The sequence below is a fragment of the Thalassophryne amazonica genome, chromosome 3 (genome assembly GCF_902500255.1).
Source record: "Thalassophryne amazonica chromosome 3, fThaAma1.1, whole genome shotgun sequence".
In the NCBI taxonomy this organism is placed as follows: Eukaryota; Metazoa; Chordata; class Actinopteri; order Batrachoidiformes; family Batrachoididae; genus Thalassophryne; species Thalassophryne amazonica.
The window spans coordinates 102,452,355-102,524,443 of NC_047105.1; the positions used below are offsets into that span (position 1 = coordinate 102,452,355).

The following is a 72,089-nucleotide window of genomic DNA, read 5'->3' on the forward strand; positions in this document are numbered from 1 at the left end:
CCTCATTGAGATTAAAAATATTTTTTTCCAAGAGTGACTTGGCCACTTTCTACACTTAAGCTGCAAGCCCGAAAACCAACATTGAATGCCCATGACCTTTGATCCCTCAGGTGGCAGTACATTAAAAACCGACATCATTGTGTAAAGGATCTTACCACGTGGGCTCAGGAACACTTTAGAAAACCATATAGTGCAGCAGATAACAGAATATTTGCAGAGGAATTGTTCAAATCTGGTTACAAGCACCAAAATTTGACTGTGTATACCTTTTTGTATATATTTTAGACAAATAACGTTAGCCATTTGAATTTTCAATCGGGGGCCAAATAGGGGTCAATGAAGAATTGCACAGGGGTCAAAATTAAAAAATCTTCCAATCATATTGAAAGCTATACCACATTATGTGTCTGAGCATAACTATTCCAAAAAGTTATAGTTTGGACTATCTATGACTGAATGTTATAGAGTTATGGGGTAAAACAGCAAGAATGGTGACAAAGGTCAGTTTCAGTTTGTACGGGAGTCAGAAGTTAAAGTTGCTCCAATTATTGTAAAACATGATGCAAATTATTGGTTAATAAGTTTTTAAAAAGGAATATAGTTTGCACCGTGTCACGCTTAGTTGTCATGTTACGGGGTAATATATGTCACATGCCACAGAATCCAATGGACGTCCACATTGTTTGGCCTTTACCTTACAGACCAAGCATTCAACACAGTCAAAACTATTCAATTTGTTAATCCTGTCAACACAACCAATAATTTGCACCACTTTTATCAAAATTGGAGTAATTTTAACTTTTGACCCCTGTACAAACTGAAATTGACCTTTGTCACCATTCTTGCTGTTTTTACCCCACAACTCCATAATATTCAGTCATACATAGATAGTCCAAACTATACCCTTTTAGAATCTTCATGATCAGATGTGTATAGTGTGTATAATGTGGTTTAGTTTTCAACATGATTGGAGAATTTTAATGTTTAGTTTTCAACATGATTGGCGCATTTTTAAATTTTGACCCCTGTGTAATTCTTCAATTGACCCCTACCTGGCTGCCTATTGAAAATTTAGGTGGCTAATGTGCTTTTACAAAAGATTAATAAGGTGTATGTGTGCCAATTTTGGTGCTTGTTTCCAGAAACGAACAATTGTTACAGTTATCTGCTCCACTAATAGTAAAAGAGTGCGGGTACTAGATTGGCCTGCCTGCAGTCCAGACCTGTCGCCCATTGAACATGTGTGGCGCATTATGAAGGGCAAAATACGACAACAGACCCCGGACTGTTGAACAACTGAAGTCGTACATCAAGCAAGAATGGGAAAGAATTCCACCTACAAAGCTTCAACAATTAATGTCCTCAGTTCCCAAACGCTTATTGAGTGTTGTTAGTAGGAAAGGCGATGTAACACAGTGGTAAACATACCACTGCCCAGCTTTTTTGAAAGGTGCTGCAGGCATCCATTTCAAAATGAGCAAATATTTGCACAAAAACAATAGTTTATCAGTTTGAAAATTAAATATCTTGTCTTTGTGGTGTATTCAATTGAATATGGGCTGAAGATGATTTACAAATCAATCAATCAATTTTATTTATATAGCACCAAATCACAACAAACAGTTGCCCCAAGGCGCTTTATATTGTAAGGCAAGGCCATACAATAATTACGTAAAACCCCAACGGTCAAAATGACCCCCTGTGAGCAAGTACTTGGCGACAGTGGGAAGGAAAAACTCCCTTTTAACAGGAAGAAACCTCCAGCAGAACCAGGCTCAGGGAGGGGCAGTCTTCTGCTGGGACTGGTTGGGGCTGAGGGAGAGATCCAGGAAAAAGACATGCTGAGGAGGGGAGCAGAGATCGATCACTAATGATTAAATGCAGAGTGGTGCATACAGAGCAAAAGGAGAAACACTCAGTGCATCATGAGAACCCCCCAGCAGTCTAAGTCTATAGCAGCATAACTAAGGGATGGTTCAGTGTCACAAATCATTGTATTGTTTTTATTTACATTTTACACAACCTCCCAACTTCATAGAAATTGGGGTTGTATTATCAGTTAATTTTAAACTTCATTCATATGTAGGAGTGCAGAGCGCATTTTTAATTTCCCCTTCCCTTTCTGTGACACCCAATCACAGCTCTTACAGGACCACGTCATACCTAGCAACGGAGTCAACCCCGTCTCCTAAGATAGGAGTTTTTGTCAACTCCTTGCCCAGAGTTGCTCTCAAACACCTCTTGGGTCTCTCAGGCAGGGAGTCCTTGCCTGTATATTTTAGGCTAAGTTAGGAGCTCTTTGAGATGCAATGACCATACGGGCCCTGCTCTTTTTTTCGGTCACAATTTAAAAAAACATGCAAAGGGGAAAAAAACAAACAAGCATATTGTAGTATTTCTCAAATACTTGCAATATCTTCTTACACAAGCAAGCATCTTTTGTGGCCACCAGGACCCTTCTCTTAGTGAGTAGAATGTTTCATCCATGGATATTTTGCACAAGGAGATTCTGGCCTATAGTACATCAAATAGGCAAAATCATTGTGCATTTCTGTGAAAAAAGCATGAAACCTGGCACACATTCTAAATTAACTAGTTTATTCTCAGATGTGGAGGTGTCCTGGCACTGACCTCTAATGACCTACAAGGGTCAATGAGGAATTACAGGGAGCAAAATTGAAAAATGCTCCAATCATATTGAAAGATATACCATATTATTTATCTGATCTGATCATAATGATTTGTAAAAGCTATAGTTTGGATCCAAATGCAACAGAGTATAAACATTTCAAAGTTAGGTGTTGATCTTTTTTGATCAAAAAAAAAAAAAAAGATTCATTGTTTTCTAGCAAAAGGCCATCAGGATTATGAGTTTGCAAACAAGCTGTGTCCCTGATGTACATATTAGCAGCCACAACGTCCACTCACCACAGTGAGCAAACAATCCTAATTAAACTAATAATACACTAAATAATTGAAAATGTTAAAAGATGCCAACACCTCCCAAAGCAGGAGGTTCACTGGTTCTCCCCTGTATTTATCAGAACCCCAAATTTCAGCAGGGAATACACGGCAGTTTTTAACTGAGTTACTGATGGAAATTTTGCAGACACACTGATTGATTCAATCCTGTTCATGCCCTGGTAATATATGCTTAGTCAAACAGTCCTCAGTGTAGTCTGAATTTGGATACTTTTTTGTTTTAAAAGTTAACCACACACTTGTTTTCACAAAACTGAAATACAATAATACTTCTCACCACCCAAATAAATGTTTATTCATTTACATATTTATACCATTTAAAATCCAACCTTCAGCATCCCAATCATAAAGCTTCCCTGGTGTCTACAATAATACACTGTGATTTATATGTAAGGAATAAAATTAGTGAACATAAAATGATCTGTACAATGTTTATTTATATATATATATATTTCTTTTAAAAAGTCTGATTTTGATACTCTATAAAGAAATGATGAAACTATAGAGTGCAAAGACCCTTGACCGATTCTACATTTAAAAAACTGCAACCAATACGACATAAAAGCTTCAATTGTGAACTTACGCTGAAAGCAAAATTTGTATAATGCCGCAGAGATTTCATCTGGACACCTGAATCACCAACCAATAATCCTTCATTCTGTAATTATCATTGTACACAATACCAGCATTCCCATTTAAATAACAGTATAATTAATGAACTTTCTTGAGACACAGTGATAAAACTTAAATTCTTTTTCCCATTTTCTGAATGCAAGAGTTGCAAGGAGCGGCTAAATGATTTATTTCTGGTTCTGCAGCAGTTCATCAATCTGGGTTTTGTACATAATTTTGACATCTTCCAGGTCCAGTCTCAGCTCCTCTGCCTCTTCAGCCTTTTCTCCATACATCTGCAGGATGGTGTTGTGCCTCTGTTCCAGATCCTGATAGGTATGACACAAAACATTGGCTCTAACTTCTGTAAAGTCCAAGGCCAGAATCTAACATTAACAATAAACATGATTTCTGTAGTCTAAGACCATGTACACTACACACATTCCTGTTCAACTGAATGGAAAATTGTATCCAAACTTTTGACTGTTACTGTATTCAAGATGTATAAACATTAGCATCTTTTCCATACTATAAGTTGTGGTTTTGTTACACCTTTGGGAGGTTCTGCTACATATTCTGAAGAGACTTAAATTTAAAAAAGTACTGCATTATCATCTCTGGCCACAAGAGGGCATCATCTACATATGAGGCATGTGAATCTCATCACTGATGACTACTCGATATGCACCTCAATACACTACCAGCGATATGGTACATACAGCGGTACATGACAATACAATGAGATTCCCCCCTGTTCCCGATTCCTCACAATGCGATACTCTGCAATTTGGTGCGATATGATTAGGGATGGGTATAGATAAGATTTTATAGATATCGATGCCATTATTGATTTGGCTTATCAATCCGATTCTTTATTGATTCCCTCATCAATACCTCTTTTGAATTTTCTGTGTACTAAAAGTAGGCTTTACAGGTTTTCTATGTCAGCAACATTTTATTGTTTCTTAAAGTAAATAAATATGAAATTGGTCAATGGATCCTTGATTTCTGGACATAAATAAAAATCAATAAAATCTGTACATGGTCACTGGATCCTTGATGTATATGGTGGATCCTTGATCTCTGGACAGAAATAGAAATAAACAAAATCTGTAGTTTTTGTCAAAAGCATTTCCTTTCAGATATTAATGACACAAATGTAACTCCATTAGGGCTGGGTATCAAGAACCGGTTCTTTTTGAGAATCATTAAGAAAGATATCGGTCCTTCAAAGCGGCCGTTGTTTTTGAGGGTGTTATCGGGAAAATTATAATTTCTCTACATTGATTGGAAACCCCGCAGCAGGTCTAAAATCAATTGCTTCTGCAGCGGCTCTGCTTGAAGCAATGAAGCAGTGCGCCATCCCGCTGCTTTGTTGGTTCTTTGCTTCACTGCTTTTCAGAAGTGGCAAGTCTGCTTCTTGACCCCTCTCAAATCCATTTAATGATGTCAATCCTGAGTCACTTTTGTGCAGATTAAAGTCAGTAACTGGGACCCTTGTCTTTTTGCGGACAAGAAACGAGAATCATCCTCCGATGCATTTGCATAGCTCCAAACACAGCCCCGCTCTCTGACAAGTCAAGTTACAAAGATGGAGTACGGTTGGAATTAATAACATCAAAGCGAATCACTGTTTGAAATGAAATGACACCTTTCTAAATGTAATACAGACAACAAACTACAACAGACTAAAATGTTTTTGTTTTCTCCCAAAATGAGAAGTCCTGCATTCTATAAGAATTACATTGATGTTGACATGCAGCCGGCTGAGCTCAGCTCAGATTCTATAGAGTTACTCGTACATTTGTGTCATTAATGTCTGAAAGGAAATGCTTTTGACAAAAACTGCAGATTTTGTTTATTTCTATTTATGTCTAGAGATCAAGGATCCAGTGACCGTCTACTGATTTTATTCATTTTTATTTATGTCCAGAGATCAAGGATCCAGTGACCAATTTCATATTTATTAACTTTAAGACTCAATAAAATTTTGTTGAATTATTATTTAAAAATTAATTATGATTTTCAACATGACATTAAAAGTGACCCGGGGCCCGGGGCCACCATCTGGAGCCAGGCCTGGACCGATTGCCCGTCAGGCTTGCCAAAGAGGCTGGTTGGGCACAGCCTGACAAGGCAACGTGGACTTTCCATCTCCACCCTGTGGGCTCACCACCCGCAGGGGGAACTGCCTGGGTTGGGTGCGCTGTCCCATGGGTGGCAGTGAAAGTCGAGGGCCTCGACAGGCCAAACCCAGGCAGCAGAGAATAGCTTTGGGCACGTGGAACATCACCTCGCTGTGAGGGATGGAGCCAGAGCGCTACCAGTTATATGTGGTAGGCCTCGCCTTCATGCCAGCCTTAGCTCTCGAACCACTCTCCTTGACAGCAGTTGGGCCATGTTCTTCTCTGGAGTTGACCAGGGTGTGAGGTGGCAGGCGGGTGTGGGGATACTCACAAGCCCCCGGCTGAGTATTGCTACATTGTGGAGTTTACCCTGGTAGATGAGAGAGTCGTCTCCCTGCATACTCGGGTGGCGGGGGAGAAAACTGACTTTTGGAAGTCACTGAAGAAGTCAAACAACTCCACAGTGGCAAAGCCCTGGGGGTTGATGACATCCACTGGAGAAGGTGTATGAATGGGTACTCCAGGAGATACTGTGGGAGGTGCTGCGAGAGTATGGAGTGAGGGGGTCCCTTCTCAGGGCCATCCAATCTCTGTACCCACAAAGTGAGAGCTGTGTTCAGGTTCTTGGCAGTAAGTCTAACTTGTTTTCTGGTGGATGGCCTCCGGAGCGCTTTGTCACCAGTCCTGTCCTGGTGGAGGGAGGTCTTCAGTTTGGCGGGCTCAGGGTCTCGCTTTTTGTAGATGATGTGGTCCTATTGGCTTCATCAGCCTTTGACCTCCAGCACTCACTGGAGTGGTTCGCAGCCGAATGTGAAGCGGCTGGGATGAGGATCAGCAACTCTAAAGTTGAGGCCATTGTTCTCAGCAGGAAACCAATGGACTGTCTACTCCAGGTAGGGAATGAGGTCTTGCCGCAAGTAAAGGAGTTGAAGTACAACCCCAACTCCAATGAAGTTGGGATGCTATGTAAAATGTAAATAAAAACACAATACAATGATTTGCAAATCCTCTTCAACCTTTATTCAACTGAATACACCACAAAGACAAGATATTTAATGTTCAAACTGATAAACTTTATTGTTTTGTGCAAATATTTGCTTTAGAAATGGATGCCTGCAACAAGTTTAAAAAAGCTAGGACAATGGTATGTTTACTACTGTGTCACATCACCTTTCCTTCTAACAACACTCAATGAGTGTTTGCGAACTGAGGACACTAATTGTTGAAGCTTTGTAGGTGGAATTCTTTCCCATTCTTGCTTGATGTATAACTTCAGTTGTTCAACAGTCCGGGGTCTCCGTTGTCATATTTTGCGCTTCATAATGCACCATACATTTTCAATGGGCGACAGGTCAAGACTGCAGGCAGGCCAGTCTAGTAGCTGCACTCGTTTACTACAAAGCCACGCTGTTGTAACACGTGCAGAATGGGGCTTGGCTGAAATAAGCATGGACGTCCCTGAAAAAGACGTTGCTTGGATGGCAGCATATGTTGTTCCAAAACCTGTATGTACCTTTCAGCATTGATGGTGCCATCACAGATGTGTAAGTTGCCCATGCCATGGGCACTAACATACCCCCATACCCAAGGTTGGGTAGGATTACTTTGAAATGTAACACAAAAGTAATCAGATTACAAGTAATTCAAATGTATGTACATACATACATGTAATCCACGTATTCTTTCAAAGTAATCCTACCAACCTTGCCCATACCATCACAGATGCTGGCTTTTGAACTTTGCGCTGGTAACAATCTGTATGGTCTTTTACCTCTTTTGTCCAGAGGACACGATGTCCATGATTTCCAAAAACAATTTGAAATGTGGACTCATCAGACCACAGCACACTTTTCCACTTTGTGTCTGTCCATTTCAAATGAGCTTGGGCCCAGAGAAGGCAGTGGCATTTCTGGATGTTGTTGATGTATGGCTTTCTCTTTGCATGGTAGAGATTTAACTTGCACTTGTAGATGTAGCGACAAACTGTGTTAACTGACAATGGTTTTCTGAAGTGTTCCTGAGCCCATGCGGTAAGTTCCTTTACACAATGATGTCGGTTTCTAATGCAGGGATCAAAGGTCACAGGCACTGATGTTGGTTTTTGGCTTTGCCTCTTACGTGTAGAAAGTTCTCCTGATTCTTTGAATCTTCTGATTATATTATGGACTGTAGGTGACAGAATCTCTAAATTCCTTGCAACTGAACCTTGAGAAACATTGTTCTTAAACTGTTGGACTATTTTTTCATGCAGTTGTTCACAAAGTGGTGATCCTGGCCCCATCTTTGCTTGTGAACGGCTGAGCCTTTTTGGGATGCTCCTTTTATACCAAATCATGACACTCACCTGTTTCCAATTACCTGTTCATCTGTGGAATGTTCCAAACAGGTGTTCTTTGAGCATTCATCAACTTTTCCAGTCTTTTGTTTCCCCTATCCAAGCTTTTTGGAAATGTGTTGCAGGCATCCATTTCATAATGAGCAAATATTTGCACAAAAACAACAAAGTCTATCAGGTTGAACATTAAATATCTTGTCTTTGCAGTGTATTCAATTGAATATAGATTGAAGAGGATTTGTAAATCATTGTATTCTGTTTTTAATTTACATTTCACCCAATGCCCCAACTTCACTGGAATTGGGGTTGTACCTTGGGGTCTTGTTCATGAGTGAGGGGACAATGGGGCATGACATTGGCTGGAGAATCGACACAGCAGGGACGGTGTTGCATGCGCTCTACCACACTGTTGTGATGAAAAGGGAGCTAAGCCGAAAGGTGAAGCTCTCAATTTACTGTTCAATCTTCGTTCCTACTCTCACCTATGGTCATGAGCGTTGGGTCATGGCCGAAAGAACTAGATCGTGGGTACAAGCGGCCAAAATGGGCTTCCTCAGGTGGGTGGCTGGTGTCTTCCTTAGAGATAAGTTGAGAAGTTCGGTCATCCGTGAAGAGCTCAAAGTGAAGCCACTGCTCCTTCACGTTGAAAGGAGCCAGCTGATGTGTTTTGCGCATTTGGCAAGGATGTCCCCTGGGTGATACCTTAGGGAGGTGTTCCAGGCACGTCCAGCTGCGAGGAGACCCCAGGGAAGACCCAGGACTAGGTGGAGAGATTAGATCTCCACACTGGCCTGGGAACACCTCGGTATGCCCCAGTCAGAGGTGGTTTATGTGGCCTGGGAAAGGAAAGTTTGGGGTACCCTGCTGAGGCTGTTATCCCCTGCGACCCGGTTCCAGATAAGCAGTTGAAGATGAATGAATTAGTGAGTGAGTGAACATTAAATCAGAGTCCTCACCTTCAGCTGAATTTTTAGCTTAGGTATTTCTTTCACCTTCTCATCCATCTCATCGTTTTGACTGGTGAGTCGGACCAGCTCTTCAGCCATCACAGATCGACTCCTTTCCAGACCAGAGATCTCAATCTACAACATCAAGAACAATTTTAAAGAGGACACAGCTGCCTTTCACTGTAAAGTTGTCCTTCTGTGAAAATATACTTCATACCACTTTATTTTTAACATTTCTTTTGTGCTTAATGGCCTTGTGCTGCATTTCCACAAGAATGATTCTTGTGGAAATGCTACAGGTGCTTCAGTGCTGAAGACCCCAGCAACTAGAAAACACAGCTATGATTTGGAAATCCTAAGATCTACAGATTGGGGGAGCTGAAGCCTACACAGCCAGACACCAAACAATTTAGTATCTTTGGTTTCAGGTGTGATTTTACCAGACAGGCATCATTGGCCTCAATGTTCATCAGGAGCCTATAATTAGCAACAAGCCTTCAAAAGCAAATCAACAGTCCTGTCCTTATCTTATATTGGAGTCACTTTGCATGTTAAAATGGCCTAAAATACTTGGTTCACTGATCCTCACCTGTATTTATTAAGACCTCAAAGTTTCAAAGTTGAATATGCAGTATTTTGCCTGGAGTTACTCAAATTTTGGAGACGAACTCACTGCCTGACAGTTAATTTTACCCGAAATTTGTCTTGCTAATCACAGTGAAAAGGCATCAAACTAAATTCTAATTTGTCAGTAAAGCTTTAAGTTGTTGGTTAGTAGCACTTATGTGAAAGTATCAGAATTCCTACCTGGAACTGTGCAATCTCGCCTTCTCTCAGTTTGAGCTGAAACTGGAGATTCTCTATGACACTGGAGCCTCCGGACAGCCTGGTGGCCTCATACAGGTTGGTCCCGCTCATAGACACAGACATGGTGCTCAGTGAATGGTCTAAAGAGTCATCCTGGGGAATAACATAAGTCAGGTAAAAATTGTGCTCTCTCTATATTTTATTTATTTATTTATTTATTTTAGTGGCACACCAATCGATCAGCCACCGATCATTATTCTAACTTTTAAAGAACAAACACTTGTCTGAGTTTGGTGAGTTTTCAAGGCTCACTGCAGAGAATGAAAAGAAGACAGCCAGAGTAGCAATGGTCAGACAGCAGCTAACGTAGCCAACCCTTAGCAACACTCGCCCGAATGAGCGTGACAGTCAGACGGCTAAGCAAATAACTCGAAAAATAACTGAATTCACTGGGTTAAATGACCAGTGGTCTCTCAATGGTGGAAGATACCGGGTTCTGCCAACTGCTCTCTTATTTGATGCCTCACTAGGAGCTACCGGATGTAAAGAAAGAAACATAAACACTTGTTATTTCTTTGACAATGCACAAAAGAGTTTATTCATGCACAAAACAGAAGCCATGCTGTCAGGTATTTTTGATTTAGTAATTTATAGTTTAATTAAATGCAGTCTGCATTTTACTTGAATATATCCCTTTTTACCTGACATTATTTGATTTATGTGATGCTATGATGCCTGTTATTTATTTGAGTTTCTGCACTTCTTGAGAGCCGTAATGTTTTCAATCTGTTGAATATTGTGTTACTGATAGCAGGTAAATTTTGGTGTTTTTCATTGTAATTTTGACTAAATAGTTGCTGCATTGTGACATTCTCTGTTTTCTTTTGAAAATGTAAGTAAAAACATGTTTTTGTCTAAATTAAGGTGATTTTTATTGTTCCTTTTTTTACGGATCATGTAGCCAGTAGCACTCATCAGAACTAAATCGAAAAATTTACAGCCAATACATGTGATTGGTATCAGTGAACTGTGCACTCAAAGCTGATCGGTATCGGCAGCATAAAACCTGATTTATATATATATATATATATATATATATATATATATATATATATATATTTTATATGTCGAGGTACACAAAATTGTCTTTTGGAATAACTGCAAGCAGCGCTATGTTAAACCATGCTTGATATAGTCTGTGTACCTGGGAAAGAAGAGAGACGTGCAGACCAGCGTTTTCTACACCGCTGATGGAACTGGAGCGAGACAAGGAGGGTGACGAGGAGGCTGGAGGTTCTCCTACGGGATGTGCCATCATCTTACGCTCCTGAAAAGAAAATCTACATTACTATAGACATTACAAATCCACAACTGATACAGAACAGGAAACAAATTCTTCTGTGAAGGGTTTTACAAACTGGAACAGCCTTCCAACAACTATACTAGACAGCCCCACCCTGAGTGCTTTTAAAAATGAGCTTAAAAAAATGGCTCAAAAACAATCAAACCTGTCAACACGGGTGAGATGTATTGTATATAACTTAATGCTTTGTATTTATTTTAATTACTGTTTGTTGTTGTGTGTCTGAGGACTACAGATGGAAATAGCTTTTAGCTAAATCTGGCATATTTACACTATGGCATGAAAATGTACAAAGTGTTCATTAATGTGCATTGTCCTCATCAAATAAACAATAAAGAAAAAGAATATCATTAATAAGGATTGTATTCATAACAAATATTAAAAGTACCACTCTGAAATGGCTGTACCTTTTCTTTCAGGGCTTCTTGTGCAAGGTAGCATTTTTTCTTCTCTTGCTCCACCTTCAGTTTCTCCATCTCTAGCTGATTGGAAAGGAGAAGCTGGAGGAAGTAGCAGACAAAGCATTATGAGGAAATTGTTGTATCATGGAGGACAGCAGCAGCAACAGAAAAAGTACTTCATTTTTACCTTTTCTTTCTTGGTCTCTTCTAGCATTCGATTGTGTTCCCCTCGTAGATTTTCTAATTCAGCATGTTCTCTACAAAGACAAGCATACAGTTACAAGCACAACCAAAAATATTAAAGAGCAAACACCAACACAGACCCTCTGTAAAGATGACCCGGCCATGAGCCATACAGAGAATATTCTGATCTGCAGTTAGATCCATTACACCACAAGCCTTGTAACATCCGCTTGCTCTCACAGTCTCTGTGGCACACACACACACACACACACACACACACACACACACACACACACACACACACACACACACACACACACACACACACACACACACACACACACACACACACACACACACACACACACACACACACACACACACACACACACAGAGAGAGAGAGTAAAACCCGCCTCAACAGTCATCGTATAAACCGGTATTCAGACTCACTGGACAAAGCAAGAGTCCCATTTCTTTTGCATGGTTTTCCATGTAATAAACAGTGTATAATTGATTTTGTATAACGGATTTTTGCTCACTTGGGACAAAATGTCCCATCCGATCAGAATGCATTTCCATTAAAAACCCCTCGCATGTACAGGACAGAGCAGTCTGGACATGCCCAGTAAGAGGTACAAAATGAAGTTCAGCACTGACACTCACCAATTCAAGGAGAGTGGTACCGTATTTCTGCGATTAAAAGACTGGGCATTTATTTTTTTCAAACCGTGCTCAGACCCGGCACCTGAACGAGGCAAGGTGTAAGTCAAGGTCCATGATTATTAACAAAATGCTGCTCGTTGCCTGCACTGTAATATGGTGTTAATTTTCACAGCTATCTCTCGGTGTGATGAACCAAACCGCTATAGGTCAGAGCCCTCTGCCTGGCTGTGAACTAGGGCTGCCACAAATGACTATTTTGATAGTCGACTAGTTGGATTGTACGTAATTTCCTAAATTAAGGCCTGCAGCATTTTCTGACAAATGTCAGGGGATGAAAACATGAACATGAATGACTATTTCTTAGACTTCATTTATATCGATCATTCAGAAATACAAACAGTGTGGTACTTTATAGAAAATCTGTGTCAGGTAGGCAGTTCTCAAAAACTAAATGTCCATGCTGGAAGGAGACAAGTGAGGGAAGCCACCAAGACACAACAGTGGAAGAACTTTTGGATTCTGTGAGTTGAGAAACTGGGAATAGTGCTTCATTTTTATTTTCATCTTCATTTTACATATAGTCCCAACTTTTTGATTTGTGGTTGTTTCTGTTGCATTTCTGAAATGATAGAACTGCTATAAAGAAAAGTGTGAACATTTTATTGTGTTTTAAAACTTTGTGGAGCAAATGCAAACACCAAACTCTTATAAAGAAGGAAAAAATACCTGGACATGTGCAGGAAAACTGATATAAACTTAAAGGAGACCTGCATTGAAATAAATGTGGTCAGATTTCAGAAAAGAAATAGCTGATATGTATTTATAAGACCCTTGTGAATGCAGTAAAGTAAATCTGTAAGCCCAAATTTGTAATTCAGCGGAGAAATATTCGTTTAAAAATGACAAACTTGCAGCTAACATTTAGCCCTCTGTGAAAACAGTTTGTACATCCGGATCATTCCCATGACGTCGGTGACAAGAAGACGCGTTCCCGCCTTCAGTCTGATCCCGCCTTTAAATTGATTTTATCTCTTAGTAATGTTACTGTTATACACATCCTGGTTTCAACATCCAAAAGTAAGCTGCAATGAATGTGAGATACAGCTCTGCTTGCTCAGATCCGGGGATCAGATCAGCGGCGGCATCGACAGCGGGCAACATTATTCCCCGACGCCTCGCTCTCACTGCCCCCGATACGCTTACCGAGTGCATGTGCTCGTTAAACTCACACCCCCGTGTCTGCTGTGCAGCCAGCACCACCTCTCTGTCTACTGAATGGAGTTGCAGCCAACTTGGCACAAGTCCAGAGACTACGCTCGCCGTTTTAATGCAGTGCGCAGTGACACCTGTTGCTCGCAAGGACAGACTTCTTGCTGCAAAATCTGCAGCGACGCACGTCTCGGTAATCGGAGCCGCAGAGCGAGGTTTATATATTTTTAATGACTTGAATTCTTTGCGGGTCTCGCCTCCATACCGCGCGACGGTACACCGGAGGTGAAAGACAGTAGATTTTCAATGCGACACCACTCAATCAAACAGGCGTTTGAAAAAGTCCACAAAAATAATTTTCAAGCACAAATAAAAGCAATGTGTACTCACCAAGTGTACCGCAAGACGATATGAAGTTTTAAAAAGTAGATCCTTCCGTATGTCAAGAAAAAGGTGCAGATGTAAACTGACGTAAATCCACAAATTACAGTTGGCACGCGCAATGCATGCTAGGAGAGGGTCTTGTCCGTGACGTCTCGGCAGCGTCCATGATGAGAGGGACAATTTGCGGAGGGCTAAATGTTAGCTGTAAATTTGTCATTTTCAAACGAAGATTTCTCCGTTGAATGACAGATCTGGGCTTGCAGATTTACTTTACTACATTCAGAAGGATCTTATGTGTAAATATGTCATTTTTTGGTCCAAAGATCTGACTGCATTTATTTCAATGCAGGTCTACTTTAACAGAACAATGCAGGCTGATTCGACTCCCCCTAATTTTTGAATAAATAAATCAGAATAAAGTAAGAAGTAACTCACTTTGAAATGAATAATACATACTCGTATAGCTGCAGCTTATACAACCCCTGGCAAAAATTATGGAATCACCGGCCTCGGAGGATGTTCATTCAGTTGTTTAATTTTGTAGAAAAAAAAAGCAGATCACAGACATGACACAAAACTAAAGTCATTTCAAATGGCAACTTTCTGGCTTTAAGAAACACTATAAGAAATCAAGAAAAAAAAGATTGTGGCAGTCAGTAATGGTTACTTTTTTAGACCAAGCAGAGGAAAAAAATATGGACTCACTCAATTCTGAGGAATAAATTATGGAATAACCCTGTAAATTTTCATCCCCAAAACTAACACCTGCATCAAATCACATCTGCTTGTTAGTCTGCATCTAAAAAGGAGTGATCACACCTTGGAGAGCTGTTGCACCAAGTGGACTGACATGAATCATGGCTCCAACACGAGAGATGTCAGTTGAAACAAAGGAGAGGATTATCAAACTCTTAAAAGAGGGTAAATCATCACGCAATGTTGCAAAAGATGTTGGTTGTTCACAGTCAGCTGTGTCTAAACTCTGGACCAAATACAAACAACATGGGAAGGTTGTTAAAGGCAAACATACTGGTAGACCAAGGAAGACATCAAAGCGTCAAGACAGAAAACTTAAAGCAATATGTCTCAAAAATCGAAAATGCACAACAAAACAAATGAGGAACGAATGGGAGGAAACTGGAGTCAACGTCTGTGACCGAACTGTAAGAACCGCCTAAAGGAAATGGGATTTACATACAGAAAAGCTAAACGAAAGCCATCATTAACACCTAAACAGAAAAAAACAAGGTTACAATGGGCTAAAGAAAAGCAATCGTGGACTGTGGATGACTGGATGAAAGTCATATTCAGTGATGAATCTCGAATCTGCATTGGGCAAGGTGATGATGCTGGAACTTTTGTTTGATGCCGTTCCAATGAGATTTATAAAGATGACTGCCTGAAGACAACATGTAAATTTCCACAGTCATTGATGATATGGGGCTGCATGTCATGTAAAGGCACTGGGGAGATGGCTGTCATTACATCATCAATAAATGCACACGTTTACGTTGATATTTTAGACACTTTTCTGATGTTTAAGGATGATGAAATAATTTTTCAAGAAGATAATGCATCTTGCCATAGAGCAAAAACTGTGAAAACATTCCTTGCAAAAAGACACATAGGGTCAATTTCATGACATAGGGTTAATGTCAACGAGTAGATGTGATTTGATGCAGGTGTTAGTTTTGGGGATGGAAATTTACAGGGTGATTCCATAATTTATTCCTCAGAATTGAGTGAGTCCATATTTTTTTCCTCTGCTTGGTCTAAAAAAAGTAACCGTTTCTTGATTTCTTATAGTGTTTCTTAAAGCCAGAAAGTTGCCATTTGAAATGACTTTAGTTTTGTGTCATGTCTGTGATCTGCTTTTTTTCTACAAAATTAAACAACAGAATGAACATCCTCCGAGGCCGGTGATTCCATAATTTTTGCCAGGGGTTGTAATAACAATAACAAAAATCAGCAGCTTGTATTTTTATTCTGACTCCAGTTCATTTAGTGTGATGAAGTCATTTTTCTTTCTCCTCATCAGTCAAATTTTGTGCTTAAACACTACATTAAGCTCAAGATTGAACAAATAAATACCTTTGGAAAATAACAGCTGTTAAAGCTGAGTTCTCACCTGCTTTAACATCAGCTTCTCCACAGCAGGGTTTTATTTTTAACCAGTGTATGCGTAATTTTTGCTCAGTTCATTTATATATTCTCATTTTTTAAGGATGTTTAAAGGATATTTGATGGTTTATTTCATCTCATGATCTCATAAATTCAGTGTACGACGCACACATCAATCAATCAATCAACTTTTTTTTATATAGCGCCAAATCACAACAAACAGTTGCCCCAAGGCGCTTTATATTGTAAGGCAAGGCCATACAATAATTATGAAAAACCCCAACGGTCAAAACGACCCCCTGTGAGCAAGCACTTGGCTACAGTGGGAAGGAAAAACTCCCTTTTAACAGGAAGAAACCTCCAGCAGAACCAGGCTCAGGGAGGGGCAGTCTTCTGCTGAGACTGGTTGGGGCTGAGGGAAAGAACCAGGAAAAAAGACATGCTGTGGAGGGGAGCAGAGATCGATCACTAATGATTAAATGCGGAGTGATGCATACAGAGCAAAAAGAGAAAGAAACAGTGCATCATGGGAACCCCCCACAGTCTACGTCTAAAGCAGCATAACCAAGGGATAGTCCAGGGTCACCTGATCCAGCCCTAACTATAAGCCTTAGCGAAAAGGAAAGTTTTAAGCCTAATCTTAAAAGTAGAGAGGGTATCTGTCTCCCTGATCTGAATTGGGAGCTGGTTCCACAGGAGAGGAGCCTGAAAGCTGAAGGCTCTGCCTCCCATTCTACTCTTACAAACCCTAGGAACTACAAGTAAGCCTGCAGTCTGAGAGCGAAGCGCTCTAATGGGGTAATATGGTACTACGAGGTCCCTAAGATAAGATGGGACCTGATTATTCAAAACCTTATAAGTAAGAAGAAGAATTTTAAATTCTATTCTAGAATTAACAGGAAGCCAATGAAGAGAGGCCAACACGGGTGAGATATGCTCTCTCCTGCTAGTCCCCGTCAGTACTCTAGCTGCAGCATTTTGAATTAACTGAAGGCTTTTTAGGGAACTTTTAGGACAACCTGATAATAATGAATTACAATAGTCCAGCCTAGAGGAAATAAATGCATGAATTAGTTTTTCAGCATCACTCTGAGACAAGACCTTTCTGATTTTAGAGATATTGCGTAAATGCAAAAAGGCAGTCCTACATATTTGTTTTAATATGCGCTTTGAATGACATATCCTGATCAAAAATGACTCCAAGATTTTCTCACAGTATTACTAGAGGTCAGGGAAATGCCATCCAGAGTAAAGATCTGGTTAGACCACCATGCTTCTAAGATTTGTGGGGCCAAGTACAATAACTTCAGTTTTATCTGAGTTTAAAAGCAGGAAATTAGAGGTCATCCATGTCTTTATGTCTGTAAGACAATCCTGCAGTTTAGCTAATTGGTGTGTGTCCTCTGGTTTCATGGATAGATAAAGCTGGGTATCATCTGCGTAACAATGAAAATTTAAGCAATACCGTCTAATAATACTGCCTAAGGGAAGCATGTATAAAGTGAATAAAATTGGTCCTAGCACAGAACCTTGTGGAACTCCATAATTAACTTTAGTCTGTGAAGAAGATTCCCCATTTACATGAACAAACTGTAATCTATTAGACAATATGATTCAAACCACCGCAGCGCAGTGCCTTTAATACCTATGACATGCTCTAATCTCTGTAATAAAATTTTATGGTCAACAGTATCAAAAGCAGCACTGAGGTCCAACAGAACAAGCACAGAGATAAGTCCACTGTCCGAAGCCATAAGAAGATCATTTGTAACCTTCACTAATGCTGTTTCTGTACTATGATGAATTCTAAAACCTGACTGAACCTCTTCAAATAGACCATTCCTCTGCAGGTGATCAGTTAGCTGTTTTACAACTACCCTCTCAAGAATCTTTGAGAGAAAAGGAAGGTTGGAGATTGGCCTATAATTAGCTAAGATAGCTGGGTCAAGAGATGGCTTTTTAAGTAATGGTTTAATTACTGCCACCTTAAAAGCCTGTGGTACATAGCCAACTAATAAAGATAGATTGATCATACTTAAGATTGAAGCATTAAATAATGGTAGGACTTCCTTGAGCAGCCTGGCAGGAATGGGGTCTAATAAACATGTTGATAGTTTGGATGAAGTAACTAATGAAAATAACTCAGACAGAACAATCGGAGAGAAAGAGTCTAACCAAATACCGGCATCACTGAAAGCAGCCAAAGATAGCGATACATCTTTGGGATGGTTATGAGTAATTTTTTCTCTAATAGTCAAAATTTTGTTAGCAAAGAAAATCATGAAGTCATTACTAGTTAAAGTTAATGGAATACTCAGCTCAATAGAGCTCTGACTCTTTGTCAGCCTGGCTACAGTGCTGAAAAGAAACCTGGGGTTGTTCTTATTTTCTTCAATTAGTGATGAGTAGAAAGATGTCCTAGCTTTACGGAGGGCTTTTTTTATAGAGCAACAAACTCTTTTTCCAGGCTAAGTGAAGATCTTCTAAATTAGTGAGATGCCATTTCCTCTCCAACTTACGGGTTATCTGCTTTAAGCTACGAGTTTGTGAGTTATACCACGGAGTCAGACACTTCTGATTCAAAGCTCTCTTTTTCAGAGGAGCTACAGCATCCAAAGTTGTCTTCAATGAGGATGTAAAACTATTGACGAGATACTCTAACTCCCTTACAGAGTTTAGGTAGCTACTCTGCTCTGTGTTGGTATATGACATTAGAGAACATAAAGAAGGAATCATATCCTTAAACCTAGTTACAGCGCTTTCTGAAAGACTTCTAGTGTAATGAAACTTATTCCCCACTGCAGGGTAGTCCATCAGGGTAAATGTAAATGTTATTAAAAAATGATCAGACAGAAGGGAGTTTTCAGGGAATACTGTTAAGTCTTCTATTTCCATACCATAAGTCAAAACAAGATCTAAGATATGATTAAAGTGGTGGGTGGACTCATTTACTTTTGAGCAAAGCCAATAGAGTCTAATAATAGATTAAATGCAGTGTTGAGGCTGTCATTCTCAGCATCTGTGTGGATGTTAAAATCGCCCACTATAAGTATCTTATCTGAGCTAAGCACTAAGTCAGACAGAAGGTCTGAAAATTCACAGAGAAAACTCACAGTAACGACCAGGTGGACGATAGATAATAACAAATAAAACTGGTTTTTGGGACTTCCAATTTGGATGGAAAGACTAAGAGACAAGCTTTCAAATGAATTAAAGCTCTGTCTAGGTTTTGATTAATTAATAAGCTGGAATGGAAGATTGCTGCTAATCCTCCGCCCCGGCCCGTACTACGAGCATTCTGACAGTTAGTGTGACTCGGGGGTGTTGACTCATTTAAACTAACATATTCATCCTGCTGTAACCAGGTTTCTGTTAGGCAGAATAAATCTATACGTTGATCAATTATTATATCATTTACCAACAGGGTCTTAGAAGAGAGAGACCTAATGTTTAATAGACCACATTTAACTGTTTTAGTCTGTGGTGCAGTTGAAGGTGCTATATTATTTTTTCTTTTTGAATTTTTTTGCTTAAATAGATTTTTGCTGGTTATTGGTGGTCTGGGAGCAGGCACCGTCTCTACGGGGATGGGGTAATGAGGGGATGGCAGGGGGAGAGAAGCTGCAGAGAGGTGTATAAGACCACAGCTCTGCCTCCTGGTCCCAACGCTAGACAGTCACAGTTTGGAGGATCCAAGAGAATTGGCCAGATTTCTAGAAATGAGAGCTGCTCCATCTAAAGTGGGATGGATGCCGTCTCTCCTAACAAGACCAGGTTTTCCCCAGAAGCTTTGCCAATTATCTATGAAGCCCACCTCATTTTTTGGACACCACTCAGACAGCCAGCAATTCAAGGAGAACATGCGGCTAAACATGTCACTCCCGGTCTGATTGGGGAGGGGCCCAGAGAAAACAACAGAGTCCCGACATTGTTTTTGCAAAGTTACACACCGATTTAATGTTAATTTTAGTGACCTCCGATTGGCGTAACCGAGTGTCATTACTGCCGACGTGAATTACAATCTTACCAAATTTACGCTTAGCCTTAGCCAGCAATTTCAAATTTCCTTCAATGTCGCCTGCTCTGGCCCCCGGAAGACAATTGACAATGGTTGCTGGTGTCGCTAACTTCACATTTCTCAAAACAGAGTCGCCAATAACCAGAGTTTGATCCTCGGCGAGTATATCGTCGAGTGGGGAAAAACGGTTAGAGATGTGAACGGGTTGACGGTGTACACAGGGCTTCTGTTTAGGGCTACGCTTCCTCCTCACAGTCACCCAGTCAGCCTGCTTTCCCGGCTGCTCGGGATCTGCCAGGGGGGAACTAACGGCAGCTAAGCTACCTTGGTCCGCACCGACTACAGGGGCCTGGCTAGCTGTAGAATTTTCCACGGTGCGGAGCCGAGTCTCCAATTCGCCCAGCCTGGCCTCCAAAGCTACGAATAAGCTACACTTATTACAAGTACCGTTACTGCTAAAGGAGGCAGAGGAACAACTAAACATTTCACAACCAGAGCAGAAAAGTGCGGGAGAGACAGGAGAAGCCGCCATGCTAAATCGGCTAAGAGCTAGTAGCTACGCAACCTAGCGGATTCCTAAAAACACGCAAAGTGAATAATGTATAAATAATTTAGAGGTGATTCAGCAGAAGGAGTGCTTTAGTTAAGGCACCAGACAGGCCATGAAGCAGCACAAGTAACGCACGGCAACAGCGAACGCACGACAACGGTGCAAAAAAAAAAAAAAAAAAAAAAAAAAAAAAAAAAAAAAAAAAAAAAAAAAAAAAAAAAAAATCCACTAGACAGGCTGTGGAGCAGCACAGATAACACACGACAACAGTGCTAAAAAATAAAATAAAATCCACTGGACAGGCTGTGGAGCAGCACAGGTAACACACGACAACAGTGCTAAAAAATAAAATAAAATCCACTAGACAGGCTGTGGAGCAGCACAGGTACGCACGACAACGGTGCTCAAATAAAATAAAAATCCACTAGACAGGCTGTGGAGCAGCACAGGTAACGCACGACAACAGTGCTAAAAAATAAAATAAAAATAAAAACGAAAGCGTTAGCAAGCTAGTTAGCTTGCCAACGCTGATGAAAGTTAGCTGATAAAAGTGCTCTGTCGCGATGTTTCGACCGTTAGAGGTCTTCTTTAGGCGTTGGAGCACGGTGAAAAAGTAAAAAAAAAGTTAAAAAAGTAAAAAAGTCTTGAAAAGACTGTTAGTTCAAAGTCCAAAGCAGCAGGTAGCAGTCTCTGTGTAAACAGTTCCAACAGAGAGCCAAAATTCTGATGCAACGTCTTCCTCCTTCCACAGGCAAATGCCGAACTTCTGTTGGTGCCCTTCGACATGGTGTGAACAGGTCGGTGTCATCAGAACCGCAAGGGTAGAGAAAGAGCAGAGAGAAGTAAAGACAGCTCCACACTTTGGTTTTGTTGTGTATGTGTTTTTTTTTATGTTCTCTCAAGTTAAAATCCTCTCTCTCTGCTCCGCGCTTGCTGTCTCAAGCACGCTGATGGTTCCCTCGCTCGCAGTCTGCAGCGCGTGCGCACGCGCGCACACACACACACACACACTTCAAATTTGAACTTGCAAATGACGGCAGGATGTTGGCTCCTCCTGCCTAAAACTATGATTTGAGAGAAAAACAAAGACTTAAATAAAATAAATGACTTGTCGACTAATAAATTAGTTGTCGACGCTTCCAATAGTCGACATAGTCGTGACTAGTCGACGAGTTGTGGCAGCCCTACTGTGAACCCGCCTGGAGCCTGAGGTGCACCTGCTAAAAGGGCTGAAACTGAAAGGGCTGCGATTTGTCACTTATGTTTTCACTCCTTCCTCTCCCATAATATTTTAAAAGTTTTTGCAGTGTGCCTGCCGATTACATTTTGATCATGGATCAGATACGTTTGGCAGAAAAATCTGCAAATACGACCAACTTTACAACAAGGAGTCAGAAAAAGACGCTCAAATGACCCACAATTCATGGAGGAAAAATGTACGTACCGTATCATTGGTTTGGAGGTTGATGATTGCATAAAGAATTGGAGCTCATTGAGGGACAAATTAATCCAGAAAAAGCCACTGTTTCTGTGGCAAATTGCATAAAGATGCAACTGAGAACTTTAAAAGGGTCACGCGCATGTTGACGTCATTGCATGGTCACAGAGTTAAAGAGGTGCAGAAGCATAAATCAGGCTTTAGGATTTTAAGGTACCACTCCATAGCGGACTTAGAAAACAACAGATTTTGTCCATTTTATATATATAGCAGATTTTATCTGTTTTATACATAATGGATTTTGATTATAAGAGACTAAATTTGATGGTCTACCTGAATCCATTATATGCAAGCTTTACTATTTATTTATTTATTTGGACAACCAGCCAAATTATTTTTTTTTTTTTACTTTAACTACCAGTGTTCTAACTTAATAGTGCAAAGATAAAAAAAAATTAAATTAGCGCTGTCATTGTCTGCTGTTGCTTCAATTCCATAGAACCTCCACTGTAACCAGCCTACTAAGAGTAAGTACAACACAAATAAAGTTATTATTATCATCCTGCAACCTCACTTTTCACTGGCATAAAGACGACACACCATCAGTCCAATGACGAGTTATAGTCACTCTACATACAAGTATTGTAATCACACCTGTGTGTGTGTTAAAAAAATGCATAGATAGATTTTCACCAAACCTGTTCATAATATTATTTGAGTTAGTGCCCCCATTTGATCATCTTCTGGAACTGATTTAGCCAGCCAAAAATACATTTACTGTAATATTACTGTTACCAATGTGGCTACAGGTTTGATTAAAAGTTCATACTGATCAGAAAAATGTGTTACTGATTAATATAAGTGACATCACTATGAAGTCAGAATATACTTATACAGTAGTGTTCAGAATAATAGTAGTGCTATGTGACTAAAAAGATTAATCCAGGTTTTGAGTATACAGTATTTCTTATTGTTACATGGGAAACAAGGTACCAGTAGATTCAGTAGATTCTCACAAATCCAACAAGACCAAGCATTCATGATATGCACACTCTTAAGGCTATGAAATTGGGCTATTAGTAAAAAAAAAAAAAAGTAGAAAAGGGCGTGTTCACAATAATAGTAGCATCTGCTGTTGATGCTACAAACTCAAAACTATTATGTTCAAACTGCTTTTTTAGCAATCCTGTGAATCACTAAACTAGTATTTAGTTGTATAACCACAGTTTTTCATGATTTCTCCACATCTGCGAGGCATTAATTTTGCTGGTTTGGAACCAAGATTTTGCTCGTTTACTAGTGTGCTTGGGGTCATTATCTTGTTGAAACACCCATTTCAAGGGCATGTCCTCTTCAGCATAAGTCAACATGACCTCTTCAAGTATTTTGACATATCCAAACTGATCCATGATACCTGGTATGTGATATATAGGCCCAACACCATAGTAGGAGAAACATGCCCATATCATGATGCTTGCACTACCATGCTTCACTGTCTTCACTGTGAACTGTGGCTTGAATTCAGAGTTTGGGGGTCGTCTCACAAACTGTCTGCGGCCCTTGGACCCAAAAAGAACAATTTTACTCTCATCAGTGCACAAAATATTCCTCCATTTCTCTTTAGGCCAGTTGATGTGTTCTTTGACAAATTGTAACCTCTTCTACACGTCTTTTATTTAACAGAGGGACTTTATGGGGGATTCTTGCAAATAAATTAGCTTCACACAGGCATCTTCTAACTGTCACAGCACTTACAGGTAACTCCAGACTGTCTTTGATCATCTTGGAGCTGATCGGTGGGTGAGCCTTTGCCATTCTGGTTATTCTTCTATCCATTTTGATGGTTGTTTTCCATTTTCTTCCACGCGTCTTTTTTTTTTTTTGTCCATTTTAAAGCATTGGAGATCATTGTAGATGAACAGCCTATCATTTTTTTGCAATATCAATATTTTGCACCTGCGTATGAGTTTTCTCCTCTCCAATCAACTTTTTAATCAAACTACGCTGTTCTTCTGAACAATGTCTTGAATGTCCCATTTTCCTCAGGCTTTCAAAGAGAAATGCATGTTCTACAGGTGCTGGCTTCATCCTTAAATAGGGGACACCTGATTCACACCTGTTTGTTCCACAAAATTGACAAACTCACTGACTGAATGCCACACTACTGTTATTGTGAACACCCCTTTTCTACTTTTTTTTTTTTTACTAATAGCCCAATTTCATAGCCTTAAGAGTGTGCATATCATGAATGCTTGGTCTTGTTGGATTTGTGAGAATCTACTGGTACCTTGTTTCCCATGTAACAATAAGAAATATACTCAAAACCTGGATTAATCTTTTCAGTCACATAGCACTACTATTATTCTGAACACTACTGTACTTTGTACTTTCCAGCGTATAAGTATATATTTTTTATTAGTTTGGGAGGTCTTTTGGCTTACATGTTGGTGTCGCCAACCGAACGGTCCCCCCTAAAAATCAGTCTGCCCTACCTTCACTGCACATGCGTCATTTCAGCGTGTCAGCGTCGTCATTTCCAAGCATCGGCTGCGATCCACCAATTGTCACCTCGTTTCTGCTTAAAACTGCACTCCAGTCATCATCTATCTCAGCGACACATATCTGAAGCTTTTGAACAACAATAATTTCCACATAAATTCATATTAAAAAACAGCGGACCGATCAGAGCATAGCAGCAGCACAGCAGATGTCTGACTTGCAGCTGCGCCTACATCATTTTGGTGTATGAGTAGCGAAATGAGGCAATTATTGCCACGTTTCTGCTTAAAACAGCCTTGTTTCTGCCTAAAACTGACTTTAGAATGATTTAAGAGGTTTTATTTTGTCATCTGATAGTTAATAATCTCATTATTCCCTCTGATCGCTTTGGGTGTAGAGAGTCAGTCTCACATGTGCTGCTGTGGTCCCAAATGCACCACAGCATTATAAGCATTACACAGCATTGAAATCCATCCTCCAAAAGGATTTCAACGGCCTTGGTGAAGCATTTGGCTCCCCTTTTATCTGTCCTCCCCTATAGCCTGCTGTTGTCTTGGCAACTCCAGACTTTATGCACACACGGACAGAGACCGATACAAACTCATCTGCACACATGATGCACAACCCACCCCCCCCCTACCCCCCAACCTCTGCTCTCTGCCACTCCAGGAGGCTGTGCGGCACATAGCTGCAGTGCCCCCCCCCCCCCCCCCCCCCCCCCCCAAAGCTTGGCTGGCTGCGTGGGACTCTGCTGCAGCCTCCACCCACTCTGCCTCAATTCGGACGATGGACTGTTTCCGGTTTAGCGTACATAAACAATATCAAATGTATATGTGTTGTTTTTAATTCTGATGTGTGCCATTATTACATTCAACCAGTAATAATTGTGGATTAATTGCTGTATTTTTGTCTGAGATAATTGGGTACAAGGATAATTTTGTTGCACGTGTTGTAATGACAATAAAAAAAAAAATCATCATCAACATCAACAAATGACGCATGTGCAGTGAAGGCAGGGCAGACCAATGTTTAAGGGGGACTGTTCGGTGTGCAACATCGGTATGACTTGCATATTGAAAAAGTTTGTGTTCATAATAAGAGTAATAATTTTAACAACTATTTATATAGCGCTTTTGCAGGAATGAAAGCACTAAAAAATAAATTCCAATACCAAAACAATAAGCACCAATAATAATAATAAAAAAAAATATTACAACAATGCACAAAAATCCTAATTAAAGATCTATGAGTGAGTATAATCCCATGTGACTCACATGCAACCAGCGCACTCGCTCAAAGTTTGAAGAATCTATGACATATAAAGTGACATAGTACTTGCAATCGTCTGAAATCAAAGTTCTCAAAAAACTGAAATTATGAAAATAATCCAAAATAATATTTTGTAATAACCACTTAAACCCTTGGTAACACATCTGAGAGAAACTGAATCATGGATGGATGGTTATTGATACAACTGGATTCGAAATCGTCTTCCACAGAATGATATGCTCAAAGTGTGAAATCAAAGTTCTCAAATAGATTTTCCCCCAAAATGATTTTAAATCACTAATCCACGACTACCATGTCAGATCTCATGTCATATCATGCAACACACCTATTACTATGTATCATCCCTATCAATTTCAAGGGTCTATTTGAGGCCATATCAAAACTATAACCAGAAGTATAGTGTTGTCTCGCCTGCCACCTAGCTTGCTCAGTACCTATTATAATAGAGTTTTATTTAAAAAAAATTAAACATCAACAGAACTTTGTTTTGTTTGCCCTCATCACAGGGCTATAACTGAATAATATACTTTCAGCGAATATGAAAACTTTATTCCATAAAGTATAAAAGTTATAGCCAATGGCAAAGTTTTTTTTTTTTTTGTCAAAAATCAGGTTTTTACCTAAAAAATATGGATGGGTATAGAATAGTAACAATGCATCATCTCGTCATCACCCAGACAAAAGATGCTGCCACATATGGAATCTCTATGTCCACACTTCATGAAACTATAGTGCCTGGAAAAAACTCTGACGTAGGGCCCACGCACCTGACAACGACGACGGCAGATGGATCATTCATTGCACGTGAGTCAAAGATGTAACTTATATTCCCCAAAATACTGTACTTGTCTACGTGTTCCACCAAAGTTCACTGCATGTACTGTTGATAATAACTATTCATAATATAAACTTATCAGTATCGGCCTTCTGATGCCTTTCATTTGGAAATTGTTACCTGCTACTTTCATCCTCCAGTTTCTCTCGTTTGTTCTTCTCAGCCTCCAGCTGTGCCAGGAGTCGGGCCTTCTCTTGGCGGACAAGAGAATTCTGGGACTCTAGAGAAGCTAATTGAGACTTGATGGACAGCATTTCTTCTGTTGCTGAACGCTCTTTTTCAACAGCAACAGCCAGCTGTGCCTGAGCGTCCACTGCTCAGAGGACCGCCAAGGTACAAGAAATAAGAGGGTCAAGCCTTGTATTTTGTTAAATGTAAAAATAACCTGCCCTCTCTCTCACTAGCCTATCAGAGATGTTCTTTTCCAGTTTTTCCCAGGATGCTGTCTGACCCCCCAGTGAGCTTGTAAGTTCTCAATTTGTCGCAGGAGAGGTCGTGTTGCTGATGTGACCACTCTGACTAAGTTCCTGGTTTCTAGTCTCTGCCTCTTGAAGCCTCTGTGGAAGACAAAAAAAGTGTGTATACAGGATGTTATAAAAGGTTCACCTAAAATCACAATCACACCCCCCATCTTACAGTTAGGACGCTTTTTAAGCAATTTTCTATTAAATAAATTTGTAATAATATATCATTATTATTTACTTATTTTTTTGGTTGAAAGGGAGAACAATGGTCTTTCAATATTATCAAAAATGTTCCTTTAGCTTTCATAGCTCTAAATGATGTGGTAGCATCTGGATTTCACGTCATCTTTCAAAGGCATGCAACACATTGTAAACAAGCTGTACTCATATAATTTTTTACACCTGCGTATACGTTTTCCCCTCTCCAATCAACTTTTTAATCCAACTACGCTGTTCTTATGAACAATGTCTTAAACATCCCATTTTCCCCTAGGCTTTCAAAGAGAAAGCATGTTCAACAGGTGCTGGTTTCATCCTTACACAGGGGACACCTGATTCACACCTGTTTGTTCCACAAAATTGACGAACTCACTGACTGAATGCCACACTACTATTATTGTGAACACCCCCTTTTCTACTTTTTTTTTAACTAATAGCCCAATTTCATAGCCTTAAGAGTGTGCATATCATGAATGCTTGTCTTGTTGGATTCGTGAGAATCTACTGGTAACCTTGTTTCCCATTGTAACAATAAGAAATATAATCAAAACCTGGAGTAATCTTTTTAGTCACATAGCACTACTATTATTCTGAACACTACTGTACTTGCAGCTGCGTGTGTTCGCTTTTTAATGTGTGCACATTGCCGCATGTACCATGCCGCTATTAAACCAGTTCAGTGCTATTTTCTGCCTCTGTGGAAGTCGCGCTCTGTTTCTCTACTGCAAGTGTGGTGCGGCTGCTTCTTCTTTCTTTTTTTTTGTCTTGGTGGATCACTTTCATTGTGCTACAGATGCTGCTGAGTCTGGCTGTGGTAATGGCTGTCGTGATGAGAAATGCTGCTCGTTAAACTTTTAAACTCCGGTTGCTCCGATCAGGTCAGGCTGATTTGATCAGACCTGATCGATCAGGGCGTTTGATGACAGCACCAACATGCAGTGACAAGGCTTTTACTTTAAAGAGTCACAGCTCTTTTCAGGTTTGCTCAGACCTGATCATCAGGGCGTTTGATGATCGCCCGACATGCAGCGATGTGCGCTTTTATTTGAAAGCACAAGGTTTTGATCAGACACCACACACATAGAGAGAGAGAGAGAGGAGAGAGAGAGAGACAGAGAGAGAGACTGGCTGTTTTGTTGTGTTTCTGAGTTGAGGTCGAGTCCCTGTTCTGATCACACCAAGGTGCTGTGGGCTGTGTGATCATGCTCCTCATGTTCTCCAGCTGAGTCATGTGGATGCAGCACTCAGTTTTTGGTTGTGTACAGGAGTGCCGTGTGCACAGACTTGCAGGCAGTAACGCTGTGCTGCGCAGACCTGCTTAAAACTGTGTTCAGTGCTCTATGCGACGAAAATTAAACATGTTTAATTTCCTTCATTCCTACGCGCGTAACCCTCAACATACTGCTGCGTAGAGAGAAAAAAACATGAGTATGCCAATGTGAAATGGGCTTGCTAAGAATGCAACGGTTCAAAACAAGTGGATTCATAATATCAGAAGGACAGAAAATAACGGGAAAGTTCAAGCCAACATCAACCCAACGATGTCGCAACAGCCAGAAACTTACATGGTAGACACACCAACGTTGTTCCACTTAAACCAATTCATCAATCAACCCACCAACATTGTACTTCTGTCCACAATTGTGCCAAAATCGCAGCCACCACGTGACGCGTAAACTTAGTAAATCCCTCCTGAACCCACCCCCTAGAAACAACCCTCCCTCTTTCTTTCTACGGAGGTTCAGTCCCATCCACCAAGAAATGCGTGTGCTTGGCCCAGCGCAGAAACGTTGCAGCATGCACTTACTGATAATCTCAAGATGCGTAGCTAAGACTATCCCCATTACAAGTGGGAAAAGGCTAAATATTAAGCATTTTATGAACATTTGATATAAAACCTCTCAGTATACCCTAGAGTCCCTTTATTCAGAGAGTAGCAACATGACAAGCCAAAAACAACAACAACAACAAAAAAAAACAGTCACGTGACTCATGGTGCCAGCTTGGGGCCAAAATAGCGTTCGCTGCTGAGCTATCTGTATTTAAATATAGCCAGAAAATGCCAGATTGCTGTGCATTTGGATGCACAGATATATACAACAAGGGCTTCAAGATGTACAGATTCCCTTCAGATCCAGACAGAAGAAAAACTTGGGAAAATAAAGTCAGCCGTTTGGGATGGAAGCGACTTCATAGTCAAAACTTTGAGAGGTAACTTTATTGTTCAGTACCATGTACAGTAAAACTCACCTAAACAGTCATCATATAAACCGGAAATTAGCAGTCACCGGACAAAAAAGGCCCAATGTTTTTGTATTGTTTTCTATATAATAAACACCGTATATAATGGATTTTGTATAATGGATTTTTCGCTCACATCGGAGAAAATGTTCCATCCGATTGCAATGTATTTCCTTTAAAAACCCCTCACATGTGGGACCAGAGTCATTTCCTTGATTAAAAGCCTGGCCGTTTATTTTTTTTACACCGTGCTCAGACTCTGACACGCAGCCTGATGTGCAATTGTTAAATCAGACACCACAAAAGGCTGTGATTTGACACTTTTCTGCTCTCACTCTTTCCTCTAATATTTTAATAGTTTTTGCAGTGCGCATGCTGATTATAAATGGATCAAATGTGTCTGGCAGAAAAGTCTGCAAATTTACAACACTGAGTCGGAAAAAGAGGAAACTGTACAGCTTACCTTTGAACTGGAAGTTGATTAGAAAGAAAAGCTTGTTGAGGGTCAAATTAGTCCAGAATAAAGCAAAATCCAGCGACAGAGAACTTTAAAACTGTTACACACGTCATTGCATGACACAGAGTTACAGCTGTGCAGCTGCATAAATCAGGCTTTAAAAGTAATTAAATGAATCATCATCAATTGTAAATTCATGTAAATTTGATAGCTTAACTATTTTTAGATTTATTTTGATAAAACCTGTACCTGGATTTGCTGCTGTATGTAGTTAACTGATAAAAACACACTGAAAACATAAAAGGTTCATTCAGTAGTTCAGCACAATTGGTCCCAAAATGGCGCCATGTTCTCAGTTGTCATGACTCTTTGAATAAAGGGACTCTAATTTACTCACAACGTAATAACTCCTAGAAGAAAGTTATTCAGAATTTACACCTCCATTAGATCCATTTTCTTGCCTTTTAAACTTGCACTTTGACCATCTTTTTACTGCCACTACTGTTGCTGCCTCGAATGGTGAGTTAGTAACAGCTCCAGGTACATAAAATTGACTTAAAGTATTGCATCCCTCTTTGTTTACATCCATAGATGCCAGCTGTAGGCATACAGACTATCCCATGATGTATTATGCGAGGGCTACTTCCAGCCAGTGGTGAGCACAGCTAACCAAAAAGTTAGCTTTGATATCAGATAATCAACTAACTAAAAAGTTATCTTTTATAAAGCTAAACCGATAAACCACCCAAAAATTTATCTGAAGCTACAGCTAACCGATAGCTTCCAGTATTGTCCCGGTACACTTGCAACTACTAACAAGCTGATTTTGAGTTTTAATACCACGATCACTTCTGGTAGCATCAAAGGCGACCACAGACCCAAACAATGAGTCAGCACTTCTGTCTTTGTGCGCCCTGCCCACTGCTGGAAGCTCCTGTTTACTACATAGCTTCCAGCAGTGAAGCAGTTGAGAGGAGCAGCGAAGCTCAACTCTACTCAACAGCAGCGTCGCCTTGAAGCGTAGGTCTTGGAAAATAAAGCAAGGCGTAGGTCTTGGAAAATAAAGCAGTGCTGACTTATGGTGTGGATTTATAAATAAAATTAATACAGATAGAATAACTCCATTAATGTAAATTCTGTCATTTGTACAAAGTTAAAATATAACATATATCTTTTAATGTTAATAATGCACTAATTCTGAAGTTTTGTAACAAACACAGACAGATGCCAAGGGATTATGGTTAATATGCCTACGCGAACACTGATTGGTTGACTCATTCATTCTATGTAAAACCAACATGTTAATGTGAGGTGTGTGTTGAATGTTTACATATAAATGTGCTTTTGTAAAATATGCCATTTTTTTAATCATTTAAAAAAAAAAAAAAAAAAAAAGCATTTGTACAGAGCCCACCTGGGGACATGGTGGTTAATTTTTTTTTTGGCCCAGATTATTGCACTCCCTTGCAATAACCTAATATCATATTAAAGCTCATGCCTATCAGAGCACACAGTGAGTGGAATCAGGTGGGGGGGAGACTGAACGCATATGGGACAACCAGTGGTGTCCCAAGTATTCCAGAAAGAGCTGAGAGGATGCAGGTTTTCTTTGCAGCCACTGCCTCCAGCAGGTGATTTCACTGATTAACATCACTTTAACCAGGTGGGATGAGGTCATCAGTGAAATCACCTGCTGGAGGCAGTGGCTGCAAAGAAAACTGCACCCTTTCTGGAATACTTTGGACACCACTGCATTAAATTGACCAAAGATGTGAGTAGATGTGTCTGTCGGTATGTGACTGGCAAGATGCACCCCACTCTTGCCGAAAGACTGCAGGGACAGGGTTACGCTCCCGTTACCCTTAATATGAGTCAGTGAATACAGAAAATGAATCCTACAGCCCAAAGTCTACAGTGTAAGCACAGCTTGATAACCAAGATCCCAATCCATTGCGGTGTTGTACAGTGGTAAAAAAAACCTGAACACTGTCGAAATGGTTCTGTACATGGCTGTGATGTATAATTAACAACTCTTAGCTTGTTCCAGATACAGTGGCAACTGGAGCGCTCCTCAGCTCATTATTCAAGTCAGATATTGCTTTATACAAGCACTGTTTAAAACTGACTTGTTTGTTGGTTAGGGAAATGACATGGACACTGGCATAGAAAGAAACCTGACAGACCAGTGACTGTTACACATGAAGGGAACCATCACAATGTCTAAAAAATTAAATCTAAGGAAGGGCAGTTTGTCTGAAACATCATGTCTTTATTAATAAAGCTTTTTGCATGGGAGTGCTGTGGTGGTGCGGATCGTTCTATTTTTGGTAAAAAAAAAAAAATAAAAATAAAAAATTTAATTAAATTGACATATTTCCTCATCACATGGTGACTTTTTCCCCTCTTTCATGATCAGATTAGATATGCCACTTACAGATCAAATCAAATTTGTGGAGAAAACCCCTGCAAAACGTATGGTTGCCTGCTAAAAATGATGCATACCTGCTGCAGGTCACTGATCTCCTCTCTCAAATAGTCTTCTTTCCTTGCTTGCTGCTGCTCAGCCCTCTGCAGAGCCATTCTCAAGTCAGCCACCTGCACACAGCATGAGAGTAAATGTTTATCCAGGTAAACCTTGGAGTAGCATATACGACAATATGACAGTGTGACAGGTTCCACAGGTCCACTGGTGCCCGTGCTTATCCCCTGATACCACAATGTGAGGCAGATGAGAATCTGGTTCAGCAGTTGGACAACTGCATCATCAATGTCAATGGATGATCAACATCACGATGCTGAGGTGTCATCATGATGCCACACCCACATCCTACCTCACACAGACACCAATTCCGTTGTCCCTGCTATAATGTAAATAGGAGGCGCATCCAAAAAGCATTCAACCTTATTTTATCTCACGGAAACAAACGAAGCAAGCGAGTTGTCATTTGGTGAGGAGGTGTAGGGAACCTTCTTGCATATACTTGAACCACAGAGCAGATCAGTCATGAGCAGCAAGACTTAGAGTGACGACGTGTGAGCGCTCATCAGATTTTCATTTGCTGTAACATGACAGAAATAATTGAGGCCATTCATAAGACGCTCATTCTGCTCAGTTAATACAGGATTTTTTGACTGTTCAAAACAACACTAAAAGGGACTCAACTTGAGTCATAACAAGACATCATGTGGTATGAAATGGTCCGTCTGGACACCATTCCAAAGCGAACTTCCACAAATGCTTCCATCAATGGCAGAACTGGGAGAAGTGTGTGTGTGAGACAGTACGGACCCTGACAAATCACAGGAGTGTTCTGTTTGGGTAGGAAATCCTGAATCAGCTGAAGAGAATGAGTGGCTGCAGGACTTCCAGATGCAGTCGCTTCTCCTCCTCTGCCAGCAGCTTCAGCACAAATTATGTGGACACTTTCTGCATGCCAAAATCCTTTGTCAAAATGGAGCCTGTATGAATCCCCACGTCCTCCACAAGTTGTTGTATGGTGACACGATGTTCATCCATGACCAAAGTCCACATTCTGTCCAGTCATATTACAGCAACTGAAAATCTGAGGAGGGTTCAGTACTAGTCTCCAAGTTGCTGTTCGAAAAAATTAACACATGTACAAGAAAATAGCTTACACCTTCCCACCAAATAACAACTCGCCCACTTCATTAGTTTCAGTGGGATAAAATAAGGTCAGATACTTTTTAAATGCACCTTACACACGCACATGTGTGTGTGTGTTTCCCCTGGAGATCAAAGTGAGGCCTGACAAATATGCAAAGCCAGAGTCAACAAATGAAGGAAGACGGGGAGTGTTAATTTGTATATGAAAAGGACGAGATGCACCATGAACACAGAGAGCAGTCATGCTATGTGCACAAGCTGAAACAAGATGGGCAGTCAAAGCTTGCTCTGGCACAGTGTGCTGGGGCAAGATACATTGCTGGTTGGCTCAGGGTAGCCCTGAAGTTGAGGCAGAGCGCAATTCAGCATCCAGTTTTCATGCTGCAAAAAAAAAAAAATAAATAAAAATAAATAAATAAACAATCCGAGATATCAAAAAGAGTTAGTCTGCTGAAAGTTACACAGAGATGCTCTGGCTGCTCAGACTTTGATAAAACTGCTTTGCTGACTTTTGCCCAATGGTGCGGAGGACTTTCCTGCACTGAAAACCACCAGATGAGAGCTGCTTGAGAAAATCAGCTGAGGTGCTGTGTTACTCAGACCGCTACAGTAAATTAGTACATGTATTTTATTTAACTGGCTGGAACTGCATCAAAATTAATGCAGTTATCACTTCAAAATGAAATCACATTTACGTAAACGTTGCAATTAATCCACAGTTCACATGCATGCTGAACCGTGGGGTGATCTGTGTGGATCATGAATCAACTTGCACGAATGTGCCAACGTGACCCACTTTGTCCCGCTGGATGCCGTGCTTTGTGCCGCTGGACACCATGCTATCTAAAATAATTATTTCGTAGCAGATGATGCATTTGCTCTCGGAACTTGGCTGATGAAACCATATCTCACCGCTCCTGGAATCAGAGGAATTATAGTTGTATGTAAAAGTTTGGCACTCCTGTTGATTTCCATGATTTTCCTTAATAAATCATTGGTTGTTTGGATCAGCAATTTCAGTTAAATATATCATATAGCAGACAAACACAGTGATATTTGAGAAATAAAATGAAGTTTATAGGATTTACAGAAAGTGTGCAATAATTCTTTAAACAAAATTAGGCAGGTGCATAAATTTGGGCACCCCAACACAAAAAATACATCAATATTTAGTAGATCCTCCTTTTGCAGAAATAACAGCCTCTAAACGCTTCCTATAGCTTCCAATGAGAGTCTGGATTTTGGCTGAAGGTATTTTGGATCATTCTTCTTTACAAAACATCTCAGGTTTGTTGGTTTCCGAGCATGGACAGCCCGCTTAAAATCACACCGCAGATTTTCAATAATATTCAGGTCTGGGGACTGAGATGGCCATTCCAGAACATTGTACTTGTTCCTCTGCATTAATGCCTTAGTAGATTTTGAGCAGTGTTTAGGGTCGTTGTCTTGTTGAAAGATCCAGCCTCGGCATAACTTCAACTTTGTCACTGATTCATGAACATTGTTCTGAAGAATCTGCCCATACTGACTGGAATCCATGTGACCCTCAACTTTAACAAGATTCCCAGTACCTGCATTGGCCACACAGCATGATGGAACCACCTCCAAATTTTACTGTAGGTAGCAAGCGTTTTTCTTGGAATGCTGTGTTCTTTTTCAGCCATGCATACAGCCCCTTGTTATGTCCAAATAATTCAAATTTAGTTTCATCAGTTCACACTACCTTATTCCAAAATTAAGCTGGCTCGTCCAAATGTGCTTTAGCATACCTCAACCGACTCAGTTTGTGGCATGTACGCAGAAAAGGCTTCCTCTGCATGACAGCATCATATAGCATCTCTTTGTGCAAAGTGCGCTGTATAGTTGAATGATCTACAGAGACACTATCTGCAGCAACATCATGTTGTAGGTCTTCCATCCTTCACTTCAGCTTATCTGGGATTTTTCTTGGCCTGCCACTTCAGGCCTTAACTAGTACTGTACCTGTAGTCTTCCATTTCCTAACTATGTTCCTCACTGGAAACTGACAGCTGAAATCTCAGATAGCTTTTTGTATCCTTCCCCTAAACCAAGATGTTGAACAATCTTTGTTTTCAGGTCATTTGAGAGTTGTTTAGAGGCTACTATGTTGCCACTCATTAGAAAAGATGTAAAGAGGAGAAACATTTGCAATTGGCCACCTTAAATACTCTTTCTCATGACTGGATTCACCTGTGTAAGGAGGTCAAGAGTCAATGAGCTTACCAAACTAATTTTGTGTTCCAATAGTTAGTGCTAAATGTATTCAAAACAAATAAAATCACAAGGGTGCCCAAATTTATGCAACTGCCTAATTTTGTTTAAATAATTATTGCACACTTTCTGTAAATACTAAAAACTTCATTTCACTTCTCAAATATCAGTGTGTTTGTCTGCCATATGATATATTTAACTGAAATGTCTGACCCAGACAACCACAATGATTTATAAAGGAAAATCATGTAAATTATCAGGGGTGCCCAAACGTTTGCATACAACTGTAACTACAGCTGCAGCTTTTCTCATGTGCTTAATGAGATGGAGAATGTATTTGGAATCATCTGAATGGTAATTATTTATAATATTTACATTGTAATGGCTTGGCAAAACAGTTGCATTTTCATTCCTTCTTATAAGTTAGATAATGTAACTGTAAAATTGTTTATTGTGGATGTATCATCTCGTTACAATCATTCAGATGCGCTGCAGTGCAGCAATGAGATGCAGTGACTCGCAGTGACACACAGTATTTTCGAATAGATTGCGCAATGTGCATGTCTAGTTCACAAAATTAATGCTTTTCGGAGATTTTGAACATTTCAAAATTTTGCACACAGCCGCATGCAGTTTCCAACAGTTTACTCTCTCACACGCCAGATTGCGTGTCACTGCAGTGATCAAATCTGTGCGAGTGTCAAAGAACCTTCAAGGTACCTTATGATCCATTACACCACTATCTGTTACCACTTTCACAGCTGTGTATCCCATGTGCTCATGAATGTGATCTGGCACACAGTTTGATGAAGTGCCGGACTTGTACAATATAATAGGTACAAAAATCAACTGTTGATACAGTAGCTTGCCTGTAGTACAACTTTAGCACAACTGTGGCATATCCAGAAAATCTCCAAGTGTTGTTACAGCAGATACAACAGTGTTACAGTTCCACAGAAATAAAAAGGATTACCAAAGTATGCCAAAGGTCATGAAAATTCAGCCACAGCTGAAACAAGACCACAGCACAATGATGGAACATCCTGATTGACTACAAACAGATTCCTCTAAAGGTTCTCAATGTAAGGACAAGTTTTCAAACTGTGACCTTCCTGGATGCAGAGCTGTGACAGTGAGAATGGGGCTGATCACTGTAATGCTGCATTTACACATAATGACGACAAGCCATGAATGCCAGAAAGTATCCATTCTTGGCTGCTGATCACAAATGTGATGATTCAGGGCAGAGGCGTCAGGTGTCCTCAGGAACTGCTGCAACCTGTTATCATGCATTACGATTAATGGCATGTATCACTTGCGAATTATCAGGCACCATTACGCACAGTCAATAATAATGTTACACGCTGTTGCACGTAACAGCGCACCATTCTGTCACATTGCGAATCAGGCGAATTGTCACCACACACCCCCCATATTCATGCTATCATCAGCTGCATAGTTGCGCAGAAAGGAGGAGGAGAAGACAGAGAGCTATGTGTGGCTGCACACGGCTCTTCTTTGGCTCAGACTGGTTCCCCCAAACATCGGGCGCAACAGCAGGTGGAACACCTGCAGGAGCGCACTGGGGTTTAGCCGACTTGGCATCACTGTCCTTCGGCATGCTGCAGCGCAGCAATGAAACTGAATGTGGTGCAGCAGGGTTTAATTGTGCGCACGAGAGAGAAGTGATTCGTGGTGGTGCCCATTGAAATGTAACACCGGATTACAATTCTTGTCAAAACGTGACAGTTTTCGTGACAATTCGTAAAGACGCATAACAGTTAGGGCTCCAAGAACAATCACAGGAAGCACTACGAATGCTGTCACGCTCCAGTAAGGGTCACCACTAATCAAGACGGATCAACATGCTCAGTTGCAAAACTCCACAACATGAGGCAAAATGAGGGTGGTGCGTGACATTTGTGGAAGATTTTTTGACAGCCAAAAACATGCTCCACGAATATCACGCACCAGCAAGCACTGTTAAGAAACCTATTCAGATGCGTTAAGTCACCTTAAGAATGTCAGGAATGTGCTACGAATGAAAGAAAAATGACATTCATAACGCATCCTGCCCATGTGTAAACACAGCATTAGTTTCATGGAGAGAAACATTCCCAGAGTCTTAGCTGTCTCCTCACAGTAAACATATCTCAAGTTCACACTTGCACACATGAATTCCCAGGAATAACAGACAATTGGTGTGGTACGACGTGTAGCCCACCACTCACTGACCCCCACCACCAACCCACACACACACACACACCACTCAAGCATGAGTTAATGTACCTGATTGGCCAGGACTTCCTGCTGCATCCTGGCCTCCTCCTGGGCCTTCTCCAGGGCCAGGCTTAGCTGCTCCTTGGCCTGAATTTCCCTGCTCAGGGCTGCCTCTTCAGCTTCACTGGCTCTGCTGGCATTCACCTTATGTAGTTCTGCCAGCTCCCTGACAACAGAGAAAAACAATGTTATTAGAGCTACTACACAGCAATTTGTAGTTAACTGTGTCACTTCTTGTTTTGGATGTGTAACCCAGCAAATTAGACTGGAAATAGGAAAAATAAACCTATATGCATAAACTTCAGACTTAACTTTTTTGGTACCAAATAGCATTTTCAAACCAACACTGCAAAGTGAGTTAAACCCATGTTTGGGGATAAGGATCAATGCAAGTCAGTTGACCAGTGTTATCGACGCTTCTCACAACATGCAAGAGATCAAGGCGTGTCCTGTGTTAATTTTAGGTTGAACAGATTACACAACCAGGTTCTTGAAAATTTTCAAAGCTCATTTTGATATGCGGCTCCTTTCCCCACAGCAAGGTGAAGTTCCACGCCCCCAAAGCTGGCATCTGCTGCCCAGGTCTGGTCCATCGAGGCACTCGACTTTCACTGCCACCCAGGGGACATCGACGCTTCTCACAACATGCAAGAGATCAAGGCGTGTCCTGTGTTAATTTTAGGTTGAACAGATTACACAACCAGCTTCTTGAAAATTTTCAAAGCTCATTTTGATATGCGGCTCCTTTCCCCACAGCGAGGTGAAGTTCCACGCCCCCAAAGTTGGCATCTGCTGCCCAGGTCTGGTCCGTTGAGGCACTCTACTTTCACTGCCACCCAGGGGACAGTGCGCCCGACTCCAGCAGTTCCCCCTGCAGATGGTGAGCCCACAGGGTGGAGATGGAAGGTCCATGTTACCTTTTGAGGCAGTCCCCGGCTGGTGGCCAGGCTCTTGGCAAGTCCGGCCACCAGCCGCTTGCTGATGGGAACTCCATCCAGGCCTGGCTCCAGACAGGGACCCCAGGCTTCCTCCGGGCTGGGTCACACTACCTCTGCCTTGTTTTCATGGAGTCTTTGTGAACTGTTCTTAGTCTGGCCCCTGGCCTGAGACCAATTTACCATGGGAGACTCTACGTGGAGCATGAAGGCTCCAGCCAACACAGCTCTGGTTCAAAGGGACACACAAACCTCTCCACCAAGACAAGGTGATGGTTCCCGGTTATATCTGGTGGGCCTCACCTCCATGCACAGCCTCGGCTCTGGAACTACTTTCCTTGATAGGGGTTGGACAGTTACCTGGGCGCCTCCCTAGGGAGGTGTTCCAGGCAGATCCAGCTGAGAGGCGACCCTGAGTAAGCCCCAGGACTAGATGCAGATTACATCTCCACACTGGCCTGGGAACTTCTCAGGATCCCCCAGTGGCCTGGGAAAGAGTGGCCTGGGAAAGAGAAGCTTGGGGTCCCCTGCTGGAGCTGTTGCCCCGGACTCGATCTGGGATAAGCAGTTGAAGAGTATGTATGTATGTATGTATGCATGCATGCATGCATGCATGTGGATATGCGCTTTGCACTGTATGCACTCTGTGGCCACATGTAAAAATCACCTGGCACCCTTTAATTAAGGAAAATCATTACGTCCTTATATGGGGTAGAAAATAAAAACCTTGGGGAAATTTGCCACAGAAACTGCTCCAGAGGAGGGCTGGAGAACTTGTGAATTTATACTGGACAAAACATTTAAAAAATGTAAATAAAAAAAAATCAAGTTACACTCCAACCTGTGCATTGTTCACACAATGTGAATGTAAACTCTTCAAATGAAAGTCACATCTTAAATGTATAATTATCAGGGATGAAAGTGGGCCATGGGGAAAAAAAAAAAAAAAAAAACCTGAAAGTCTGTGACAAGGGCCGAAGGCCTGAAGCCTCTGGTGGGGGGTCTGGGGGGTTCTCCTCCAGAAAAATTTGAAATCTCAGATGGTTTCCATGGAACCATGCAACCTCAGGACCAACAATTCAAATTCAAATTTATTAATTTATATAGCGCCAATTCGCGATGAGATCGCCTCAAGGCGCTTCACACAGCATAATAAAAACAGACAAAACTGAATTTAAAACCATACCAAACAAAAAGGATACAAGAATAAAAGCACATCATAACACTAATGATAAAACAAGGAAAACAAATGAGTCTTTAAACATGATTTAAAAGTCTCCACAGTATCTGACTGTCGTATCTGTGCCTGGAGATCATTCCACAGAACTGGGGCATGGTAGGAGAAAGCTCTGTGACCGGCAGACTTTTTATTCACCATGGGAACACATAAAGTCCTGCACCCTGAGAACGCAAGGCCCGAGCTAGTACATAGGGGCTTACCAGGTCAGCCAGACAGGAAGGTGCAAGTCCATGAACAATTTTATAAACTAATAACAGTACCTTAAAATCCGATCTTGCAGTGACTGGAAGTCAGTGTAGGGATGCCAAAATGGGCGTAATGTAGTCAAACATTCTGCTTTGTGTCAAAAGTCTGGCAGCAGCATTTTGAACCACTGAAGACCCCTAGTACTCGATCTCGGAAGACTGCGATCTTGGAACCAGCACGACTGAATATTTCACATCCATGCAACAGAAGACACCATAAAATGCAGATTTAGCATGCTAACATATTACGTTTGCATGGAGACCGTTTGAAGTAAATTCATCCCAAGGACAGATTTTGATGTGTGTGAAATAACTTTAATAATGTCAGCTGACAACAAATTCCATCTAAAACATGATATAAGATAAAGACTTACAGAGAGTGTTAGCTTTTCTATATAGATGATGATTAAAAAAAGTCAGGCCCGCGTTTTGGATTTTTTTGTCAAACCAGCCCCATTTGAAATTATTTTTGATGAACTTTCGATATAGAACTCATTTTAAAATCTGTAGTGACGTCTCTCATTCACTGCTGTATGGTCGAGCGGTGGCACGTTATCCTTCAGTCTCAGATCAAGAAGTGAAAACGTGAGACTTAATATCCACTGTGATGTCTCAGAGATGTTTCCAAACAATTTTATAAATACAAATATTATGAAAACAGACCACAGACTAATTTCGACATGGGCCAGGAAAACAAAAACAACCCTTCTTCTTCTTTCAAGTTTATTGGCAGTTTGCAAACCAACAGGGCGCGGTACTGCCACCAACTGTTTGTGCAACATTCATAGATTCTGACGTATGCTATCAAAAACAACCCGAAAACTTTCGCCATGTAAGTAAAAACCCGGATTTCCAGGAATTCTCAGAAAACTTCCATCAGTTATAGATTACTGTATTTTGAAAAACAACTGGCTGTACAACAAAACCAACAAATGCGTCACTGTCCAGACTCCTACAGAATTCACTACATATTCTCTCACAACTCGAACTACAATAATATAAACCCATGTCATACCACAGCCCTGAAACAAAGTTAAAAAAAAAATCAGCTCTTCTGTCTCAATATTACAGTACAATGTGCAGTATCAACAGCAGGGTGTGCCAGTGTTTACTTGTAGGAGTTGTCCAAAGCAGCCTGGAGGCTCCTGTTCTTCTCCAGCATCTCCTCAGAGTCTGTCTGCAGCTGATTGAGCTGCTCCTCCTGCTGCTCCACTACAGCATTTAGTTTCTTGATGTTTTCCCTGTTCTGTTTCTCCACCTCCTCTTTCCCATCCAAAACCTCAACACACAGAAACACAATTATGCTGAATGTCTAAAAATGCAAAAATTAAAACACAAAACAATGAAACGGCAACAGATGTGTTACCAATAAATGCATAGAGGAGACAAGTAGGAAGCAAAGTTCTGAAGTGTGTGTGTGTGTGTGTCATAATGAAGAAAAATGTGCTAATCTTAATCTGACACACTGCAGCCGGGAAGTGTGGACAGCGGTCCGTCACCACACTCCAAGGTGCCCATATACACCAAAATAAATCCATATCGGTTGTAAGATAATAACAGCAGGCAGGGTATGTATTTTACCTGCTGCAGGTGCCGGAGCTCGTCCTCCTGATCCCCGATTTTCATGTTCAGTTTGGTGATCATTGTGTCACTCTCCTTCTCCTTCACACGTAGTTTCTTGATGATGTTGCAGTGCTGCAGCTGCTGCTTAGACAACTTTTCACCTACAAGTAATGGGAATATGCATTCCAGACATTTCAGAAAAATTAGAAACTAATGCTTCTGAGCACAGTGTCCTAGAAATAGCTATGCACTGATAAAGATTAACTTAATTTCACATTCATTAATTTAAAAAAATAATGAAAAGGACATGTTTATAAAATGATTTATTAAGTGCTGTACATGTGTGGATTAGGAATTTTCTGTAAAATCACAAAGAACTGATTTCAATGAAAATACCCACAAATTGAGCAAATTACCATGTTAAGAAAACACAAACCTGAAACTACTGCACTTTCTTCCATTTTCTTCTAATTCTGGACAAATGGCTGATAGTCTACTGAAATAGAAGGGGCAGTAATTTTGATGTTGCAACTAGTGTGATGTGAATGTACAGCTAATCAAATACAAGTATGTCATATTACAACTATAAGGTTAAATTAAAAATCACAAACTGGGTACAAAACTTAAATTATCCAATACACACATTTTAGTGGGAAACATTATTTCCTTGCAAAGTGAGCTTAAAGAGACTCATCGGGCCCTGATAGATACACACTAACTAAGCAAGCCAGCATGAAATACAATGCAGCCAAATAGTAGCTAGAACAGTCATCAACCAGAAAATAAATACACAATGACATGAACAGCCTGCTTTTGGTCTCTTTTTTTTTTTTTACAAGTTTTTATTTCGGTAGGGACTAGGGAAGGATTTTAGAACATTACATAATGTCATATGTCTAGCCAATATTACAGTTGAGATGGGTGGGCAATATAGGCAAAAAAATAAAAAATATCTCAACACAATACAGCTAGACAATCACATTCACACTCTCACAATTATGGTCAATTTACAGTCACCAATTCACCTAACCTGTACAACAGTTGTTGGGAATGGGAGGAAGCCTGAGCACCCAGAGGAAACCCACACAAATGTGGAGAACACAAAAACTCCACACAGAAAGGACAGGTCAGAAGCAAACCCAGGACCTTCTCGCTGTAAGCCTACGCATCAGACAGCCAATAAAATTTCATACTTGTGCTGGGAGAGTGGTGTGGTTGGGGGATGGAGCAAGTCAGGGGATCCTACAGTTAGTCTCTCCTCCCTTCAGGGAATTAGACTTGAAACATCAATGGGTATTAAGAGGACAGGAATTTAAGCCAGCCACGTGTTTCTGCAAGCAAGATATCCTGAGCCCTAATAAACTCTTCACTGTTCAGTAATGTTGACTGAAATTCCTGCAGTATGCTCAAATATTGTATGTCCTTCACTGACATACAGTGAAGAAAATAAGTATTTGAACACCCTGTGATTTTGCAAGTTGTCACACTTAGAAATCATGGAGGGGTGTGAAATTTTCATCTTAGGTGCATGTCCACTGTGAGAGACATAATCTTAAAAAAAAAAAAAAAAAATCCGTAAATCATAATGTATGATTTTTTAAATAATTTATTTGTATGTTACTGCTGCAAATAAGTATTTGAACACCTGTGAAAATCAGTGTTAATATTTGGTGCAGTAGCCTTTGTTTGCAATTACAGAGGTCAAACATTTCCTGTAGTTTTTCACCAGGTTTGCACACACTGTAGCAGGGATTTTGGTCCACTCCTTCATACAGATCATATCTAGATCTTTCAGGTTTGGAGTTTCAGCTCACTCCAAAGATTTTTTATTGAGTTCAGGTCTGGAGACTGGCCAGGCCACTCTAGGACCTTGAAATGCTTCTTACGGAGCCCCTCCTTAGTTGCCCTGGCTGTGTGTTTGGGGTCATTGTCATGCTGGAAGACCCAGCCATGACCCATCTTCAATGCTCTTACTGAGGGAAGGAGGTTGTTTGCCAAAATCTCGCAATACATGACCCCATCCATCCTCCCTTCAATACGATGCAGTCGTCCTGTCCCCTTTGCAGAAGAGCACCCCCAGAGTATGATGTTTCCACCCCCACGCTTCATGGTTGGGATGGTTTTCTTGGGGTTGTTCTCATCCTCTAAACATGGTAAGTGGAGTTGATTCCAAAAAGCTCTATTCTGGTCTCATCTGACCACATGACTTTCTCCCATGCCTCCTCTGGATCATCCAGATGGTCACTGGTGAACTTCAAACGGGCCTGGACTGGTTTGAGCAGGGGGACCTTGCTGCCCTGCAGGATTTTAAACCATGATTAACCAGTATTAATCTTTGTGACTATGGTCCCAACTCTCTTCAGGCCATTGACCAGGTCCTCCTGTTTAGTTCTGAGCTTTCTCAGAATCATCCTTACCCCACAAAGTGAGACCTTGCATGGAATCCCAGACCGAAGGAGATTGACAGTCACCCTGTGTTTCTTCCACTTTCTAATAAATAATCATAACAGATGTTGTCTTTTACCAAGCTGCTTGCCTGTTGTCATGTAGTCCATCCCAGCCTTGTGCAGGTCTAGTTTTGTCCTTGGTGTCCTTAGACAGCTCTTTGGTCTTGGCTATGGTGGACAGGTTGGAGTGTGACTGATTGAGTGGGTGAACAGGTGTCTTTTATACAGGCAACACATTCAAACAGGTGCAATTAATACAGGTAAAGAGTGCAGAATAAGAGGGCTTCTTAAAGAAAAATTAACAGATCTGTCTGAGCCAAAATTCTTGCTGGTTGGCAGATGTTCAAATACTTATTTGCAGCAGTAACATGTAAATAAATTATTAAAAAATCATACATTGTGATTTCCGGATTTTTTTTTTTTTTTTTGTAGATTATGTCTCTCACAGTGGACATGCACCTAACATGAAAATTTCAGACCCCTCCATGATTTCTAAGTGGGAGAACTTGCAAAATCGCAAGGTGTTCAAATACTTATTTTCCTCACTGTAACATACTGAGCTTTTCATGTATTACTATTGGACAGAAAATGTTTGTCATGTCCATTTTCTGTTGTATGATAAAACAGTACAAACATCTGAATGTGAGATCAAGACTGGGTTTTCAGCCTGTTAAAAGCTGAGGTCTGTGCACGTGATGAATGCAAACATTAAGGGTGTACTACATAAAACGTACCTTCCTCGAGTAGGCCTCTGATCTGCTCCTCCTTTTCCTTGATGAGCTCCATTGTACTACTTGAGTTCAATCTAGTGGATAGTTCTTCTCGCAAACCCTTTATTTCCTGGTGCAAAGAAAATTGTAATCTTTGACACAGTAAACAGGCAGAGGGGTTAGCCACATAAACTCCATCCTCCTGTTACGGAGTTCATCAGTGCCTGCAACTGATTATTCTGGTTTAACTTTTTTATTATTATCAGAGTTATTAGATCAGAGCCTGGGGGAAGGGACAAGCGAGTTACCTTCTTGGCTATGTCCCTCTCTTTGCATGCCAGCTGAGCCTTCCTTTCAGCATCTGCTATGCGCTGGGTGAACTCATCCTTAAGAGACTGTACAGAGAAGCTCTCCTCCTTCAGGCTCGTCACCTCACTTGAGGATGAAACGACTGATTAGTACAACACGTCACTTTGAAAAGCTGTACAAGTAGATAATTTTAAGAGTACAAGATACAGAGACTTCGTGACCTTTTCAATGCTACGTTGTCAGTATATCAATTCAAGTCCACCTATATTTTCTTGGAAAGGAAATTATCTATACAATAAAGTTCAATGGCTATCAATGCATCATCTAAACTATTCAACACCTAAAATAACATGGTTTGAACTATTCTTAAACAACCTTAAATTCATTGCACTTAAAATCATTTCAAACAGCCAAAGTTGTTTTTGAACAGCGCTAAACCAGCAACAAGCAATCTTAAACTGATTTTAACGGCTAATATACTGATCATAACTGATCTGAACCGTTGAGTCAAACGCTGTAATCACTTTCTTGGGCTTGAAACACATATGAAATTTGGGCATTTGTGCACTGCATTAGATTGAAAAATAGCAGTATATATAAAAGTTTACATATGTAAGAATCCAGCTATAGAGCAACATGACCATGGAAAATTCCAATATAAAACAGCAAATCAAATTGGTAAATAACTGAAAATTTTGTATATCTAAATGTAAGGATCAAAAAGGTAATAATAATAATAATAATAATAATAGTTTAGGTACTATGTGGATGAGTTGGGGCAGGGCTATAAAACAATCACAATGACATATGGCGATAAAAACCTTTCGATAGTCTTACGGAACATGGACAGATGTAACAGTTTATTACATAGCAGAAATAAACGAGAACAAATCTTGCCCATCAATGTGAACAAGCACTTCCTACTTTTAAGTATTGTTTGAGCTAACTGTGATGAAAAACAGCAATTAAAGGAAGAAAAAAAAAAAAAAAAAAAAACAGAGAGGGGGAGGGAACTGGAAAGGGGAATGAAAAGCGACCACTGAAGTGAGCTTGCATCATCCTCGAAAGGTGAGGAAAATGTACACAAAAAAGGATTTCTAACTAAGGGTTATAGATGCCCTGATTCGTGAAGCAGGATGACAATATGAAGGCATGGTGGTTTCACTGTGAACTCAGTGGCAAAAAATTTAGGCACTGAAGTCACTGTCAAACAATATGCATTTAAGCTAGTAAAAACAGGTACACTTCCCTTTCTACGCTTTCACAATAAAAACCCTAGACATACAGTGCTCTTACAATAACTTCAACAAGAACAATACAAAGCACTTCCCAAATAACATACAATAAAAAACAAAATTTAGTCTAATTAATACTCTACTTTCTTCAGGTTTCAGTCTTTATGAGGATACTGGTAGTATTATTAAATTATCATGACTGATTTCAGTATCAATCAATATGAATAAAAATATTGTAATAACATGTTTTGCCATATTTCCCAACCCTAGTTGAGGGTACCTAATGAAAAACAATGGAAATCTTGTGTTGGTTCTGAGAAAGTGCTGAGAGTGTGATGGGCTAACCGACTTACAGTGAAGCTTGAAAGTTTGTGAATCCTTGAACTGTTACACGTCTAAATTTAGTAATAACATCAAATTGTAAAAAATATAATTCCGGCTAGCGGTTGAAGATGAGTGTGTGTAATTCTGGCTGCTTTATATTACAATTTCTACAATGATGCCCTGTACACTTACAGTGGAAACTAATCTCTACAACATGACAAATAAAATAAAAATATAAAAAGGTAAAACAATTGCATGTGCAAGTTTACACAACTTAAAGTATAACAACAAAAGTATAACAACAAAATCATCACTTTTACAACCAGTTTTCTTTCTTAACCATAACATAAGTGTGTCCCTTCTCCTAAACCTAACCACAACCCCCCCAGACCCCCCGTGAGACTGGGTTGAAAAATGTAATCAGCCAGCTGCTGATATTGACGATCACTGCATGTCAAAATGACGGGGAGAAACTCTGCTCAAAGTCAACTATTCCCACCCCAACCAAACAGTGTATTTTGGGTTAGGTCAGTTTAGGTAAACCTCACCCCGAAATGCTGTAGGAGTTAGGAATTAGCAAACCATGGATGAAGAGACGTTAACGCTGATGCAATGCAACAGAAAAAAAATTATTCGTCATTCATATTATTTTTTTTTTTTTTACTGTACCTCAGTCGGTCCTGTTTCTCCTCCTTGAATTTTCTTTTTTCCATCCACTGGGCGCCAGACAGTTTGGTCTGTTTTCACATTGTTGACTTGTTATTCACATAATTAATCACAACCCCAGGTTTGGGCCGCCTTTGTTTTAAGAAGGGCTCCACTCATCAGACACTTGGGGGGGGGTGAGGAAACTATTATCATCATTATTATTTAATAGACTTTGCTATGCAGTTAAATCAATATGGGCTTATATTTATTTTATATTAAATAGTATTAACTAGCTTTAGTTTAAGAATAATGAAAACTGACTTTATTTTTTCCCCTCATTTGTGGCACCTCCCCTGGCGGGACCCCGCCCTTAGCAATTGTCTATATTGCCTATAGGCACGGGCTAGTGTCGCTGACCGAACGGTCCCCCTAAAAATCGGTGCCCCGATGACACGGTTCACAAATGAACACATTTCTGCTTCAAACTGTACTCCAGTCATCATCTATCTCAGCGACAGATATCTGAAGCTTTAGTACAACAATCATTTCCACACAAATTCAGCATTATTTCATCATAAAAGGCAGCGGAAGCGATCAGAGTGCTGCGGTTAAACGAGCTGCTAGCTGATGCGTTCATTGCGAGTCGGTAACTTCAAAGCGTCATGGAATTTTGTCGAGTTTCTGTTCAAAACGGCCTCGTTTCTCCTTAAAACTGACCTTAAAATTATTTAAGAGGTTTTACCCTTATCATCTGATGGTTAATAATCCCATTAATCCATTTGATTGCTTTGGGTGAAGAGACATGCTGCTGTGGTCCGAACTGACGCATGCGCAGATGCAAAAGGCGGACTGATTTTTAGGGGCAGACCGTTCGGTCTGCGACACCAGGTATGGCACTTAGCTTAAAAAAAGGGCAATGTTTCTTTTGGTAACAGATGACAATTTGAATGAGCTTACTGATGGTGCCAATTCTTAGAACACAAAACAAACAAATGCACTACGCTGTAAGCTGTCTGGGGCCATTTGCAGTATTCGCTGGGACGTCTCTAGCTGAAACAGAAATGCTGTCAGATGAACAGCTAAACAAAATTCTGTTGCAATTTTTAGCTGGACTGAGGAAAGCAGATGGCAGTCTGTACATGAAGAAGTCAATGCACAGCATCAGCTCTGGACTACATCGTCAGGATTGTTTTTGAACTGACTATTTTTGCAAGTTGACAGAAAACAATTTTGGATTGGATTGCTATTTAAAGTTTGTCTTGGACTGTTTGGAATCAGACCAAAATGCAAGTCCCTTTTCTCTTGTTTATAAATTAATAAAATATCAAATGACAAGGATCAATTTCGGGCATTATATAAATGGATGTTTTTTCATTCATGCAATGGAAAGAATATTTCATGAAATATTCTTACCATTGCACTCAAACATTCATTATTTGTGTAGTGTTGTATGACCATCCCTCTGTGCTCCACTATGAAGGTGGAAGCTTTTGATGCAATGGACAAAAGTTGCACTATGCAGTTTCTCCAATCACAGCCACAGACGCTCATAACTCCAACAGAGTTATCATGGGTGTGTCTTTGCGGCTTTCCTCGCGAGTCTCGTTTTTGCATGGTCACCCAGATTTTGAGAACTGCCTCTTCCACAAAGGTTTAACATGTGGTACTATAATGTTAGTATTTTTTTAAAGACTTATGTAAATGAAGTCAAAGACACATTCATTGACTTGGGATTGCTCATGGATCAGTCTCCTGACTTGTCGAAAGAAAACTGGCTATACAAGTGAAGATTTACTTGTGTTATACTGAAGGGTGTGTATACTTAAGCCACACCACACCATTTTATTTTGATTGTAATTTACGTTGGCAGTAATGACACCCGGTTACGCCAATCGGAGGTCACTAAAATTAACACTGAATCGGTGTGTAACTTTGCAAAAACAATGTCGGACTCTGTAGTTTTCTCTGGGCCCCTCCCCAATCGGACCGGGAGTGACATGTTTAGCCGCATGTTCTCCCTGAATTGCTGGCTGTCTGAGTGGTGGTGAGGTGGGCTTCATAGATAATTGGCAAAGCTTCTGGGGAAAACCTGGTCTTGTTAGGAGAGACGGCATCCATCCCACTTTGGATGGAGCAGCTCTCATTTCTAGAAATTTGGCCAATTTTCTTAAATCTTTCAAACCGTGACTATCCAGGGTTGGGACCAGGAAGCAGAGTTGTAGTCTTACACACCTCTCTGCAGCTTCTCTCCCCCTGCCATCCCCATAGAGACAGTGCCTGCTCCCAGACCACCAATAACCAGCAAAAATCTATTTAAGCATAAAAATTCAAAAAGAAAAAATAATATAGCACCTTCAACTGCACCACAGACTAAAACAGTTAAATGTGGTCTATTAAACATTAGATCTCTCTTCTAAGTCCCTGTTAGTAAATGATATAATAATTGATCAACATATTGATTTATTCTGCCTTACAGAAACCTGGTTACAGCAGGATGAATATGTTAGTTTAAATGAGTCAACACCCCCGAGTCACACTAACTGCCAGAACGCTCGTAGCACGGGCCGAGGCGGAGGATTAGCAGCAATCTTCCACTCCAGCTTATTAATTAATCAAAAACCCAGACAGAGTTTTAATTCATTTGAAAGCTTGTCTCTTAGTCTTGTCCATCCAAATTGGAAGTCCCAAAAACCAGTTTTATTTGTTGTTATCTATCGTCCACCTGGTCGTTACTGTGAATTTTCGGACCTTTTGTCTGACTTAGTGCTTAGCTCAGATAAGATAATTATAGTGGGCGATTTTAACATCCACATAGATGCTGAGAATGACAGCCTCAAAACTGCATTTAATCTATTGTTAGACTCGATTGGCTTTGCTCAAAATGTAAATGAGTCCACCCACCACTTTAATCATACCTTAGATCTTGTTCTGACTTATGGTATGGAAATTGAAGACTTAACAGTATTCCCTGAAAACCCCCTTCTGTCTGATCATTTCTTAATAACATTTACATTTACTCTGATGGACTACCCAGCAGTGGGGAATAAGTTTCATTACAGTAGAAGACTGTCAGAAAGCTCTGTAACTAGGTTTAAGGATATGATTCCTTCTTTATGTTCTCCAATGCCATATACCAACACAGAGCAGAGTAGCTTCCTAAACTCTGTGAGTGAGATAGATTATCTCGTCAATAGTTTTATATCCTCATTGAGGACAACTTTGGATGCTGTAGCTCCTCTGAAAAAGAGAGCCTTAAATGAGAAGTGCCTGACTCCGTGGTATAACTCACAAACTTGCAGCTTAAAGCAGATAACCCGTAAGTTGGAGAGGAAATGGCGTCTCACTAATTTAGAAGATCTTCACTTAGCCTGGAAAAAGAGTCTGTTGTTCTATAAAAAAAGCTCTCCGTAAAGCTAGGACATCTTAACTACTCATCACTAATTGAAGAAAATAAGAATAACCCCAGGTTTCTTTTCAGCACTGTAGCCAGGCTGACAAAGAGTCAGAGCTCTATTGAGCCGAGTATTCCTTTAACTTTAACTAGTAATGACTTCATGACTTTCTTTGCTAACAAAATTTTAACTATTAGAGAAAAAATTACTCATAATCATCCCAAAGACATATTGTTCTCTTTGGCTGCTTTCAGTGATGCCGGTATTTGGTTAGACTCGTTCTCTCCAATTGTTCTGTCTGAGTTATTTTCATTAGTTACTTCCTCCAAACCATCAACATGTCTATTAGACCCCATTCCTACCAGGCTGCTCAAGCAAGCCCTACCATTAATTAATGCTTCGATCTTAAATATGATCAATCTGTCTTTATTAGTTGGCTATGTACCACAGGCTTTTAAGGTGGCAGTAATTAAACCATTACTTAAAAAGCCATCACTTGACCCAGCTATCTTAGCTAATTATAGGCCAATCTCCAACCTTCCTTTTCTCTCAAAAAATTCTTGAAAGAGTAGTTGTAAAACAGCTAACTGATCATCTGCAGAGGAATGGTCTATTTGAAGAGGTTCAGTCAGGGTTTAGAATTCATCATAGTACAGAAACAGCATTAGTAAAGGTTACAAATGATCTTATGGCCTCAGACAGTGGACTCATCTCTGTGCTTGTTCTGTTAGACCTCAGTGCTGCTTTTGATACTGTTGACAATAAAATTTTATTACAGAGATTAGAGCATGCCATAGGTATTAAAGGCACTGTACTGCAGTGGTTTGAATCATATTTATCTAATAGATTACTATTTGTTCATGTAAATGGGGAAGCGTCTTCACAGACTAAGGTTAATTATGGAGTTCCACAAGGTTCTGTGCTAGGACCAATTTTATTCACTTTATACATGCTTCCCTTAGGCAGTATTATTAGACAGCATTGCTTAAATTTTCATTGTTACGCAGATGATACTCAGCTTTATCTATCCATGAAGCCAGAGGATACACTCCAATTAGCTAAACTGCAGGATTGTCTTACAGACATAAAGACATGGATGACCTCTAATTTCCTGCTTTTAAACTCAGATAAAACTGAAGTTATTGTACTTGGCCCCACAAATCTTAGAAACATGGTGTAAAAACCAGATCCTTACTCTGGATGGAATTACCCTGACCTCTAGTAATACTGTGAGAAATCTTGGAGTCATTTTTGATCAGGATATGTCATTCAATGTGCATATTAAACAAATATGTAGGACTGCTTTTTTGCATTTGCGCAATATCTCTAAAATTAGAAAGGTCTTGTCTCAGAGTGATGCTGAAAAACTAATTCATGCATTTATTTCCTCTAGGCTGGACTATTGTAATTCATTATTATCAGGTTGTCCTAAAAGTTCCCTGAAAAGCCTTCAGTTAATTCAAAATGCTGCAGCTAGAGTACTGACAGGGACTAGAAGGAGAGAGCATATTTCATCCATATTGGCCTCTCTTCATTGGCTTCCTGTTAATTCCAGAATAGAATTTAAAATTCTTCTTCTTACTTATAAGGTTTTGAATAATCAGGTCCCATCTTATCTTAGGGACCTCATAGTACCATATCACCCCAATAGAGCGCTTCGCTCTCAGACTGCAGGCTTACTTGTAGTTCCTAGGGTTTGTAAGAGTAGAATGGGAGGCAGAGCCTTCAGATTTCAGGCTCCTCTGCTCTGGAACCAGCTCCCAATTCGGATCAGGGAGACAGACACCCTCTCTACTTTTAAGATTAGGCTTAAAACTTTCCTTTTTGCTAAAGCTTATAGTTAGGGCTGGATCAGGTGACCCTGAACCATCCCTTAGTTATGCTGCTATAGACTTAGACTGCTGGGGGGTTCCCATGATGCACTGAGTGTTTCTTTCTCTTTTTGCTCTGTATGCACCACTCTGCATTTAATCATTAGTGATTGATCTCTGCTCCCCTCCACAGCATGTCTTTTTCCTGGCTTCTTCCCTCAGCCCCAACCAGTCCCAGCAGAAGACTGCCCCTCCCTGAGCCTGGTTCTGCTGGAGGTTTCTTCCTGTTAAAAGGGAGTTTTCCTTCCCACTGTCGCCAAGTGCTTGCTCACAGGGGGTCATTTTGGCCGTTGGGGTTTTCTGTAATTATTGTATGGCTTTGCCTTACAATATAAAGCGCCTTGGGGAAACTGTTTGTTGTGATTTGGCGCTATATAAATAAAATTGATTTGATTTGAATTGATTTATGTATGCTGAAGGAAATGAACAAACCTAGAACATTCTGAACACTTTAAAGAGCTATTATTTCCTGCTTCAAGTGTGACACACAGATGCATTCTATGCAAATCAATAGTTTATTGTAATCCAATTACATTTTTTCTGCAAATTTGATTGGTTAGTCTTGTGAGATTTCAGACTATATAATATCCGGTGTAGGGTGGCAAAATATTTGACCTTTTGATGGATTACGGTCACAAATATCTATTTTACTGGCTTGACTAAAGCACAGCTGGTAAAGTGCAATTTGCAACCGTATAACCAGCATGAACGTCCGCAAATCATCACACACAAGGGGGTTATTCCCTAAATGTAACTGACAACACAAACAACAGCGCTCGATTACAGCATTATTTAGAACTGTAGTGCACAAGAACACTAGACCCCGCACAGCATTGTGAGGACAGCTGAAAAGATAATTGGGAATTCTCTATCCTCCATCCAGGCCCTCTTCCTCACATGCTATGCGTGAAGCTTCTGCAATCATCAAGGACTCCTCCCATCCTCCCTCCCATGGACTGTTTGAGCTCTTGCCATCTGGCAGGAGGCTCCACAGCATCAGGACTCACACTGCTAGGTTCTGCAACAGCTTCTTCCCCTAATCTGTCAGAGCCCTGAATACTCACACATACACAACCTGCTGCATTCAACCCCCATACTGTAACACACACCTGACTGTGCACTTGCACTTTAGACTGGAATGACAATCTGCAACTCCATTACCTCATTTCTGCCCTGCTTCCCCGGCAACCTAGGCTGTTACTGTTTTGCATTACCTGTTTTGCACCTGTTTGTTCTGTGTTATGCGAGTCTTGCACTATTCGTCTTGTCTTTTGCACCATTTGATATTTTTTGATATTTGATTCATATTATGCCCAGGGTCCATACGGAACAACATTTCATTCATCTACATTCCCTGTACGTAGCATAATGACAATAAAGCAGACCTGAACTTTAGCCAAAGTTAGATGTTCAAAATTTAAAAAATAACAACAATCGTATTTTTGTATAAAGTGTCTAATGCTTAAAAATTCTAGTCTGCCAGCATACTGACAGGGGATTCCTTTTCAGATTTTCATCTATATATCTTGATTATAGTCAGAGGTCATCACAATTTAGAAGAAAGTTCCATCCATTTACAGAATGGTGAAACAACTTCATGCTCTACCCTAAAACAGTAACTGTAAATAATACAAATAATGATGTAAATGCCAATAATCATTAAGAACATGTGAAATTTGACTGCTCATATTCCTGAAGAGACAGGACACTGAGCATGAAACAACAAATATTTAACTGTGGTATAATAATAAAGCCTTATCATCAGTGACAATACCATTCTCTTACACAGTCTGTCAAAACAGCCAATTTATCAAGGTTGTTTACAATGCCACTGTGCACATTGTGCCATATACTCACTCTCTGAGGTTGTCGCACTCTTCCTCCAGCTTAGCCTTGTCTTTGCTAACTGTTAACAGCTGAGACTCTCTCTTCTCCAGGCGTCCTGACAGTTCATCAATGACCTACAACAGTTGCACAAACGCACAGTAAAGTGCTTTAGTACTCATCAGCAAAGCTGTATCATAAGGTTTAAATACAAGAGGAGTGTGCAGGCATAACATGAAAATAATGCATGAGATTCCGGTGACGATCACTACTTCTGTTTTGCATAAAGTACAGTCATCCATTCAAAATTCTGAGTTTGTGAGCCAATTTCTAATGTTTCAGTGTGCTGACTTGTTTCTCTAAATTTATGAGCATGACTGAACTTCTGTGGTATAATTCTAACATTTGCTTGATGATTATTAAAGTTGACATCAGTCAATATCAGATCAAAAATATAATATCAAAAATAGAATTCAGTTGGTGCTTTGGATTTTGGCTAAAAATAACTCAACACTTCAACATACAGAGGAACTAAATGCAAACTGCTACCTTTTGAAGGTCCAAAATCTGAACTGTTGAGACACTTTTCATCTCCTCTGTGATTGGTGGAGTGAGGCTTTCATCAACACTGGAGGTTAGATCACATAATGTTATGTTGGACTGAGATCCCTGTTCAGTCAATTCTTCAGGCTGCTCACTGTTGACAGGTGTGGCACTCCGTCCACTCTCCTCCATATCATCCAGTGGCTGCTCCCTCAGTGTCTCAGTGAAGGCCTCTTCTTCCTCCTGTTTGCCATTTGCCCCATCTTCCTCATTCTGACAGATGACTGATGAGATGACTGTTATGGGGGCAGGGCCTGCAGTAACTGAAGCAAGAGTCCGGCTTCCAGAGATCTCATCGTCTGAATTAACCTCACTGACACTCCGGCTATCCAACGACTGCACACTGAACGAATCTATCCGCTCAAATGCATCCGAGGAGGAGCCACAGCTCTCTGTAAGCTTAGGGTAGTCCTCCAAACGGGCAAAATCGGTACAGGTAGAGGCTGTGAGCAGCTGAAATGAGCCCTGCATGAGGTGAAGACCTGCCTTCCCCTCACCAGTCTCTTGTCTGGAACTTGCTGAACTCTCACTCAACACACTCTCATGATCCAACACTTCAATGTCACTGGTAGTAGACGTCCCTGAGGAGAATGCGCTCACTGGAGGAGAAGGGGTATCATTTTGACGGTCCTCTCTCTTCGAGTCTTTAGCCTCTATGGGTACCTCTTTTGAGGCTGCAGGGGGTGACGGATCAGAAGGCTTCGAACTGTTAGGCTCAGAAGTGACAGGAGAAGGCTCAGAGGTATCTGTGACGTCTTGCTCAACTTGTTGGTCCAAAGGAATTGATAACTGCTCTGTTTGTGATTTCGAAGAAACTGTTTGTCCAGAATCAGTTGTCACCTTGTTCATTTCAAAAGTTTGGCTCTCAAGATTACAAGGAAGATCACTACAAGATGAAATGGGAGAAACTGGCTGCAGGAGGATGGTATCTGGAAAAGGAGGTGCCGGTGATGACTTTGGTTCAACTAGCTGATTCTGATCAATTTCGTGTTTCTCTTCATTCTGATCAGCAGATCCTGACTTTGGAGTTTCCACACCACTTTCAACCTCACCCTCCGTGATCTTTTCCTTTCCCTGAGGCCGCTTCTGAGACTTAGCGGGAGGTACAGACACTATCTGGCTTTTGGTAACACCTTGTAGATCACCAGGGGACAAAAAGGCACTAAAAAAGTTTTCTGATTCATCCACAACTGTACGGGTGACAGGAGTAGTAATGGCCTCGGAGGAAGGAGGAGGAGTGGTGGTCTTTTCTTCTAAGGGTGCTTCCCACTGCGTCATCCCCCATCCTCCACTTAATGACATCTTTCCAGATAGAGTTAGATCTGACGGAACAGTGAGCAACACAATTCATGTCAGAGCTGATCAAAACAATAATGTGAAGTTTGTGCAGAATAGCTGTTAACACCTTAGGAACTAGAGCCCAAGTGACATATTGGTTGCCTGGAAATGTCAGCCGATATGAGGCTTTCATGAACGTAGTGGTATCAGCATTATTTTTACAGATATGAAAGCTTATATTTTAGTGAATAAACAATTGAAAAGACACACTGGCTGTTTTCTAGTTTGTCCAGCATTGGTCACAATACTGGCAAGCAAAGCACGAACCTGGATCACCTCTTAGTTACATTAGCTACAAGAGACTGAGGAAAAGTGAACAGATGTCATTCACTTCAATCAGAATGGCCATTTTGTCACCAGGTAGGTGGGGCCAAAACAGATAAGAAGTCTATTGTATGCAAATGCTGAGTGACGACACAAAGCGGTCAATCTGAGTCAAGTCAATCTGAGTAAAAGCAGTGTGTCAGCAGCGTGACACACTGTGGTTGTTGGTCGTATTTACAGTTATTTATATTAAAGTTCATGTTTGCCCTATAAAAACACCAAGCCTCAATTACATTCCTTTATCATAAGGTTTAGATAATGATTAGGAACCTTTGCATTGTTTTTTTTTTTGTATCGTGGCAGATATATAAGCCTTTTCACACTCTGGGAATGCACATGCGTGACCAGGTTGGTTCTAAGGTCGAGAGGTGTAAAACGTAAACAGACGCTCACTCGGTCAGTGAGAGCGTCAGTCAAACAACTGTCTAAACCCGTAATAAACATAATTTTACAGATGCTTAAAAGAAGGAGTGAAAATGCAACTGTTTCACCAAGACATTATAATATAAAGATTATAAATAACGTCCTTTGAGATTTTCCCAAATGCTTTCTCCACCCCATGAAAAGCACTATTGAATTAAGCTGCTAGAGAAAATTCTTCTGTCCTTCCAAAGCACATTCAGCTGCCACTCACCAACCAGATTCATGATTAATTTTATTTTATGTTTCAGGAATCATTTATTTCACACTGTCAAAAATAGAAATGTAGTACAGAAGATTTATAGAGGTCCACAAAGCGAAACAGTGATCAGCTGATTCTATGTTTACGAACAGACTGCCTGGTTCGGCAGTAAGTCGAGTAGGGCAAAACCTGAATTTTCAGTTCGTGTGGAGCATAAACTTCAGTTTTTCTTCCTTGGACACAAATACCACGTTTTCACACACACACAAAAAAAAAATTAAAAAAATCTTTCAAGGAATCAACACCCCAACGGGAAAAAAAATAATTGAAGTCTCTGTCATTCTCGCTGCCCACTGTCAGTCATCATGATGCCTCGAGACTGCAGTTTTACACTTCTTGCCCTTTGACCTCGCGCGTCAGACCCGGAAGAGAGCGAGAGGGTGAAAAGGCTTATTGTATCATAAATTGTTGTTTACTTTGCAATATCTGAATCAGTCTCCCAAGGAAATCCATATTGGTCGGGCTCTATGGAACCTTACCATCATAGGGCAGTGGAATGGTGTCACCCCACTGGTCCTCTTCTTTGATATCCAAAACTCGGTCGATGGACTTCTGAGCTGTTGTCAAAGCTTGCTTGGCGAAGCTCGACAGCTGAGACGCGTTGAACCAACTCATTTTGCGGCTTTAACCAGCTAGCTGGATTAGCAAATCCGCAAACTGTATCACGAACCTGATGGGAGAATGTCGTTTCCACACAAAGCGCTCACCAAAACTACATTTTTCGTTACAAATGACAAAACTGGTGCGAACGCGAAATTTCAACCGTAACTTTTGTTTCTTTTACCAAAATTTAGCTTCGTTAACAGCTACTAGCAACTAACTACCTACAGCTAAGCTAGCTAGCAAAGCTGTAGCAACATAGCATTGGGACAGTATCAAACCCTGATTACACCTCGAAACCTGTCCAGCTAGTTGTCAAAATCGTACAAAGTCATTGACATGTAGTACCGCGTCTATCAGACTAAACATAGCGAGAGCATTTTGACAGTTAACCCTCAGGTTATACTTCTTTCGTCGACAGCCAGCATTTGTTTTGGTCGCTAGGGTCGCCAGATCTTAGAAGAAAAACAAGCACGAAAGAAACAACTTCCTAAACTACTTAAATTTCACTTCATTTTTTATTTAAATTTCATCGTTATTCCCATAGCAAAAAGTGATATCATAATGATAATAATAATGTTTTTCTTGTCGTGAACACAAACTAAAAGACAGCCAAAAAGTCACATATTTATTCTCAGGAGCCTTTCTGGTGCTCTATTGATAGATATAAAGGAGCTCCTGAGACTGGGTTAAATAAATACATTGATAATAATAATAATAACAAGAAGAAGAAGATCCTGTCTGTAATTCAATTATGTAAATTTACAATTTTTTAAATGCCATCATTTTTTGTTCATACATAAAGTTCATAAACTAAGTTTAGAATAAAATAATGCCTTGCTTTGTAGTATTTACGAGTATAAGGTACTTTCTGATTTTTTTTTTTTTTTTAACATTTTGTTGTGGCTCTTTTAAAATCACCGTTACCATGTGTGGAATATTTTTGAATACTGTACGTTGTTGAATTTTCCATTATTATTGAAACTACATTTAATCCCATAAATGATCAATTCTGTCTGGAAGACTGGTTCATAATTTTATGTTTATTTGTGCTCCACTATAGCATGAAAAACTCGCATGAAAAACTCACATGAACTGTACCTGCAGGTTAAGATTATTCCTCTAGTTGACAGAAGACCTATTCATTCTATTACTGTTTTCATTACTTACTGTATTTGGCTCAAAGTCGCTGACAAACCATGTACCTGGCAACATGGATTCGAGTTCCTTCCTTTCCACGTCGCACGATGACATCATGAGCTGGTGGCTTGGTCTGTTAAGTCAGTAGGGTTGGCAAGATTTTCCGATGATGGAGTTTCCTCCTTGGGCTCAGACTCTCCAAAAATTCATATTTAGCTATTTAATTATTCAGTGCCTTGGACATAAATTTGTATGTAATTGCTATATGTGTATCATAATGGGTATCTGCAAAAAATCAAGAGGATCGGCATGACAAACAAAAACGTGAGGTCAAGTCTGGGTGTACAGTTTTGCCACACTACAAAACCTCTCTGAGTCCTGACTGGACGCAGGCAACGTTTATCCCCACGTCCTGAAAATAGCCATTTATCTGTCCTGGCCACGTGACGAGTGCTCACTGAACCTTTTGCAGATGGGGTCCTCAACACTGAGGCACCTAGCATGCTGGATCTCGCTCAGAAATACTCGTGTGAGTGCAGTCTGCTGCATTTGAGCAGCCACTCATTTGACAAAATGCCATTCCAGAGATACCCCAAAAATTCTCCAGCGACACAATACCAAAGACATCCAGTCATTCCCTTTGGTCAGTGTGTCCAGTCCAAGAAGTCATAGATTCCACAAAGATCACAGCATCTGCTGCGAAGTTGGGTAAGAACCTTTCCTCACTGGCAAGGCATTCAAGTTGCTGGACTTCACGTCCTTACCTAACTAACACCCAGCCCAGGGGAATACTGAACAGAGTAGGACCAAGAACACATCTCTGATAAATGCCAGAATTGACTGGAAAGAAGTCAGAGACAGCCTACGCTGCCCAGGATAGTGTCTGTATCTAGGCTGGCTATTATGTTCAGCAATACTGGGAATCCCACAAATTCTCACAGTGGTCCACAGAGTAGCCCAATTAACCAAATCAAAATGCTTTCAAAAAATATCAGCATAGGTTCAATGAGTACTCCCAGGGCTGAGATGCAGTTGGTTATTCTTGGTCATGAAGTAAGCTCCTCTGGTCAGTGAGCAGGAAACACTGAATCCTGTTAAGAATGATCCTTCTGAGGACCTTGACTGGTATGGAGAGAGGTATAATACCACTGTAGTTGTTGCAATCCATGTGATCACCCTTTTCTTTCCAGATAAGAATAAGAACCATAAACACTTCAAAGTATGTCTTTTTAATCATGCATGTCAGTAAAAATACATGGACACAGTTATCTCACACAAGCTTTCCTTTTTTACACCTTTTTTCTGTGGTTAAACATATCTGTCTCTGTAACTACGTTTCATAAAACTAAAGAAAAATGTGTTATACAAAAAAGTATTCAAAACATTCAATTTAGATAGTAGGAAAAGTTATTAACACGTCAACACTGCATCAGAAATACGAGTCTTGTAAGTGATACATATGTTTCAGTGATCCGAATTATTCCCATGATCTGATTGAATGACATTCAGATTTGAACCGTTCATACACACGTGGACAAAACTGTTAGTACCCCTGTATTTTATGTACACATTTTAATATATGGTCAGAAATAAATACAAACAAAGCAATTTTGTTTCATCAAAATATTTTTTAAAATGTCCAAAGTTATCTGGCAACAAGAACAAAACAAAATGCTTTCATAAAGTGAAAAAAAAAAAAACCCTAACATAAAATGTGTGCTTGACACAGTTATTGGCACCCTTTGAAGAATTTACAGTAAATCACTTTTACAAATTTTCTTTAGACAGGTCAGGGAGAGTGGATACACGAACATTTCCAAGTCACTGAACATTTCCTGGACTTTATTTACACAAATTATGAAGAAATACAAACAGTATGATATGGGAAATCTGTTTGGAGAAGGCAGATCTGAGAAACTGAGTGATTGCGCAAGAAGAAGACTAGTGAGGGAAGCCACCAAGACAACTCTGAAGAAGTGATAGACTTCTGTGGCAGATCATTAAATGGTCCATTCGGCTGACTGGTGAGTCACAGCTGATCCTAGAATCTCCGTACACCAAACAATTACAGCGGATAGCCAGCTGCATCACAAGTGATACCCCCACGCTCTGGCTAACAAATTCCAGCTCCTATCTTCTGGTCGTAGGTTCAAAGTCCTAAGGTGTAGGACAAAATGTTTTCAGGAGCAGCTTTATTCCAGCGGCAATTGTCCACTTGAATACTTCTTAGCAGTGTTTGCACATATTTATTTATTTATGGAACTATTTATTTGCCTTTTGCACATCGATTTTATGCTGGCCGTCTTTTAGTGGTTTCTCTTGATGCCTGTTTTTAGTCCTTCAGTAAGCTTGTGAGTGCCGGTTGTGTCTGTGTTATACTTTTGCTTTACATATGTTCTTTGTTAGTGTTTTCAGTGTTTTTATTGTTATTGTGCCTGACTAACATGGACGCCCTTTTCTGTTTGCTGCAAGACAAATCTACGGGTCCAAATAAAGTCACCTGAACCCGAACCACTGGAACCCGTGGCTGTGATTCACAGCCTCACAGTGAAGTGGAGTAGAGAAGGATTTTCATACAACAAAACAGATCAAATCTAGGCCTGCATCTCTCTTGGACCTTCTGGCAAACTATAGCAGAAAATTCACATCTTTATCAGAAAATCCTTCTCTGCTCCACTCCACCATGAAGCTGTATAACTGGGGATGCAAAATTCAAAACTTGCACAGTCCCTTTTAGTTTTTGAGAACTGTCTGATGGATTTACCATGTTCAGAAATGTTCAGTGACTCGGAAATGTTCATGTATATATTTTGTGTCAGGATATTTGGTTTCACTTTAGGAAAGCATTTTCCAAATAACCTTCGCCATTTTTACTTCCGCCAAGGAGGTTATGTTTTCGGTCGCGTTTGTTTGTTTGTCTGTTTGTTAGCAGGATAACTCAAAAAGTTTTGAACGGATTTTGATGAAATTTTTGTGGAGTGGTTGGAAATGACAAGAGGAACAAGTGATTAAATTTTAGGAATTTTTTAAAGGATTCTTCACCATTGCGGGGGGAATTTTGACATTCTAGTTTCTAACTCCACAAAAACAAGGCAGAAAGGCTTGAAAAATTAGGGTGTAACATAGTCAAATGTTCTATCAAACAACAAAGTTTGGTGATGATCGGATCCGGATTCCGGATCTGGTGATCCAGAATATGCAAAAATATAGGGAAAATAGAAAATGTGTCAGTGTGAGGTGACAAATGAAGCTAGAGATGCACAACTAACACCAAATTGTAGCTAAATCTGTACTAATTCAGTAAAGTGTCATCAGATTTGATGTAGCTTCAAATGTTATGGAGCTAGATCCAGAAGAAAACCGCCATTACCGAAAAATCGTTTTTATACAATAACTTTTGAACTAATAAAGACATAAAAGTGATTCCAAGTTCTAGTGGTATGTGTTCATGGTCAAGGATGTCAAATATAAAGGAACGAAAAGTGTATGTATCATAGTTTTGGTTGTAACACTGAATTGTTGAATAGATCACTGTGCCAAGGAGGGAATCTCTTTAGGGTCAGTGACCCGATGGCCTTGTTTAGAGAAGTGTTTCATAAATGTTAAAAAATTCATATATTTGCAGTTTAGTTGAATACTAAATTGAATTTTGTCTCTTATTTGTTTTTGTCTATAAGCACATGCAATATCAATATCAGTGCTCAGATGACAGTAGCTTCTGGGAAAGGTGCAAGTTGCAATAAACTGTGATGTCAAGCGCTAAGGATACATGCTATCCAGTCACAGCAGATGAAACTTTTTTTTACTACTGAGCAAACATCATTGTTAGACTTTTTTAGGTTCAATGATTCCACGGCGTGTAGATGTTATGGCGTCAGTGACCCCATGGCCTTGGCGGAGGTTTGCACTCTCTGAGTGCTTCTAGTTAAAAATATGTTTGATTAAAGAAAACTGCTTTGTTTGCCTTTACGTCTGATCATATATTAAAATGTGTACATAAAATATAAGGGTACAATTTTGTCCTTGTGTGTATGAACACAGAGTCTGAGGTGCCCTGCCTTTAAGGGGACCGGGCTGCTGCTACCAGCAGATCTTTACCATTTAAAATGACAGACAAGGAAATATGAAGTTTTGCTTTTTTTTTTTTTTTTTTTTTTTTAGTTTCAGAGCATGACCTCTTGAAATAATTACAAGTGTACCCATAGTGTACTCAAAGTACTTCTGTCTGTTAAGTCTTCAGTCTTTCACACAGTTATAATTTATAAGCCAAAATCTGAAACAGTTTGCGCTTTCTTCAGATTCTGCACCAAGTCATAGTTGGCTCAGAAAATAACTGACACCAAATGGTTCTCAAGGGAGGTCTTGGATGTGTGTCATATGATGTAAAGCAGAGTCTAAACAACAAGTTTAGTTGTGTGGTGACATCAGCTCTGGATCACTCTTCTCCAGTAATATCTACAGTAGGGGGGAAAAAAATTCTGGTACGGTTTCAAAAAGCATCTTCATGCTTTCAATTTAATTTAAAACACAAAATCATTATAAACAGTTAGTGTCTCTCCATCTTACAACAGGCACTTTCATTTGTCTGAGAAAGTATATGACATTTAGTTTACAAAAGGTAATATAATGAAAAAAATAAACACAAGGGAAATGTTGATCCTAGTGTGGTGTGCCCAGCCCAACTTTACAGCAACACAAGACCTCTGTGTCAACATATTGCGTACACAGTGCTTCTGAGACTTGCCCACAATTAGAACACTAAACACACCCTATGCTCAAGATGTCCAGGTTCTTTGGAAGGGAACCTTGTATATCAAGTTTCATCTTAATCTATGAAATCATTGTAGTGTTATAGGCTCCAGAGACTTGCCCCCTGGTGGCCACATTTAGAACTGAAACGTCCCCAACTTCAAACTTGTCCAAGGTCTTACTGAGGTTACATTGTGAACTAGAGCTGAAACAACTAATTGAGTTAATCGATTAAAATTGATTATTAAAATAGTTGTCAACTAATTTAGTAATTGATTAGTTGCTAAATAACTCTGTTTTACCGCAAATGTTTCGTTTCTTCCATATAATCAACCGAGCTTTGCTTTGAATCTTGAACCAATGAAGGAGTGCTTCGAGCTGCTGCTTCGTTGGTTTAATTTGTTTTATTTCGCTTTATCTTAATTTTCCTACACTAAAACCCTAAAGAGCATATGTCTGTGAGGAATATTTACCTGGTTTAATGTTAAACTGACCTGTTATGGTCTTCTGAAACAGTTGATAGATGTATTTTATGCTAACGCCGATGCTAATGCATTAGCATGTCTATGGCATTTTCAGTGTTAAAGCTAGCATTAAGCTGCTGGCATTTCAGCATGTTTGTGCATTTGTTTTCTGTATAATAATTAATTGCTCAGCGTTTGTTGTCGTAAAAGAGTCAAACGTATTACAAATTATAATATTGTTCCCATGATGCACTGTTTCTTTCGCTTTTTGCTCTGTATGCACCACTCTGCATTTAATCATTAGTGATTGATCTCTGCTCCCCTCCACAGCATGTCTTTTTCCTGGTTCTCTCCCTCAGCCCCAACCAGTCCCAGCAGAAGACTGCCCCTCCCTGAGCCTGGTTCTGCTGGAGGTTTCTTCCTGTTAAAAGGGAGTTTTTCCTTCCCACTGTAGCCAAGTGCTTGCTCACAGGGGGTCGTTTTGACCGTTGGGGTTTTACATAATTATTGTATGGCCTTGCCTTACAATATAAAGCGCCTTGGGGCAACTGTTTGTTGTGATTTGGCGCTATATAAAAAAATTGATTGATTGATTGATTGATTAATTTATTTTTATTTAGATATTAATAATAACAGCAACAATAATAATAGTAATAATAACTAATAATGCTACAATACAGTTTTAGAGAAAGAGACATGAGTCACATGTGTCATTGTGAAATGACCACATAGTTTACAAGTTATACAGAGAATGTTGCACATATAATGAGTCAGGCTACAGTTTTTGATTTAGGTTTTATGGTTAACTGGTTATGCTAATTGCTCATTTGCAGCAACAAAAATACCTCTTTTTTTCACCATATGTTTTATAACATTTATATGTTTCAGTGTTGTTTTATGGCAACTCAGCACTTTGATAAAGCAATGTCATTTGAAATAATTATTTTTGTTCTTTATTATAAACTGTTTTATTCTTTATTATTTTATATTGCAACAGCCAAGGAACATTTGACAATTTGTTGATTTTCAAGTATTTTAAGTTTTCAAATAAGTTTCTGTTGTTAAATAAATGGAAGGAGAGAAAAAATTGTTTCCCCTGGCACATTTTAAAAAAATTCCCCGCTAATTCGATTAATCGTGTTGAAACCCCATCAGATTCATCGATGATCCAAATAATCGTTTGTTGCAGACCTGTTGTGAACAAAGTTTTACTTTGACACACAAGGTGTTGTCAAGATATCACGTCCACATGACCTGCACCGGCAAACACACACAAGGATCCAAACTATTCCTCGACCTGCTCTGCCAGCATGACAGTAAAAACATTGGCACAGTTTGTGATTGCACAGTAACTGGGGATGAAGTTTCTCAGTGTCAGGATTGGACATAAACACACCACGCAAAAAGGCAACTTGTCCAAAGCCATCTTATAGGCCATGTCAATGTTCATGAGACACCGCAGGTGCAAAAAGCAGTAACATGACAAACTGTGAGAGGCTGGCGTGTGCCGTAGTACCATTGTTTGCCCAGCAAAGCCTCCAAACTCAACTTGGTGCCATTTTGAGAACCTGTTGCGTAAGAGGCGGGACATAAAATTGTTATATCCGGGTTGATCACTTTGTTTGCACATCTTTGAGGGTATTCAGTAAGTCTGCAAATGATTAACTCTGATATGGCCAGACAACAAACATAAAAGTTTTTGCAGTCCACTGGTTTGTAATGAGTCACTTTCACTCAGTTTCTTACTAGCTGTTACTGCATTTGTAGATACTACAGCAGGAATGATCTTACAGAAGTTTTTTGTTTTTTTTCCTTTTGTTTTTACTGTTGTTGATGCACCTATTGCATCTTAGAGAAATATTGTATTTTATTGTTGTTTATGCACCAATGACACAAATCAAATTCCTGTATGAGAGAACTTACTTGGCAATAAATTCGATTCTGATCCTGCAACATATCAGTGAGGTACAGACAAAGTATGTACCTACTGTTTGTTCTAAGAATAGAAATATATCTTTTCCAACATGTACAAAGTATTTCATGAAAGAAAATGCTTGTTTTCAAGTTTTGACATTTCGTCTCACGCACACAAACAGTGCTTCCAGGCTGTCTAATTTACATATTGAATGGAAACTGTGTTTGGTGCACTCAGTCAGTTCCTTATTTGTTTTCCACTTCATAATATTTGCTTTTTTGTGTAAGAGTCCAACATCTTTACATCTCTGCTGTTGAAAACTGAAAAAAGATTTTAAAAAATCATCAATCTGAGTGACCTGTGACCCCTAATTTACCCAGTCCTAGAAAGAGAGAGTCAGCATTCACTGCCTGCAGTGATAGATCAGCCATGAAAGGAACCATGAATCCCCCTGACTAGGCATCCAAACTAGTTAGCTGTCTATCTTCAAGGTTTCAGAACCCAGTTCTTTGGCTACACTAGAGTCCTGGAGGTGACCTGGAGTCGGAGACCCCCTGTGGTACACTTCTTCCGTTTCCATTCACAGAAAAAATACTACAGGGGATTATTTAGCCAATGCTTCCAATATACAAAATATTAAACAGCAGCTTTCAAAACCTCCATGATGCAAACATGTCTTGAACTTAATTTGATTCACAGCAGGTGGCCTCAGCTGCCCAAAACAAAGTTCTTGAAAGAGGTTGCCTACAACACACCATGTTGCACTGTGCAATCCAAGGCTGCTGAACGTTTGAACGTGCTCCTAACAGGCAACGCTGCACACCGGGTGGAACTGAAAATGTAGACAAGCCCCCATATTTGTTACATCCAGGTTGAAGACCTAACCAATAACTGTACAAATGCAAGACAGAGTGCTTAACCAAACATTTATTTCCAACAAAGGGAGCCAGTTTGCTCCTGACACTGTCAGGCCTCAGAAGTTATGCTGAGTGGGTCCTACTTCGTACTCAGACCAGGGGCTGTGTGCGTAAAACCTGGAGTTGCATCAGGATGGTCACTTGACTTAAAACTTGAGCCAAATCCCTAAGCAGATCTGTGCTGGATCCGCTGTTGTGACCCTGAACAAACGGGAGCAGCCGCAAGGCAAACAGCAACAGTAAAATAAAATGAGCAGTGGAGAATCTGCAATCCGAATGAGGTAGTAGATGAAACAGAAGCAATCGGCCCAGGCCCCTCTACTCAGCCAATCAGCTGATGTCTCCTCCCAACACCTGAGCACAAGCAAACAAGGGCAGAAACCAGCTGCAGGGCCATGGCAGTCCTACACAGGCCCAGAGGACCATCAGACCTGTGTTTATCCCCAGATACAACACCATGAAGCAGCCTAAAACTTCAGTCTTTGAGTAATTACTCAAGGATTCCAACTTGACTTCAACAAGCACAGTGTCCAAAGTCTTTTCATCTTTTCATACTTTGCCAGGAACATGGGTCAAAATTATAGTCTCCCATGGAAGTGGTCATTTTGGACAATTTACACAAAAAACCTTCCCCTTTTCTATCACTAAAAGGCCTATGCCCCTTTCAGGCAGATTCAACTAGCCCAGCAAGTCATTAAATAACCTGTCAGCAATGTGTACATAGGTTGTACTGAAGAAACATCACCACAAAATAATCAATTACCTAATTAGTTTACTACAATATTTTTTATGCCTACCTGTGTAGGTGGTTAGCGACCAGGTTAAGCCATCAATTTATCAGAACCTCAACTTTACTAAGCTCACTACACCACACATATTGTGGCATTTTATTCACACACATGACGAGAGAGTAGTTATTTAGTACGAGTGCCAAAGAATAAGAACTCAACTTTATTTATCCGGAAGGAAACTATTTTGCCAGAGTACTGAAACAGTAACAGTAAACAGTGTTTAAGACATTTGCACAAGATGTTCAACAATATTTCATGTAACTTTGAATAACTCTGTTCAATTATGTATTTTTTTGACATTTGCACAAGATGTTCAACAATATTGCACATACTGTAACTCTGAGTACCTGAATAACTGTTCAATTATGTATTCATCCTATAGAAGGGGGAGGAGTTGTACAGCCTGATTGCCACAGGTATGAAAGACCTCCTTTGGCGTTCTGTGTTGCACCTCGGTGGTCTCAGTCTTTGGCTGAAGGTGCTCTGACAGGATATCAGTGTGGCATGCAGGGGGTGGGAGGTGTCCCGAATGCTGAGCAGTTTCCTCAACATCCTCCTCTCCGACACCCCCACCACAGACTCTAGCTCAACCCCAGGACAGAGCCAGTGATGAACTTGTTGAGTCTGTTCATGTCAGCTGCCTTAAGGCAGGTGGTCATTAAGTTAAAGCAGCCATGGAAAGATTAGATTGTAAAGGTTTAACATCATACTGTTTGTTTTATGCAAACCAGTGCAGCATGGCCATTTTCAACTTATTTGCATCAAGGCAACAGCAGATGTCATGACTTTTCATTTTGTAACTATAGCTGACTTAATCCCTTCTAAATCAGCTCCTGCTTTTTTTTTTGCCACATTCCATCAAAATACCATTTTCTCAGCAGTATAAAAGATTTTCTTGTAACCGAAACGTACTTGGGTGCTGTGGTAGTTTAGGTGCCACATACCTGTTGTATTGTGCAAGAACAGACTGAAAACAGTAAATTTCCTATGAAGGATATAATTAGTTTGAAATTTGCCAAATAATGAAAAAAAAAAAAATCAGTTATCTATTCATTGCATTAACTGTCCGCATACAATTGTCAATTAGGGCAATGTCCAGCAGGTGGCGTAATTGATCCTTAATACAGTGTGTAAACGACAGTCCTCAGAAAACGTTTGTGCACAAGTGAGTATACATTTGTATTTTTATGAAATCATATGAAAATATCATACTTCTTTACATATACATTTAAAAAAGTATAGTGTTTAACGCCAAAGTGAAAACAAATCTCTAAAACACAAGCTATATAAAATAAATCAATCAATCATCTATGCATAAATTTCTTTCTAGTTTGAGTTTAAACAGCATACGTTTTCATTATTTCATTATTTATTCTGTATAAAGCATGTTGTTATACAAATAAAAATGAATGCATGTAATTTGTACAAGGTTACACAAACTTTTTCATACAACATTGTGCTTTTGCCTCACAGTAACAACTGTAAATGTTTTGTTGTTTCTTTTTCCAGCCCTGAACAGTGAGCATGTACATTTAATAGTGGCAAAGGGAGTTCAGTAATTGTCTCTGGTAATTATGCTGTCATTACTCTGCTCTGTATGGCTCAGCTTTAAAAATTTAACATTTGACAATAAAACCAGTTAACAGCCAGAGAGAGAAGAACGCATAAAACAGCCCATCTGAGTGAATCTGTTTTAAGAGTCCTTGAGATCAATTAAAAAATAAAACTGGCCTTTGCTGCAAACTCAATCATCCATTTCATTTACCAATCCTTCCCTCTGTCATATTTTATGTCTTTCATTTGTCAATAAATAAATGAGGACAGCAGATGAATAATGCAAATTGGTTTAAAGCTGTACGGCCTTTGAAATTTCATAAAACTGCCTAAATGCACTGAAATCCATCTACAGCAATCCGATGTAATTACAATCTAGGTTTATTTTTGTAACATGTTGCAAAATTACAACTCATTTAATGAAGATAACAAATGCATGGGGGAAATTCCATAGTGAATAGTAGAGAAGCTTGAATCTTCGACTGGACTGGGTTGCTTGACGTGAGGACGTTTCGCTTCAAATCACAGAAGCTTCCTCAGCTAAAATTCTTGCTCTGGTAGTCTGGCTTCTGTCTTGACTCTTGTAGAGAAGAATAAACCAGAAGCCAACAAAAGCTGGAGTTTTTTAATCTAACCAGACCCCACCTACCGAGAGGCTGACTGCTATAGGCTAGTGACTGTTATGTGCAGACGCAAGTTGAGGAGCGGACCAGCGTCTGACTGAACCCAGCGCTAAATAACCAGAAAGCGGTTCCAAAAACAAAACAAATTTATTTCCCTTCAGTGCAATAATTTGTGTACAACATAAATGTGCGGTTGTCTGGCGAGGTGAAGGACGGCGCGCTCTCCAGCGCCCAAATGGATCGAAGCCCGACACTTCTGGACCTAGACTCACCGCCGAACACCCCCCAGGTGGATACGACAAACTGACTCTGTGAAGGAAGGAAAAGGTGAGGTAAGTCAACAGCTACAACAAATATCCTTCAAAGGCACAAACTATCAGCAACACATTCAGGTCTGAATTTAAGCTTTATGTAAATGAGCAGCTTCTCACAACAGGTGGAGGATCATCATTCCGTACGCCACGGCAGTGAGAAGCGAGCTGCACAATTCTCATCGATGTTCAAATATACTGCGTAACAAAATACCAAATTACTGTTAACACTTATTCAGACAATCATCACCTCTGATGTGTGCTGACAGCATGTGTGCCTCACCCGTCCTCCTTCACAGGCACGATGTGTCAAACCCAGGCGCGGTCCTCAGCGTCTCATAAACGAACGTCACAAGGTCAAGTTCCTGGCAATTCTGCTTGAATCACTCATGGCTTAAATGCAGAACGCCATCTCATTATCTGCTTCAGCTGAAAGTCTTTAAGTTTGCACGTGAGCATCATCCACAGGTGCTGCAAGTCATTAGGCCTGCACATGAACATCCTCCACAAGTGCAGCCAATAATGCTGATGAGGGTGAAGGACTCTTCTGCCAGCACCTTCTCCACAGGCAAAAACCCAGTTTACATACCACCTGGAGAGCAAAGAAAAGAAAACAACACCAAAATGTCCAGCCAAACCCCCCAACACACAACAGTACCCCCCCATCAACGGGAAGCCTCCCGGCGACCAAACAGACCAGGCCCGAGAACAGCACCTCCCTCCGGGGTCCACGTCAGGAAGCAGACGGCGTAACGCTCCCAAGGTCCACCGCAGACAGCAGGACAGGGCACCGCAGCTGGAAGGCCGGCTGGCATCAACAAAAAACCCCAAAGAGTCCCATATACAACCCAACATACAAGAAAAAACACAAAACCCACCCAAACCCTCCCCAGGGGACCGTCCCATCCAACCCCGGGAAGAAAAGAAAAACACCCAAATCCAACAACCCAACATAGCCCCAACAACACAATACAAACATAAATTCATAAAGAAAAATAACAAACAACCCCCCCAGAACGACTTGCAGACCCCAACACCCCCCAGAAGACCTTT

General features: G+C 40.3%; 1 protein-coding gene across 1 annotated transcript; it reads right to left on the reverse strand.

Annotated features, from left to right (window-relative positions):
- Positions 1-3,246: 3,246 nt before the first annotated feature.
- On the reverse strand, positions 3,247-59,020 carry tmf1 (TATA element modulatory factor 1). The gene is given in 19 exon segments (XM_034167181.1): positions 3,247-3,923; positions 9,012-9,137; positions 9,810-9,962; positions 11,014-11,136; positions 11,580-11,672; positions 11,761-11,830; positions 26,885-27,079; positions 27,167-27,224; positions 27,227-27,275; positions 27,277-27,321; positions 32,648-32,740; positions 38,292-38,448; positions 41,815-41,981; positions 42,284-42,426; positions 45,447-45,552; positions 45,731-45,857; positions 55,059-55,162; positions 55,575-56,950; positions 58,452-59,020. Coding segments are annotated over 19 exon segments (3,462 nt in total). The 5' UTR covers positions 58,588-59,020; the 3' UTR covers positions 3,247-3,782.
- Between the last annotated feature and the right edge of the window lie 13,069 nt (positions 59,021-72,089).